Source organism: Benincasa hispida, chromosome 8 (assembly GCF_027475165.1).
Source record: "Benincasa hispida cultivar pf3 chromosome 8, pf3_genome.v1.1, whole genome shotgun sequence".
In the NCBI taxonomy this organism is placed as follows: Eukaryota; Viridiplantae; Streptophyta; class Magnoliopsida; order Cucurbitales; family Cucurbitaceae; genus Benincasa; species Benincasa hispida.
In genome coordinates this window covers 2,551,191-2,623,279 of record NC_143485.1, presented here as the reverse complement: position 1 = coordinate 2,623,279, position 72,089 = coordinate 2,551,191, and the positions used below count along the sequence as shown (strand labels likewise).

Genomic DNA, 72,089 nt, shown 5'->3' with positions numbered 1-72,089 from the left:
AAGAAGTTCTACAAGAGGTATGTCTTGAAACCCATTTTTCTGCAGAAGCATGCTTTATATTATGTCAAATTTAGTGAATTTGAATACTTAGATGATCCTTGTTCTTCCGCTGCAATTGATACAATCCTACAATTGGTATCAGAGCATCAAATAAGCATTCAATTCGGTTTAATTTTGGTTTGGTGGGTGTTTTATATGAGAAATATGAAACTGATGCACTGATATGATTTTCTGAGATTTAGCTGTTTAATTCTCTTTAATTTCTCATTTAAATTTGTAATTGGCTCTTACTTGATGAGCTTTAATATGTTCCCAAGAGTCTGTAATTTATTTGGAGTCATTAGAGTAGAAATTAAGCTATAAATCGAAGAAACAAGCGAAGAGGCCGAGTTGTAGTTCCAGAAAAATCAGCCTCTGTTCTTATCGTCGTTGTGGTTCCAGTTGCTAAACGATCGTCTAGCTCCAAACGCTACACGATGTGAAGAAAAGCTAGACAATCGTATAGCAATGAGCGATGGTCATTATGATGTTGAACGCTAGACGATCGTGTACCTACGAGAGCTAAACGATGCGTTCAATTTGCTATACGATAGCATTAAGCGATCATTTAACTTTGGCGTGGGAACTAAACGATACGTTGAATTTACTATACGATGGTACTATGCGATCATTTAGCAACGATGCGCACTAAGCGATGGATGAAGTGCTACGCGATAGCATTGAGTGATCGTTTAGATGCGGAGCTAAGCGATCGTATAGACAAAGTGCTAAACGATGCGTTGAAGTTTCTATGCGATGGAACTAAACAAATCTCTTACCTACAATGTTGAATGACGCGATGATGTTCTATACGATGGAGCTAAGCAATCGTTTAGCTACACGGCGGATACTGAACGATGACATACAGCGCTAGACGATTGCATTAAGCGATCGTTTGGTTCTATATAATAGAACTAAGCGATAGTGATGAAGAGCTATACGATAGCCTTGAGCGATCGCTTACTTCGATCGTTTATCTTTGATTGGGAGCTAAACGATGCGTCGAGTTGCTATGCGCTAACACTACACGATCGTTTACCTCTATGTGGGAGCTAGGCGATGTGTTGAATGCTATGCGATGGCATTAAACTATCGTTTACCTTTTCGCGCGCTAAACGATCAAGCATTTACTAAACGATTTGGAAAAATGCTAGACGATGGTCGTCGTTGCTAAACGATGAGACTTAGTGAGATGTTGAACATGTGCAAGGTTTATCGGTTCGACCGGTTCTCTTGTGGTATGGTCCGGTTCAGCTTCGAATGGTTCTTGGCTGGTCCGGTTCAGACATGGTTGGTCCGGTTTAGCAGTTCGGGTCCAGTTCATTTTGGAACGGTTTGAGCAGTCCAGGAGCGGTCTGGAAGCTGTTTTGTAATAATTAGGTTTTGTTTGCTTGTTTTTACCAAAACTAAAACCATACCAGTCTGTGTTTAATTATTTATGCATTTGATATATGTTATAATTAAATAAGTCTTGTATGTGCATACCGTCCTATAGAATCTGAAAATGGCAGGTCACACTTACAAGAATTACTAAGTTGTTAGTAAAGATCTTGACCGAAAACGATAACTAAACGGCTATAGGAGTAAGAGTTATTCCAGAGACAATAGGAATAAGAGTTATTCCGGGGATAGTGTTTGATCAAAATTGTTTGTTTTAGTGAAGGAGTATCTGACTGCCCCTTGGTAGCACATATTCTGACTCACTAAAATATCGTTGCAAATAAATAATGGTTATGGGTACATTATTACTTTTTCCTAAAACTTGACTTTAGATTTAGTTACAATTTTCTAATTAGAATTTTTTTTGAATTTTATCAGCATGTCGAGTTCTAGAATACTCGCTTCCGATGTACATAACAGTAAAATCAAATCAACAAACAAATTACTAGCGGTTGATTATACCAAAAGAGTTTTAGCAGAGGATTGTCCTCTATCTCCCAACTCATCTGAAATTATGAATTATGTAGATGAGAATGTTGAATTCGAACAACAAGATAAATATGATTTACTTGTTATCGAAGCATGTTTAGTGGAAAACGATAAAATCTGGATAATTGATTCAGGTGCCGGTAATCATGTATATACTATCTCACAGGAAACAAGTTCCTGAAGACAGTTGACATAAGGTGAAACAATCTTTAAGGTAGGGACTGGGGAGATTGTTTTGGCCAAAGCAGTGGGAGATATGAAGTTATTTATAGGAGATAAGTACATTTATTTGAAAAATATATATTATAGTCCTTCTATGAAAAGGAATCTAATTTATGTCTCCTGTTTGCTAGAACAAAATTATAAAGTTTATTTCGAAAATGGTGAAGTGTTCATGAAAATGGGAAATAAACAGATTTGCTCTACAAAATTAGAAAATAACTTGTACATGTTAAAATTAACTAAGGTCAAAGCTGTTTTGAACACAGAGATGTTTAAAACTGCTGGGACTCATAAGAAAAGGAATATTTCTCCAAATGCCTATCTTTGGCACTTGAGACTGGGTCACATAAATCTCAACAGGATTGAGAGATTAGTTAAGAACGATCTTTTAAACAAGTTAGAAGATAGTTCATTACCATCATGTGAGTCTTGTCTTTAGGGTAAAATGATAAAAAGATCTTTTTATGGAAAAGGTCTTAGAGCCAAAGAACCCCTAAAGCTTATTCACTCAGACCTCTGTGGGCCTCTAAATGTTAGAGTAAGAGGAGAGTTTGAATATTTCATCACTTTTATAGATGATTATTCAAATATGGGCATGTTTACCTAATACACCAAAAGTCTGAAACTTTTGAAAAGTTCAAAGAGTGTAAGGCTGAGGTTGAAAACCAATTAGGTAAAAAGATTAAAACGCTTCGATCGGATCGAGGTGGTGAGTATATGGACATAGAATTCCATAACTATTTGATAGAACGTGGAATTCAGTCTGAACTCACAGCCCCTGGCATACCTCAGCAGAACGGTGTGGCAGAGAGGAGAAATAGAACCTTTTTTGGGACATGCAATTGGGACTGCAGTGTATATTTTGAACATGGTTCCCTCAAAAAGTGTTTCTAAAACACCTTACGAGCTCTGGAGAGGACGTAAAGGAAATTTATATCATTTCAGACTTTGGGGTTGTCCAGCACATGTGTTGGTGCAAAATCCTAAAAAGTTGGAACACCGTTCAAAAGTATGCCTATTTGTAGGCTACCCAAAAGAAACTAAAGGTGGTCTCTTTTATGATCCTCAGGAAGATAAAGTATTTGTATCAACAAATGCAACCTTCTTGGAGGAAGATTATATAAAGAACCATCAACCTTGCAGTAAGCTAGTAATAGAAGAAATGTACAGAGAAACGACAAATGTATCAACAAGAATTGTTGATCGAGTAGGTCCTTCAACAAGAGTTGTTGATGAAACTGATACTTCACATCCTTCTCAAGAGTTGAGAATGCCTCGTCGTAGTGGGAAGGTTGTGCAATAGCCTGACCGGTACATGAGTTTAACTGAAACTCAAATCATCATACCAGATGATGGTTTAAAGGATCCATTATCTTTTAATCAAGCAATGAATGATGTGGACAAAGATCAATGGATTAAAGCCATGGACCTTGAAATGGAATCTATATATTTCAATTCTGTATGGGATCTTATAGATCAACCAGAAGGGGTAAAACCCATCGGTTGCAAGTGGATCTACAAGAGAAAACGAGACTAAGCTAGTAAGGTACAGACCTACAAAGCTAGACTTGTGGCAAAAAGGTTTACCCAAAGAGGGGGGTTAGATTTTGAAGAAACCTTCTCTCCAATTGTCATGATAAAGTCTATTAGAATACTCTTGTCCATAGCTACATTTTATGATTATGAAATATGGCAAATGGATATCAAGACAGCTTTTCTGAATGGCTATCTTGAAGAGAGTATCTATACGTCTCAACCAGAAGGGTTTATATAGCAGGGTCAAGAGCAAAAAGTTTGCAAGCTTAATCGATCCATTTATGGATTAAAACAAGCTTCTAGATCTTGGAATATGAGATTTGACATTGCGATCAAATCTTATGGCTTTGAACAAAATATTGATGAACCCTGTGTCTACAAGAAAATCGTCAACAAAACTGTCGATTTTCTGGTGTTGTATGTTGATGATATTCTACTCATTGGGAATGAGGTAGAATATCTAACTGACGTTAAGAGATGGTTGGCTTCACAATTCCAAATGAAATATTTGAGAGAAGCACAGTATGTTCTTGGAATCCAAATAGTTCGAAATCGCAAGAACAAAACATTGGCATTATCTCAAGCATCTTATATAGATAAGATGTTGTCTAGGTATAAAATGCAAAATTCCAAGAAAGGATCTTTACATTTCAGACATGGAATTCACTTGTCTAAGAAGCAGAGTCCTAAGACACCTCAAGAGGTTGAGGAGATGAATCGAATTCCATATGCATCTGCAATTGAGAGTTTGATGTATGCAATGTTGTGTACTCGTCCCGACATATACTATGCCGTAGGAATTGTCAGCAGATTTCAGTCCAATCCTTGTCATGACTATTGGACTGCTGTTAAAAACATTCTCAAGTATCTTTGGAGAACGAGAGATTATATGCTCGTGTATGGTCTTAAGGATCTAATCCTTAATTGATACACTGATTCTGACTTTCAGACCGATATTGATTCAAGGAAATCAACTTCGGGGTCAGTATTCACTCTGAATAGAGGAGCAGTTGTGTGGAGAAGCATCAAGCAGAGTTGTATTATGGACTTCACAATGGAAGCTGAGTATGTAGCTGCAAGTGAAGAAACAAAATAAGTAGTATGGCTCAGAAAGTTCTTGACAGATCTAGAAGTAGTTCCTAACATGCACCTGTCTGTCACTCTCTATTGTGACAACAGTGGAGTAGTTGCAAATTCAAAGGAACCACGAAGCCATAAAAGGGGAAATCATATCAAACGGAAGTACCATCTCATCAGGGAGATTGTACACGGAGGAGCCATCATTGTCACTCAGATTGCTTCCCAAGACAACTTAGCTGATCCATTTACGAAGGCCCTCTCGGCTAAAGTGTTCAAGGGTCACCTAGTAGGACTAGGTCTACTAGTTTTGTATCACTAGGGTAAGTGGGAGAATTTATGGATATTGTAATGCCCTAGGTTATTGTATTTGTACATTTTATTCTCTCCATGTAAACTCAACATTGTATATATTTGTATATCTTGATCCACTAGAGTTTTAGTCCAAGTGGGAGTATTGTTGGGTTTTATATCCTAAAACTCGCAATTTGTAAAATGATAAACATTTTCTATTATCAATATACTTGTTATTGATCTCACAAATTGTATGAAAGTCTAAATCCAATAAACTAAGACCCATGACTATTGTATGAGTACTTGAACTTTATGTGGAGACATAAGAGTGGATCGGGTTCGAGTAAATAGTCAAAATGATCTATGGTACATGAATGAGGTTGGGTACCTTATTCTGGTAACACCATTGGATGTGCCATACTCTGTAATTGTTACAAAGAGTTGTAAAGTGCTACATACGATGTGATCCTAATTCGTACATGTTATGACATGAGGAGTGGGGGCATCTTATGCAATGAGTTTGCATAAGATCCGGACCAAGAAATAAGTCACTCTTACTTTATATTGTTGTATACTATTTAAGACTGACTATTTCACCTAGATGACCTAGGTAACTCGATTTTAATCCTGAGCTAACTATGAACTCCTGTTTATTCGGGATTGCCCTTAGAATTGCATAATTAAGGGTTGGCACAACAGCGCCAGCTCAATAAGACTCTCATTTCAGGGGTAAGATCGGATAGATAGCTGGGGACATAGGGTGTAAGACGGAGTTCAAACCTACCCATTTTAGGGGTAGGAGAAAGGTTGTTCTCTCAAGTACTGGATCCAAATCTTGAACAAGGGGCCCCACCCTCTCACTAGGCTGAGAGAGTTTGGTTTGATGATTGGATCACAAACTAGTTGTTCATTAGAGGATCAGTAGGGACTTGAGGAATAAGACGTAATCTCAGAGGTAAAACAGATATTTGACCCAGCCATTATTACGAACAACGTGTGAAGGGTCGACTTACTGATTATGGTTAAATCATGTGGACATAACTTATCTACAGTGAGGGGGGTTCAACTATGGGCTTTAGTAGAGTGACCCATTAGTTAACAAATGGAGATTAATTTGGTTTAATGAGTTTAGCCAATTAATCTCGGATCGTTGGAGCCTATGATCTGTAGGTCCGTGAGGTCCCCCTACTAGCTCGTAACGGACTAGCTCTAGACTAGCATGATAAGTTAATTTGAAACATTCAAATTAGAATTAAAGGAATTAATAATTATATGAGATATAATTATATGTTTAATTTTAGAATTAAACGGAATAGGAGAATTTATATATTTAAATATGATTTAAATATATAAAGATAGATATGTGTTAAAATTAATTTAATATTGGATATTAAATTAATTAAGTTTTATTTATTAATTAATTAATTTATGAAATTAATTAATTTTTCATTTTTAAAATCAAATAGGTTTTTTAAATCAAAATTTTATTTTTGGATAAAATTGAAAAGGGAAAAGAAAACTAAAACACAAATGGAAAAATGGGTTGTTCCATTATCCATCACTTAACTAGCTCACACGTATAGCAACCATTTGCCTTGTCTTCTTCAAGCATGAGCTGCAACTCATGCAACTCTTCTCTTTACATGTTGATCAATATAATGAGAAGATTGGAGTGAAAATCGGGCATGCAATGTACAGAATTTTGAGAGAAAATTCGGTTTGAAGAATGGTTCTTCAACAATGGTTGCTGCAGTGAGCTTTTCTCCTTCATCTATTGATTCAAGCTTGTTTTGAGTCCCACAACTAAATCTAGAGCACCAAGAGAATAGTAGGGAAGATCTTGAAGTGGTCTACAACAAGATATGGAGAAGATTGCAGCTGGAGAAGAAGCTTTGAAGAAGTTCTACAAGAGGTATGTCTTGAAACCCATTTTTCTGCAGAAACATGCATTATATTATGTCAAAATTAGTGAATTTGAATGCTTAGATGATCTTTGTTCTTCCGCTGCAATGCTTAGATCAATTTGAATGCTTAGATATGTGCTTGTGTGATTTTTATCTTTCTTTTTTTTAGATGTGTAGAGAAGAGATTCAAGATTGAAACATTTGAGATAGTTTATTAATTAATTTTTTTTCTTTTTTCTTTGTTGTCCCACCTACATATTTCTTATAGATGCGTTTGTGTATGTTTTTTCTTATTTCATATTTTCTTAATAGTTTAATGAACATTGGAGCCACCTAAAACTTAATACTTCTTCAACCACAACGATAACAAATATAGATACATCACATGCATAACTAATTTTCTTCCTCAATTATTTGTACTTAAATTTCAAAGATGAATGTGAAAGAGCATAATATCTAGATGCACTATTTTCTTTTTTGGAAAATTATTTCAATGGTAAAATTATTGAAAATATTTACAAGATGTAACAAAAGTTTAGAGTTGTCAATAATAGATGCTGATAGACACTGATAGACTTCTATCAATGTCTATCAATGTCACTGATAGACACTAATAGAAGTTATCAGTGTCTATCAGCATCTATCATTGATAGTTCTAAAATTTTGCTATATTTTATAAATATTTTGGTTCATTTTTCTATATTTAAAAACAACCCTTCTTTTTTTATATTAAATATAGAAATATCACGTGCATGGCTATGGATTTTTTTTTTTTAATAATGTTATTTTAATATATATTAACAAAAATAGGGTAGGGCTGAAAAGATTGACAAAAATAGATTTTTTTAATCGTGTACCTGGTACACGATTAGCTCTAAATCGTGTACCTAGTACACGAGTGCCTCTGATCTGGCATGCGCAGACTGCCAATGTGGTAGTCATGCAGCGTTGACTGAGGTAATCGTGTACCCGGTACACGATTACCTCAAGTCGTGTACCGTGTACACGATTACCTCAAGTCGTGTACCGTGTACACGATTTCGTTCTCCATTAAACCGCAACGCCTCTCCTTCTTCCTCCATTCGAAAACCATCTGAAAACCTCCGCGGCGCCCCTTTTTCTCTTGTTGCTGCCACCGTGAGTCGATCTACCGAAGGATTTTCTTCATTCAAAGTGTTTTCTTTTACTGAGGTAAAGTTTTTTCTTTAATTTTTCCCAATATATGTAGTTTTTTATAAAAATGATGATCAAGTTCAAAAATGTATAGTTTATGGATCCATGATTTAAATGTATAATCTTCATATATATTTTGTTTGCATTTGGGTTGAACTAAATGTGTAGTTTATGGATCCATGATTTATTTTTGGATATATGTTGAACCTAGAAATTAGATTTTGTTGAGCTATTTTTTTTATGATTATGTTGGCCTATTTGTTGGGTTAATTTAAGAAAATATATGTATATGTTTATAAAAATGAAGATTGCTTCATATATATTATTTTGTTTGCATTTTGTCTGAATTAAATGTATGATTCATGGATATACTATTTTGTTTTTATATTGGGCTGATTTAAATGTATAGTTTATGGATCTTAGATTTCGGTTGATTTAAATGTATAATATTTAGATCTTATATGTTGAACTTAAATTGGATTTTGTTGGGTTGACATATTAACATATTTTTTGTTAACTATAACAGTTGAAAAAATCATAATAAATATGTCGATGCGTCCTGAAGATTTAGTTATTCTTGAACCTAGAAATATGGAGACAGTGATATTGATGTTGAAGTTGATGAATTATTTAGAAACAATAGTAGTGGGGAACATGATCTTGAGTTGGTATGTTCACCCAAATAGATTGGGAAATTACAAATTCAACATGTGAACTAGGGTCAACTTTGGAGGAAATGAGTATATGTATAGATAATTGTAGTTTAATACAGAAAGGAATATTGTTTAATACTAAAGAAGATTTACAGCTTGCTATAAAAAAATATTGTGTGACAGAACACTACGAGATTATTGTAATGGAATCAAGTCAAGATCTTTGGTATGTCAGATGTAAATCATGGAAGGATGGTTGTGATTGGAGGTTATGGGCATGTCGGCGTAAAACTCATGGGATGTTTGAAATCACCAAACTTCAAGGGGGAACACTCATGTTTATTTTCAAAATTGACACAGGATCATTCATAGGTTGATTCAAATTTTATGAGTATCGAAATCCAAAATTTGGTTAAAGCTAATCCTGGGGTACCTGTGGCCCTACTTCAAGAAGCAATTAAATTACAATATGGCTATAATGTTAATTATAGACGGGTATGGCAAGCCCAGAGAAAAGTGTTGATTGTTGTGTTTGGTGATTGGGAGAAATCATATTCAGAGCTTCCGTATTGGTTGAGTGCTCTTGTTCATTACAATCTAGGAACATGATCAGATTGGTATTTCCTTCTGTCTGATGTGCCAGGTACGACTATTTTTGGTCGATTTTTTTGGTCCTTCGATCCTGCAAGAGAAGGGTTCAAACATTGTAGGCCAATTAATTTAGATCAATGGAATTCATCTCTACGAAAAGTATAAGGGGAAATTATTGACTGTCTTATCTATTGATGCAAACGGGCATATATTTCCCCTTTCTTTTGCTATTGTTGAAGGTGAAAATTCGTCCAATTGGTCATGGTTTTTGTGGGAATTGCATGAATATGTTACCCAAAGAGATGGTATTTGCTTGATTTTTGATAGAAAGGGCATTCTTGCTGCAATTAATAATGAGGAAATTGGTTGGAGTGAACCTAGAGCGTACCATCGATATTGTCTTCGCCATGTTGCCAGTAATTTCAATACGAAATATAAATCAAAGCAACTAAAAGATTTAGTTTTTAAGGCAAGAAATCTGAAGGAAATCAGAAGCGATGATTTCTGTAAGCAGCAGAAGCAAGACTATTCCAAATTACAATCATGAATTAACATATGTTTACAATCGATTTCAAAAAAACAATTATACAATTTACAGAGAAATTACAGCATGAACAAAAAATGTACAGAGGGAAAAATCGTACTAACAAAGGCAGAAGCGTCCCCACGCTCCGATGCGCGACCACTCAAACAACAACGACCACAAACACTCGATCTACACGACTGCAACACCGCACGAACACTTCACGCTCGTCCTCAACGATCTCCTCGGTCACGAACTCCTCCGCAACAGTGAACGGCCTCTGGAAAACCTCGACGGTGTCAAGTTGAGTCTGACACCACCAACAAGGCGACCTTGGTATTCTCGGTGTGAGAATCTAGAGGGTGGGCTCTGTTTGGACTTGGTGTGAGGCAAACGAACGGAGGAAACAGCGATCGCGTACACAACTGGGCAAGTGGGAGAAGTCAGAGACCTATCGTATAGGTCGATGCCCAATCATTTAGATAAAACTATGTGATCATTTAGCTCTACAGACTCTACACGATCGTATACCTTGGGCCAGTGATCTCTAGCAAAGCTATGCGATCGTTTAATAAACACTGCACGATCATTTAGCTTGCACCTGCACGATCGTTTAGCTCGCTCAGCCGTCGTTTAGTAAATCTGTATTTACTTGACGACTTCCGTGGATTTCTTTTCGTCAGAGAGAAAACTCAAATTCTTTTCAAACTTTTGTGAAAAACGTCTTCTTTCAAAAATAGGGAACCACTTTCCTTTATACTCACGGTTACCATGATCCAATAACCACCCACTACTTTGGTTATTTAAAAAAGAAAAAGTATTAATTATCTAATAATTAATATTATTATAAATATAAATGATAACCAACTTATCATACTATATTTAGAACCTATAGTATTAATGTTTCATCTCATGAAACATATAAACCATAGTTCTTTTTCTATTCTATGGTACTTAATGTAAATCTCATTTACATCAATCCTCCACTAGATGTATCTCATACATCATATCGATTATATCACATATAATCAAAATACCTCTTGTCAATTTGAACATTTCAAATCAATACTAAAAACTGATCCTCAACATGAATCCAAGCTACTAAGGGGACCTCATGGACCTGTAGATCCGAAGCTCCAACGGTACGTGAATAACTAACTAAACTCTTTAGTCACAGGATCTACCATCCGTTAACTGCCAGGCACTCCACTAAAGACCGACAGCTGAACTCTTCTCACTATAGATATATTATGTGTCCATCTTAACCAATCAGCTGTGCGACAAGCCTTCACAGATCGCTCGTAAGTACAGCTGGGCCAATAACCATTATGCCCCTATAGTTATATCTATCTCCTTAAGTATCACTGATCTCTCTAATGAACATAAGTCATAGTCCTACTATGACTGAATCTTCTCTTCCAAAGAGAAGTTGTGGCCACTATGTTCAAGCCCCGAAATCAGCCCTTAAGGGAACAATCTCTCTACTTATCCTTGCTTCGGGAAAGAAGTGAATTTCATATTGTGAATTGAGTTCCTAGCTCCCAGATCAGACAAGTCCCCAAAAAGGTAAGCATGTTGAGTTGGCAATCTGGCCACTCTCACAAAACACTCAGGATTAAGGTCGTGTCACCTATGGTCGTTTAGGTGAGATGCAAGTCTCTAGTATCAACGGCGATATATATAGAGTTTAGTCATCTCATGGTCCAGGTCTTATACAAACTCTTTGTACAGGACACCCTCACTCCACGTCTCCACATGAATGGTCGGAATCTACCATTTGTAGTAGTTTACAACACTTACAAACCTCTACAAAGCGGGCCGTATCCGTAGTCTACCAAGATCAGGTATCTCACCTTAATCCTTATACTATAGACCGATTTAGGTTAAGACATGATCCACTTGTATATCACATATACATGCTTAAGTTCACATAAGATAACCAAGGAGCTTTATTTATTGGATATAAGTAAATGTCAGAATTAAATAACACTTATTTTATTCATTGAACAATGTGTATCTTTACAAAATAATGAGACTCCAGGAGAATTAGGACACCAATCCCTACAAAATCAACACCAAAGGCGCAAGTTCATTCGGTGTATGAAAGAATTGAAACAATTGAACCCTGAATGCCTTGAATACTTTTCAGATATTGACTTGGAAAAATGTGTTGGGGTTGATCGCTAAAGTCTCGTGTCCTATAGTTTGTAAACAATTTGTACGAACGCTTGTGTTGTTAATATATGATATTTACTTCACATCTTGTATTTTTGCTCAGTTACTTGTTTTATTTGCTTTACCACAAACCAATAAACATAAAATCCCTGGTTATTAGTATGTGACTCAAGCATGTATGTGGTGATAAACAAGTGGATCATGTCTTGAGTGATAACCAAAATGGTCTATAGTATATGGATATAGAAGGGAAACCTTGACCTAGTAACGCTACGGATGTGGCCCGCTTTGTGGAATGGTCACAAATGTTGTGACTTGTCACAGATGATCTGATCTTGATCATTCGTGTTGGGGATATGCGAGCGGGGGCGTCCTATACAAAGAGTTTGTATAAGACCTGACCATGAAGTGTAAACGTCTCGTTATATAACACCGTTCATGACAAAGACTTCACTTCACTAGGATGACCATAGGTAACATGACCTAAATCTTGAGTGAGTTGGGAACTCCTACCATTGAGGGTGGTTCTTTGATTTGTATGGGTACGAGTGGCCAAGTCGCCGATTCAAACCTACCATTTTGGGGATTCGTCTGATTTGGGAGCTGGGAACTCAGCTACACAAGATGGAATTCACTCTTTCCCCGAGACAGAAGTAAGTAGATAGATGGCTCCCTTAAGGGCTGATTCTGGGGCTTGAACAATGTGGCGTCACACACCTTCTCTTAGCCCGAGAGGTGTTCACACATAGTAGGACTATGTTGTATTGTTCATTAGAGGAATCAGTGGTACTTAAGGAGTGAGATGTAACTACAGGGGCATAACGGTAATTTGGTCCAGCTATACTTACGAGCATCTGTGAAGGGTCATCGTACTCATAATTGGTTATATCCAATGGACAGAAAAATATATCTGTGGTAAGAAGAGTTCAGCTGTTGGTCTTTAGTGGAATCACTGACAATTAACGGATGGTGAATCTCGTGGCTAGAGTTTAGTCAGCCATTCATGTAGTGTTGGAGCTTCGATCCACAGGTCCATTAGGTCACCTGGGTAGCTTGGATAAAGTCGAGAACCAATGTTTGGGTTAATTTGAAATGTTCAAATTGACAAGAGGAAGTTCGATTATATATGATATAATTAGACTGGTTAATTGTATATGATATAATTGGCTAAATGTATGAGATACATTATTATGGAGGAAATTAGATATAAATATGATTTATATCAAGTAGAAAAGAAAATACTATAGTAGATATGTGATATCAAACTATAGGGTAAAAAAAAATATAATATGATTATATTTATTATTAATTAATTGGTTAATTATATGATAATTAAGCCAATTTTCACGTTGGGACGTGGGTTAGTGGGGCAACATCGGTTATTGTAACTGATGAGTTAAAATGAAAATGGTTTTCATTTTAAATCGCCCGGAGTTCAATCGCCCAAAAGATTTCAAAGGCGCGCGCTGGAGAATAGAGAACGATCGTTTAAGAAAAATGAGAGCCTATAAGATAGTCGCCTCTCTGCCTAAACGATCGTCTACTTCGCGCCTAAACGATCGCACACTGTTTCCTACACGATCGGATAGCTTCTCTAAACAATCGTATAGTATGCCGATTTTACTAAACGATCGTGTAGCTTTTCCTAAACGATCGTTTAGTAAATTCTACACGATCGTGTAGCTCCTCCTAAACGATAAGCGTTTCTGCTATGCGATAGTGGCGTTTTCCCTCCCACTTGCTTATCGTCTACACGATTCGTATTTCCTCCTTCCTCTACCAAATTCATTAAAGACCACCCTTTGGGTTTTCACTCCGAGAATACTTGGGGCTCTTTAGTGGTAGTATCGTCCCCGCGGCGTTTGTGTTCGTGCGGTTGTTCGTGCTGCTTTTGTTGACGTTGCTGCTGGGCATTGGTAGACCGCTTGGAGGGTTCCGCTGTGTTGTGAGTGCTGGAGTTTCGAAGATGGTCTTCAACTGGTATGGAACTCTCATCTTGTTATATCTTTGTCTTAGCATGCCATCAATTAGTATTTGTTTGCATAACTGTGTGTTGAATGTATAATATGTATTTCGGTCACGGTGAGATCGGAGCGATCCAAACACGCTCATGGAACTCTTAGATATGATATCCTTCAAAATGGACCCTATCACATGACAGTGGGTACCACTATGGGTGGATGACAAGCAATGCAGCTAAATGCATAAATGGTGTTTTCAAAGGGGCTTGAATGTTACCAATTACTTCTTTTGTTAGGCAAACATTTTATCGCACAATACTGTATTTTGAATGTTGAATATAATAAATCAGTGAAGCACTCGATTGTGGGGATATGTATAGAATATGCCCTGAGAAAACTTAAGAGGTGGGAAAAACGAGCATCTGCACATACAATGACATCTATTGATAGGGAAAGTCAAACTTTTGAAGTAAAATTGGTATAAGTATGATTTCTCCCTATAAAGGACAACATACACAAGTTTTGAGCTTGAAAGAAAGAACTTGTTCTTGTAATAAGTGGCAGTCATTCAAGATTCCATGCTCTTATGTAATTGCAGTTTGTAATTACATGCGTTTGACATACATACCACTTATTGATGAATGCTACAAATTATCCAATTTCAAGCGATGTTATAAAGGTCGCTTCTATCCAATAGAACACCTAAATTATTGGCCAGAATTATCATTTACAAAAGTTCGTCCGAATGCAGACTTACTAAGAGAACAGGGTTAGCCAAAAAGTACACGCATTCATAATGAAATGGATTGGAGAAAGGCAAGCCAAAAAGTTCGATGTACAATTTGCAAGAGAGGACATAACAGACGTACTTGTCCACAACGTATATTAGGTGCTTCGTCTTCGGGTCATTAGGTATATCTTTTATGTACTTATATTTTATATGTAATTGTATTTTTCATGTAATTGTATCTTTTATGTACTTATATTTTTTACGTAATAGTTTTATTTTATGTAATTGTACTTTTTATGTAATGAATTTATTTTTCATGTAATTGTATCTTTTTATGTACTTTTTATGTGTCTTTTATGTGATGGATTTTATTATGTAATGTAATTTGAACTTCTTGGGTAATGGAGTCTGGTTCTTCTAATCCTGTACAACTATATCAACAAAATATGCATCGTTCACAATCTATATGGGATAGTACTTCTACCGTAGTTTTGAGTTGTCGGAGAAGGGAGGCATCTGCACAGCATACTATCCCATTTGATTAACGTACTATTCCCTACGTTAAAACGTTGACCAGGCAGGTTTTCTTGGGGTTGCACAAATTGGATTTATCCAACTTGATTAGCACCTCATTACTGCTCTAGTTGAGCGTTGGAGGCCAGAAATCCACACATTTCACTTGCCTTTTGGGAAATGTATAATTACACTGTAGGATGTTGCCATAGAGTTTGGGTTACGAGTGGACGAGCAACCATTGACAGGTTCACTACAATATGATTGGAAGAATGTTTGTGAAGAGCTTTTAGGTGTTCTACCAGATGATCTGAAAGGCTCAAGATTGAGTATCCCCTAGTTGGCATCCCAGTTTCTAGAATTACCTCCCGATGTCGACGACATCAACGTACGTAGGTATGCATGAGCATACATTATGCAGCTTATTGGAGGATTTTTTGTTCGCTGACAAGTCAAATACTCTAGTACATCTCATGTTTCTCCCCCTACTGTCTGATTTCAAACATGTTGGTACGTACTCGTGGGGTGGTGCATGTCTTGCATGGTTCTATAAAGAACTTTGTCGGGCTACCAATGCACAAGCGTTGGAAATAGCAGGGCTACTGATACTACTACATGTATGGGCTTATAATAGATTTTCAATTATAGCACCACAAGTTCAGTTACAGGCCCCAGATCATCGTCCAAGTGCCAGGTATTATTTCATTTATATATTTATTTCGTTATCATTTTATGTAAGAATATAAATTAATTGTATTTTTTATAATTTTAGATGGATTAGTGTATTAGCTGCCTCTGAATAGTCAACAAATATGTTGCTAGTATACCGAAAAATATTTGAAAGACTGATGCACAATCAGGTAACAAATGTATATATAAATGAATATTAAAATATTTTGGATGTATACTTATCTTTTTTTTTTTTTTTGTCAGATTAATTGGACGTCATATACACAAGAGATTTGGTCATCACTACCTAATTACTATCGTGATGGTGAAGACATTTGGTTGACCGTTAGCCTCTTATATGCTTCCATATAGTAGAGTGGCATCATCCAGATCGTGTGTTGAGACAGTTCGGTCTGCGACAAATGATACCTTCGTTGTCCTATACACTTCCAGCACTACACCAGATTGATTTGAAAGGTAAGCACGACCAAGACTGCCGTCGAATCCACGCAGAATATATATCCTACTAGCATGGAAAATATGATCGTTTTGAACAGAGAGAAATAACAAATGGGCCAGCTGTATCAGATGACTACTTTTCCTGGTACGATTCAATCACGAGATGATTTATTTCACCTGACGACACTTACTATTACTGCATGGTAAGAGACTTAAAATCAGACATTTTCCATATATATGATATGAATATTGTTTAATATTTATTTTTTTATCGCACAGAAGATTTTTATCGGAGATGTACAACAATATTCAATGTAGCACAACTTACCAGAGTTGGGTTCAATGTGTCACCAAACATTAGTCAACATAGAAAGTATTATTCAACAAACAAGACGACTCAATGTTGCTGACACTAATCGAATACGTATTCATCGTAGACGACAACGACAGCAGGGTGAAGCTAATTTAGAGGCACACGAAGACAACTCCCATGTGGGGTAAAGGTCAGGAGAATCGTCTTTAAATTTCATGTAAACTTCTATTTTCAAATTAAAGAACTAATTGTAAATCTTCTTTAGTATCATGACATCTTTTTTTAATATGAGTGCAGAATAATTATGTTTTCATTGTAGATTAAATATATAATTAAGTTTTATAGTGAAGGAATTTTTGGACTCGGTCCTAAAGTCTTAATATTGTTGTACATCTCCGATTAAAAAAAATAATTAGTCAATCTATTTTTAAAAAATCGTGGACCCGATCCACGAGTCTTCATGCAACCGGTCAACCAAGTTAGTCAACGTAGTGCTAACTGGATTAAACGTTAATCGTGTACCCCGTACACGATTCTTCCAAATGCTAATCGTGTACCCTATACACGATTTCACTACCCTACTTTTGTCAATACTTTCCATTCCCACCTATTTTTAAAAATACTTTCCCATATACTCCATTTTTATCAATAGTTTGAAAAAACACTATATTTTTTAACTTCATCCATGGCTATGCTTATTTTGTCATACAATTATGACTTTACTATCATGTTATTTATAATATACTATATTAAATATATTTAAATTTATAAATAAATAATTGAGTCCGTTTATTATTATTCTTTAACATAGACATATGTACAAAAGAAAATCTTAGTCTACATCAATTTAGTAGCCCACTCATCAAGCCGTGTAAACAATAAATATGTCTAGTTATCTCTCATTTACATTTAACACCTCAATTAATAGGGAGAAACCTTTTAAACTCATTCTTAGAAAACTCGGGACTAAAAGGATCCATTTTAAAAACTCGGGTCCAATCCCATTTATTATATAGAGTTGGGGACTAAAAAGGTAACATTTCTTTTTTTTTCAACCATAAATTTATCATAATATCAAATATGTTGCATCATATTTATTTGCAAATACATATTTGTATGATATAGTTGCAAATATGTAAAAAAAAAAAAGAGAAAAATACAAAATACAAAATTGGATTATTAAAATAAATTTATATAAATAAGACTGCAAAATATGAAAAAGAACATATTTCGCTAATGAAATAAAAACATTTAACTAACAAAAGAAATTGTCTAGTACATTTTTAGTACAACAATTTTGGTGATGAGAATCAAACTTTCTATCTAAAATAATTTTAGATTAAATAAAAAACTATTATACTTAATATCACTTCACTCAAATCATGTTAAATTTAAATGATTTCAATTGAAAAAAAAAATAGTGTAATGCAAGATAAAAAGTTCTTGCATAAAAAAACAACACTCGTGATAAATAACCATCTTACAAAATTGACTTCATTTTCATGTTTTATTTAAATAAATATTGTATGTGATAAATAAAGATATGTTATTATCATAAATAAAATATTATTATATGGAATCAATTAATACATTCATGTATCATCAAAATTACATCTTTCACGAAACTTTTTTTTTTTTTTTATCATGAGTCAATATTTCACATCTTCATGACTACAATGTTATATTTGAAAAGTTAAAATTAAATTTTCAAAAATAATTAATAAATTAATTACTTCAAAATCATATACATTTTGTTATCAAAATTGAGGAGCACGAATATGGAGAAAATATAATATAATAATAATAATAAATATAATATAATGTAAAATATTAAAATAACTAAAATCATAAAATTGGATAATAGAAAATTTAGTGGAATTTGAAGTGGAATTCTTACCAATGGGTGTGTTAATTTTAAGATCCACCAAATGCTACTATTTATAGGCAAAGTGGCAAGTAGGATGTGGATTTATATGGACACCATTCACCAAGCATGAATAACTACAAGACACATAGACAATATGAAGGGTGACACATGGCGTTTGGGACACTAAGCAATGGGCATCTATTTATTATTATAATATTCATAATACTCCCCCTTAGATGCCTATATATATATATATATATATATATATATATGAAATATGCCTTGTTAAAACCTTATTAGAAAAAACCCTAGTGAAGGAAAAAGAGTACATATATTTCATATAATACATACTCCTAAAAGAATACAATATATTTACTCCCCCTCACGAAAACACCACTTAAGATCTCTGAGTCGTTGCATTCTAATGTCGTGCACCAATTTACAAAAGTCGCGGTTGATGATGCCTTTGTAAATAAGTTTGTCAGATTATCTTTCGAACAAATTTGTTGTATAGTGATATCGCCATTTTCTTCAAGATCACGAGTGTAGAAAAGTTTCGGTGAAATATGCTTTGTTCTATCCCCTTTAATATATCCTCCTTTGATTTGGGCTATGCAAGCTGTGTTGTCTTCGTATAATATTGTTGGAAAATTTTTATTAAAAGACAAGCCACAAGTTTCACGAATGTGCTGAGTTATTCACCTTATCCATACACATTCACGACTAGCCGCGTGAATTGCAAAAATATCAGTAGGTGATTTGAAGAAGTGGTCGTTATGGTCTGTTTTACCATCGCCATGATATAGTAGTTCCTCCACATGTGAATGATAACCTGTTTGAGATCTAGCTTTGTGTGGATCAAATAAATAACCAGAATTTGCATAACCAACTAGATCAAAATTTGATTTATTTGAATAAAACAAACTCATATCGATTGTTCCTCGGAGATAATGGAGTATATGCTTCATTTCACTCTAATATCTTTTTGTAGGAGAAGTACTATATCTAACTAATATCTAGTCTTGTATTATTAGCAAGATACATAAGTTCACCAACTGCACTAAGATGTGGTACTTCAGGACCAGGAAGTTCTTCATTATTGTTGGATTTTATGTCCTAAAACTCGTAATTTGTAAATTGATAAACATATTCTGTTTTGTTTTTCGATAAAATTGTTATTGAAATTATAATCTTGAATCCAATAAACTAAGGTCCTGAGGCTATTTAATATAGACTTGAACTTTATGTGATGACATAAAACATGGATCAATTTCGAGTATATAGCCTAAAATGGTCTATAGTATAGGGATAAGGTTAGGCGCCTTGTTCTGGGGACACTATGGATGCGTCCTACTTTGTAGTTAGTACAAACGATGTGATCCTGAATCGTTCATATAGAGATATGTGAGTAGGGGCATCCTATGCAATGAGTTTGTATAAGACTGGACCACGACTTAGTCACTTTTACTTTATAACACCATTTACTATTTAAAACTGACTAATTCAAATTTGATGACCTAGGTAACTCGATCTCAATCTTGAGCTAACTATGAAATCCTATTTATTCGGAATTATCCTTAGATCTGCATGGGTGAGAGCAGCTCAACAGCACTGGCTCAATAAGCCTCCGATTTCAGGGGTAAGATCGGGTAAATAGCTGGGGACATAGGGTGCAAGACGAACTTCACTCCTACCCATCTCTAAGGGTAGTAGATAGGTTGTTCCCTTAAGTACTGACTTCGAAATAAGAACAAGGGGCCCCACCCTCTCACTAGGCTGAGAGGAACTAGATTTGTTGGTTGGACCACAAATCAATTGTTCTTTAGAGGTTCAGTGGTACTGAAGGAACAAGAAGTGTTCTCGGGGATAAAACGGTATTTTGACCTAGTCAAAACCACGAACAACCTGTGAAAGATTGACTTACTGGTTATGGTTATATCAGATGGACAGAAACATATCTACAGTGAGGGGAGTGCAACTACGGAACTTTAGTGGAATGATCCGTTAGTTAACAAATGTTGATTAATTAGGTTAAAGAGTTTTACAGGTTAATCTCGAATTGTTGGAGCCCAAGATCTGTAGGTCCATTAGGTCCCCCTGCTAGCTCATATGGATTAAACTTAGAATAGTATGTTGGATTAATTCGAATTGTTCGAATTAGGAAAATGGATTAAAACCGACAAGTATATGCAATATCGCTATCGGTTTTTTGTATGGCGCTCTATATTTAAATGTGATTTGAATTTTAAAAATATGAATGCGGATTCATGTTCGGGAGGTCAAAATTAGTCAAAATGCGGATTCATGTTCGAGAGGTCAAAATTAGTCAAAATGGTCAAAACTGTAAAATGGTCAAAATAGAATGACACATAGCCCACTTTGGTTTAGTGTTTTGTGAGGTGTTGATCTTTGGTGAGTTTTTACATGTATTAGATGCATGTAATAATTTTATAAAAAGAAATTTTCTTTTGAAATAAACTTCTTCTTTCTCTTTTAGCAAGCTAATTTTTCAAATTCTCACCAAAAATTCCTTTTTTCTCACATTAACCTTGAACCTCCTTTTATTCTCTTTTCATTCCTTCATTCACCGGGTCCCACAACCCGGTTCTGAGTCCAGAGAATAGCGGGTAAATTCTAGTAGTGGTCCAGAAGAGTTGGGGTCAAGATTTAGTGAGAAAAAGTATTTTTCGGGAGCTACAAAGGCATTATTCTATCCCTTTTATTTTACTGTTTTTATACTTTTGCATGCTAATTTCCTTTTAATTAAAAGCAATTAAAGTGTAATTAGATCATTATTCCACAGCGTATGTCTCATGTTCTATCAATTATCGTCTTGAGATCAAAATATATCTTTCTTTATATTCAATGAACGGACTTCCATTGAAATATTTAATGGATTTGTTTTGTCCATATAAAATCTTTTCAAATTGTTTTTTGTATAAGTTGACTGATGAATAAATATTTCATCTACTAAATGCTTAATTTGCAAACCAAGGCAAAATCTTGTTTTTCGAGATCTTTCATCTCAAATTCTTTCTTAAAATATTCTATTGCTTTTAAAAGCTCTTCAGAAGTTCAAATTATATTTAAGTCATCAACATATACAGTTATAATAGCACATCCTGATTGCGATTTCTTTATAAAAATACACGGACATATTGGATTATTTTGATATCATTCTTTCAATAGTATCCACTCAAGCAATTGTACCACATCCGTCGTGATTGTTTCAATCCATATAGTGATCTCTATAACTTTATTGAATACCATTCCCGAGATTTTGATGTATATATTTCAGGTACTTTAAATCCTTCTGAGATTTTCATATAAATATCATTATCAAGAGATCCATATAAATATGTTGTGACTACATCCATAAGATGCATATTCAGACTTTTATACACAGTCAAGCCAATTAAATATCTTAATGTAATTGTATCCACACTGGAAAATACATCTCCTCAAAATCAATAACAAGTTTGTGTAAAAAAACCTTGTGTAACTAGTCTTGCTTTATATCTTGTGACCTCATTATTTTTATTTCTTTTCCTCATAAATATCTATTTGTATTTCACAGGTTTAACATCTTTTGGTATTCAGACTACTGGTCCAAAAACCTGATGTTTTGAAAGTGAGTTTAATTCTGCCTCGATTTTTTCTTTCCACTGAAGCCAATCTTTTCTATGTCGACATTCTTCAATAGATTTTGGTTCAAGATCCTCATTTCAAATATAATATCAAGAGCAAAATTATACAAAAAAATGTTGTCAATAATTACATTAGTTCGATTCTATCTTTTTCCTATCATGACATAGTTTATTAAAATCTCATTATTATCTTTAGATATTTCACATTCTTCACTAGTCATGTCGAGGATTTCTTTATGGGTACCCCCAACCAAGTTTTTTTCACTAATAATTATTTTTTGTTTTAGAGGATTTTTATCTTTGGAACTCACTGGTCTACCACGCTTTTGGCGTGTTCCAGACTCATTAGTGACAACTTGTTATGTTGGGATATCAATTTTTTATGAAACATTTGCAACTGGTATATGTGATTTAGTTACTTTCTTTACATCTATAAATGCATCTGGTAATTGATTTACTATATTTTGCAAATGAATTATTTTCTGAACTTCAAGTTCACATTGATCTGTACGGGGATCTGAATGAGACAATAATGATGCATTCCATGTAATTTCTTTTTCTAATTTCTTAATTCCTCTCCCTAATGTTGGAAAATTTGTCTCATTAAAATGACAATCAGCAAATTGTATAGTAAATACAGGGGTTTAAGATATTTAATAATTAATGGTGAATCATATCCAACATATATTTCTAACCTCCTTTGAGGACTCATCTTAGTGTGTTGTAGTGGAGCAATTGGAACATATACTGCACACCCAAAAATTTTCAGATGAGAAATATTTGGCTCGTGACCATAAGCTAATTGTAATGGCGGGTACTTATGATAAGCTTCTGGTCTAATGTGTACAAGTGACACTGCATGCAAAATAGCATGTCCTCATACAGATGAAGGAAGCTTAGCTCTCATAAGTAATGGTTTTGCAATTAATTGCAAATGTTTTATAAATGATTATGCTAAACCATTTTGTGTATGAACATGAGCTACAGAATGTTCAACACTTATCCCAATTGACATACAATAATTATCAAAAGCTTGTGATGTAAATTCACCAGTATTATCAAGACGAATGGTATTAATTGCATAATCAGGAAATTGTACTCTTAACTTAATTATTTGAGATCTTACAATATTAATTATATAATCAGGAAATTGTACTCTTAACTTAATTATTTGAGATCTTACAATATTAATTGTATAATCAGAAAATTGTACTCTTAACTTAATTATTTGAGATCTTGCAAATGCAAGATTTCGACCTGATAATAAACACACATGTGACCATCTACTGGATGCATCTATTAATACCATAAAATATCTAAATTGTCTACTTTGTGGGTTAATGGATCCACTTATATCATCATGAATTTGTTCTAAAAATGCTGGTGATTTAGTCCCCACTTTAGTCAGTGATGGTCTCATTATCAATTTTTCTTGAGAGCAAGCATCACATGATAACTCATTCGATTGAAAAATTTTCTGGTTCTTCAATGGGTGTCTATTTGAATTCTCAATAATTCTCTTCATCATTATAGATCCTAGATGACCTAAACAGTCATGCCAAATTTTAAATATGTCTGGATTCATGAATTCCAAGTTAATTGTTGCATATGTTTTAATTACTCGTATATGAGTATAATATAATCTAGAGATAAAGTAGACAACTCTTCCAATATATGTTTTTCATTTGAGACAGTGGATATGATATATAGATATTCCACATTGTTCTTACTATCAGTCTCAATATGATAACCATTGCAATGTATATCTTTAAAATTTAGAAGATTTCTCTTTAATAGAGAACAATGCATTGTCAATTGTAAATTTTGTTCCTCTAGAAAAAATAATATTTACTTTTCCAAAATCTTCGATCAAGTTTGCAGAACCTGATATTGTATTTACTTTTATTTTCAGCATTACCAATTTGGAAAAGTATTTTTTATTTGTAAGTATTGTGTGTGTAGTTGCACTATCTGCCAGACATAGATTTTCTTTGCTAATTTTTTAAACACCCAACATATGAAAATGATCCATGTTTCTTCATTAAAAAAAAATACAATAAGAAAAATAACACTTAAAATATACAAAAGTTACTAAAAAAATATGAAGTTAGACAAAAAAAAAAAAACAATAACATTAAGTCTAGATATTCTCAAAATCAAAAGAAATACTTGATGTACCATTAACTGCATCAATCTTCTCTTTAGAAGATTAAAAAAAGTCCGCCACATCCAAATTTGTCATATGGGATGGGTAAAATATATCATTATCTTGGTATGCAAAATTTGCTTCCACATTTTTTCCTTTTTTCCTTCAGGGAGTCTCAATAGAGGTCAACTAAGTGTTCTGACGTACGACAGGTACATGACCAATACCCAGTCATTCCGCATCAGAAGCATTTATTTTCAACACTTTTTGAACTCCTATCTTGTGGAGCTTTTCCTTTGTGATCATCATTTTGTGTGGTTCTTTTTATATTTGAATGATTAAAACAACCACCACGAAAATAATAGCTATTTCTTCCTCTGTCACGGTCATGACCTCAATCATGACCACGACCTCGACCACGATTATTATTAAAATTCACAACATTCACTTTAGAGAATGGTATCGTTGCGGTTGGTCGAGATTCATGATTTTTCATCAATAACTCGTTATTTTGTTCAGCCACGAGAAGACACGAAATCAAGTCAGAATACTATTTAAAACATTTCTCTTGATATTGTTGCTGTAGGAGCATATTCGAGACATGAAATGTAGAAAATATCTTCTACAACATACAACATTAATAATTTTTTCTCTACATAACAACAATTTTGAACTGATTTTAAATAATATAGAATTGTAATCATTTACTGATTTAAAATCTTGTAGCCTCAAATGCATCCACTCATAACGAGCTTTAGGAAGAATAATTGTCTTTTGTTGATCATACATTTCTTTCAAATTTTTCCACAAGATACAAGGATCTTTTATTGTAAGATACTCCATTTTTAATCCCCCGTGGAGATGATGATGAAGGAAAACCATAGTTTTTGCTTTGCCCTGACTGGATATCGTATTTCCTTCTTTAATTGTTTCTCCCAAGTTCATAGCATCTAAGTGAATTTCGACATCAAGCACCTATGACAAATAATTATTACCATTAATGTCAAGGGCTGCGAATTCTAATTTTGTAATATTTGTCATGACAACACTATTACAAAATATTGTATTTATATTAGAAATTTAATAGATATTGAATATGCAAAATAACATTAAATTTATTAATTATAACGAAGAGGAAAAAACCGACATATCTTTAGGACCTACCTTTAGTAGAGAAAACAACAGGAGCTCGTGCTAATAACGTGTTGTGAAATTGAGAAGCACAACGAAAACACAGATATGGAAAAAATATAATATAATAATAATAATAAATATAATATAATATAAAATATATAAAAAAGCTAAAATCATAAAATAACTAAAATTTTAAAATTGGATAATAGAAAATTTAGTGGAATTTGAAGTGGATTTCTTACTGATGAATGTCTAATTTTAAGATCCACCAAATACCTAGGCAAAATGGCAAGTAGGATGTGGACTTATATGATATAAAACATGAATAACTATAAGGCACATGGACAATATGAAGGGTGATACTTGGTTTTTGGGACACTAAACAATGGACATCTATTTATTATTATAATATTCATAATACATTTAAATCTTTAATATTTTACCTAATAAATAATGTTATATAATGATAACTTATAAATTAATTATAATTAAAAATTTTAAATAAAACTATTAAATAATATCTTGTTCCGATTATCGACCACATTATATATTTCTAAATTTTTAAGGTCTCGTTTGGTAACCATTTCGTTTTTTGTTTTTGGTTCTTGAAAATTAAGCCTATTTCATCAACATTTCTTACAGTATTTTGCATCTTTCTTTAATACAATAGTTAAATTCTTAGCCAAATTCAAAAAACAAAAACAATTTTTTAAAAGCCACTTTTTTTTAGTTATCAAAATTTGGCTTGATTTTTTAAACCATTGGTGAAGAATAGATAACAAAAAAATAAAATTTGGAGGTGGAAGTAATGTCTATAGGTTTAATTAAAAAAAATGATTACTAGATGGGGTCTTAGCTTTTGGTTTTTGTTTATGAAAATTAAGCTTATAGGCTCTACTTCTACATCCAAATTTCACAAAAATTTGAAAACAAAAAAAGTAGTTTTAAAATTTTTATTTTTATTTTTAGAATTTGGCTAAGAATTCAATCATTATACTTAAGAAAGATGTAAATCATTGTAAGAAATGGGAGAAAATATACTTAATTTTCAAAATCCAAACACAAAAAACGAGATTGTTACTAAACAAAGCCTAAATAATATGTGTACAAAAACCATAGGTATTATAATTTTTTTTTGACACTTTCGGTACATTTTTGTAGATAAATATACACCACAATTTTCTAAAGAGAAAAAAAAATGAAAAAGAGTTTCTACATAGAAGGCCTAAAGAAAACCATATATTTCATAAATATCTTAAAATTTGATTTTTTTTTCAAATATGACTTTTAGGGTTAATGTTGGACAATTATACACTTTTTCATTTATTTATGTCTGATTTTTATATATTTTTTTCTATTTTCGAAGCTATTTTAATAATGTGGAGAGAAAATACATTTATTATAGAGAGAAAAAATGTATTTAATATAATTTTTCTCATTTAACAATTGGAGAGAGAAAATACATTTATTGTAATTTTTTTCCATTTTCCAATTTGGAAAAAAATTGTATTTAATGAAATTTTATTTTCTATTTACGTTGGTTTTCACATATCAACTTATTGATTTTTTTGACGGATTAATGGTTATTTTGAATATACGTTAGAACATTTTTGACGGATTCATGATTATTTAAAATATACCTTAGGTCATTTTGTTAGTTATTTGAACATTTTATAACCAATATATGAAATATACTATAATTTATAAATTAAAGATTGACTCAATGTTTGACATAAATCACAGTATAAACCAATATATGAAATATACCACAACATATAAATCTTTATAAATTTCATTTACACCATAGTATATATATCATAATATATGAAGTCTAAATAAAAAAAAAAAGCACTATAATTTATATCAAATAAACGAATACATATATCACACTATATATCAAATTTCCTATAAAAGTTAAAAAAAGTACATGTATACACCTTTTTTCATTTATAAAAGTTGATTTGGGTCCGTTGTTTGTCTACACTGAGTCCGCTGTTGCCGTTCATTTACTCTGAGTCCACCACTGCAGTTCATTTGTTCTAAGTCCACCGTTGTGATTCATTTGCTCTGATTCCGTCATTGTCATTTGTTCGCTCCGAGTCCGCCATCGTCGTTCTTGCTGTCACGTGTTCACCCCACGCCATCCATCTCCTGTCTGTAACTCACACCGTCGAAAGGAGAAAATAGAGGGAGGATGAAGAAATACTCTTGAAGCATGTGGGGAGAGAATATACATGTGTACGAGGGAGAGAATATGGATGAGGAGAGAATAATATATATATATATAACCTAAGTGAAGACTAAATTATAAATAACCACAGTGAGTGAAAATGGGGAGATGAAAAGATTTTATTATTATTATTATTTTGTAGAAATGAAATGTTTTAGATATTTATTTTTAAGGGTTTTTTTTTTTTTTTTTTTTTTTTTTTAATGTAGAAATCCCTTAAAAAACGAAAAAGGAAGTTAAATGGGCTGGCCCATTTACATTGAGCCTGCGAATTCCAATGTATAAAATCTCCTTTTCTCAACCCTAAATTGGTTCGTTTTCCTTTTTCTCCGGTATGCCGTCGCTGGTCTTCTTTTCCCCTTTGTTTCTCTTCATAATCTTTGATCGCATTACCATTTTCCCATTGTTATTTTCTTTTCTGTGAAGTTTCTTACCGTTTCTCAACTCTGTTTGTGCATAGGACTGAAGTGTTTAGTATCTTTGCGAAGGCGAAGATTCGAAAATGAGGTATTTTTGTTAGCATTCTCTTTGTTTTGGATAATTGTTTTGGTTTCAGATTCATGCTATTTGGGTTTCACTAGTTACAATGCTTGCACTCCCTCGATTGGTTTCTCTTCATGCTTGCACTCCCTCTGTTTTGGTTTCTTTTCTTCGATTCTACTGTTTTGAGTTTTATGGTTGCTATAATAATGGGTTCTGTATAATTTAATCTAATGTTCGAGTACTGTGGACTTTTGAGAAAGTGGATTGATAATCTTTTGGAAGTAGGCTTCTTTTCTTTGATTCTACTGTTTTGAGTTTTATGGTTCCTAGAATAATGGGTTTGTTCTGAATAATCTAATCTACTGTTCAAGTAATGTGAACTTTTGAGACAGTAGATTGATGATCTTCAGGAAGTAGGCTTCTTTTCTTCAATCCTACTGTTTTGAGTTTTTTGGTTGCTGGAATAATGGGTTCTAAATGATTTAATCTAATGTGCGAGTAATGTGAATTTTTTAAGAGAGTGGATGGATGATCTTTAGGAAGTAGGTTTCGTTTATTTGATTATACTGTTTTGAGTTTTATGGTTGCCAGAGCCTAGAATAATGGGTTGGCTCTGAATAATCTAATCTACTGTTTGAGTAATGTGAACTTTTGAGAAAGTGGATTGATGATCTTTTATGGTTACTAGAATAATGGATTGGTTCTGAATAATCGAATCTACTGTTTGAGTAATGTGCTTTTGAGAATGTGGATTGATGATCTTCATGAAGTAGACTTTTTTTTTTTTTTCTTTTTTTTTTTTATATTTTATTATACCGTTTTGAGTTTTATGGAAGCTAGAATAATGGATTGCTCATCAATAGGAAGTACGCTTGTATTCCGGTGCATCTTCATGAAGTTTCAATATAGGATTGTTTTAGTTACACATTGTGTGTGTAGTCTTATTATCTTTTCATTTCTGTATGCAGTAAGCTTCAGAGTGATGCATTGAGAGAAGCTATCTCATCTATCTTCACTGATAGCAATGAGAAAAAGAGAAAGTTTACTGAAACCATTGAGCTTCAGATTGGACTGAAGAACTATGATCCTCAAAAGGACAAGCGTTTCAGTGGTTCTGTGAAGTTGCCACACATTCCCCGTCCCAAGATGAAGATATGCATGCTTGGGGATGCCTCACACGTTGAAGAGGTAATTTTACTCGGCTCTAGGTACACGATTGTGTTACTACTGACTGTGATATTTTGCTTTCTGTAGCTTAACATTGCTTTATTGCAAGCAATAGAAATTTATTTTATTAGGTTCAATATTTTTAAAATATATTCGTTTTTATATAATCTAATATATTGTTGGATTCTAAATATAATCTATCTGTTTTTAAATTCCTATCAGTTAAGGATGTTTTGTGGTGTGTATGTGCTAAACATTAGTGTTTCTGATTGTTTTGGAGATGGACCATTTGATATGCCTCTTCTTATCTGTTACGTAAGCTTTCCACACGCTTAGACGATTTTTCTTAATGGGGTTTCATCTAAATTTCAGGCTGAGAAAATTGGTCTAGACTATATGGATGTGGAAGGCTTGAAGAAGCTAAATAAGAATAAGAAATTGGTGAAGAAACTTGCCAAAAAATACCATGCCTTTTTGGCATCTGAAGCTATAATCAAGCAGATCCCTCGACTTCTAGGCCCTGGTCTCAACAAAGCAGGTTAGAATATTTTATGATGAAATATAGTTCTTCTGTTGCCCTTCACCAAATATGGTTAATTCAACTCCCTGAAATATATTCTTTTGTTATGTTCAACCGTCAATTCTATCTTTGGTTGTTTTTGTGCTACAGGAAAGTTCCCAACATTGGTGACACACCAAGAAACGCTCGAATCGAAAGTCAACGAGACAAAGGCAATGGTCAAGTTTCAACTGAAGAAGGTCCTTTGTATGGGAGTTGCCGTTGGAAACATTGCTATGGAAGAGAAGCAAGTCTTCCAAAATGTTCAAATGAGCGTCAATTTCCTGGTTTCTTTGTTGAAAAAGAACTGGCAGAATGTAAGTTAGTCCCATCAGTATCTCTTGAAACATAACTCAACTTGATATGTTAAATCTTTTTTGCTCATGAAATGTAAATATGGTTGTTTGCAGGTTAGGTGCCTGTACCTGAAGAGCTCAATGGGGAAGTCGTACCGGGTTTTCTAAGCTCTGTTAGCAACCTAGTCTGTCTTGTGTGTTAGATCTTTTTACTGTCGACGTTAACGTTATTTTTTGAAGAGCAGTTTTGTGAATTGAGCATTTTTGAATGATTCAGATCAAAGAAACAGGGATGTTTTCTTCTCCTTTAGAGTGACAATTGATAATGAAGTTTTTTTATTCCCATCAACCAAACCCATTAGGAATTTTCATTTACATTTACTGTCTGGTCTGATAGTAATTATAATTGTTGCGTTTGTCTTTGATGCCATTAAGGAAAATGCTAGAAATGATATCATCATCGAGGAAGTTCTGTATTGTTTGTGTTGGAAGAAAACATCGGACGTGATATACGGATATTTTTATAGAGATAGATACTATATAGATGTTGAAAGATTTGCTTTGTGGGTAAATTTGTAAATTTAGGACTTGTATTTTGTGGATTTTGGATATTTAGTTGGTGAGATTTTTAGTTTAATTAAACCTGCGTTGGATTTGCGTATAATGATAGGGCTGACAAGAGAGCAATTTTTCAAGTTTAATTTGAAAAAATTGGCAAAAGATTTCAAAATTATAAAAATGGTAAAATAAATTAAAATAATATAAAATATTGATTAGTAAATTATCAAACTATTTGAAGGACTAAGAAATTGAGTAAAAATAGATAATACTTTAAAAATAACTTGAAAATTATAAGTAGACTCTATCTAAACATTCTAGAAGAAAAAGAAACAATCTCAACTAAAACTTAAAAACAAATAACATGGTTAAAGTCTAGAAATGGTTCCAAAATTTAAAACCAACCAATATGATCTTAGAATCGATCGAGGAAGATGTGCTAGCATAGATTTTGAAGGATAGTTTGTGAAGATATTATAGCTATAGGCTTGCTGCAAATAGGAAAGGGAAAGGACTTGGAAATGAGGGTTAGTCTTATCAAAATAATAAGTAGGTATATAAATATGTTTTATATACTAATATATATTGTTATATCATTAGATTACATTTTAAAAATTATAAATTATATAAATAGTATATATATATATATATATATATATATATATATATATATATATATATATATATATATATATGAATAAGGAAATGTATAAATAAATAAAAAAAGAATAAGATAAAACAAATTCGATAACAAAAGATAGATTCGTTAGTGAAAAATTAGGGAGAATCTCTAATTTAAATCGGAAAATATGAAAAATGATGGTTAAAATCGCATAACTTCATATTACAACTACACAATATGTATAAATATAGATTAGTTGATCTCATAACTTCATGTTACGATTACAATTTATGTGTAAATGTATATTAGTTAATTTCAAGAGCTCACCGAGGACAAACTGGAAATTAGTCTAACTTCGTATTACATTTTGAATATGATAAGAATATGTTTAAACTAATGAAAAAAGATTTAATAAAACTAAAAATGGTATCAAAAGGTTAAAGCAATTGAAAAAGAATTAGATAAACCAAATTTGTTAATAACATGCTTTGGAGAGAATGATCTGTTTATGCTAAATTAATATTCAAATATGGTGTATTTGCAAGATTTACAGGCACTAGAGAGTAGTCAACTACCACACAAAAATCATAACTTCGATTATTTGGCGTCCACCATAGTCGCGGAAGTTCCAATTTATATAGTGTCTAACATTGATTCTCTCTGAAAAACAAGATTTCATCTTCTTTTACCAACAAAAAGGAAGAAAGCTGATTATAATAATGAATCAAAAGAAGATTGAATCGTCATACAAGAATATATGAAGAGGAAAAGAAGAAAATCGATAGATCAATGAAAGAATTGTTTGGTAAAATCAAAAGATGAAGATGAAAAAATTGATATTTAGAAAAAAAAAAATGTAAATTCAATCTTGGTTATGCGTCAATAAAAAACACATGAGTTTTAGATAATAAAATGTCAAATAACCAGAAATATATTTTAAAACGTCAACAATTGTATAATAATATTATTATATAATGAGATAAAAATGAGATAAAAATATACACTAAAAATTATTTAAAAAGTGAAAAAAATAAAATTGAATATAATAACAATATGAATAAGCAAATAATAAAAAAAAAAGAATAAAACGTGTTAAAAAGGTAAACTGATAAATAGAAAAAAGATGAAAACAAATAAATGTATAACAAATGAAGATGAAATTGAATCTTTTAACAAATAATTAAAGAAATTGAAAAGTAATTAGATAAAATCAAATATATAGAGAAAAGATAGATACCAAATAGATGTTTGGGGATAAAAATTAGTAAGAATTATCTGTTTAAATGGAAATTTGATAACTCAATAATTACACTATATCCACAACTACATTCTTACTTAATTTGATAACTCAACAATTACATTGTATCCATAACTACATTCTTACTTAAACTTCAACAATTACAATATATTTATAAAAATATGAACCACAAAACCAACGACCCCATTAAGGACAAAACAGGAATTCGAAAAATATCCCACACGTGAGTTTTCAAACATCTTATTACTTTCTAATTTTGACGTTTTCCCAAACGAAACCGAAATCGTGCCTACATATTCCAATTCGTCTTAATAATATGTATATCAACCATATAAACCATAAAATAATGGGAAACTATCTTTTTAGTCCTAAGTTTTAAAGAATACCTTGTATATTTGGTCTTTAAATTTTCAATTTCGTCAATTTAGTCCCTCAATTTTAAAAAATACATTTATTATATATATACACATTTCATACATTTATTATATATATATATAATTATTTTAAATACTCAATAATGCTTTTATTTTTTTTTTAAAAAAAGTTTTTCTCTCTCCTCTTTTTTCATCCTTTCCCCTCCTACTCATCACTCCTGCTCATACCAGTGGACGTTAATCTTAAAATAGATGCCTCTCTCACCCTTCTTAAGCTCCTATTTTCCCTGATTCTTTTTCAGGCTCAACTTGTAGAAAGGGAACCTTCAAATTACAAAGTAAGGAAAAAAAAAAAAATCCAAGACGAAGAAGGTCCTCTGCAAAATTTCAAATTGGGTCGTGATTAATCAAAATATACGGAGTGGAGGAATCAAACCTTTAATTTAGGTTGAATAATTGAATCTCCCTACCAGATTTGATGCTAGCCGACGATTCACGTTCCCTAGCACCGTTCTTTCTTTCTCTCTCTCACTCGACTGTCTTGCCTTGAACCTGAGAATGCCAGTCGTCACCATCAACCACTAGCCACTGCACGACCGTTGTTTCACCAGATTGTTTGAGCATCGTTGCCATCGAATCCAACGTCGCCGTCGAGTCCGACTGTCATTCAGTCTTCTACTATCGTCGTTTTGGGTGTCTCTCCAGATTTTGCTTTGGTTTGGTCGGAATCTTGGATTTTGGATAAAGTTTTGATGATTTCTTGGATTTGTTTTGATTGCCCATTGGGTATGGGTTTAAATCCTTGGTTTTATGATTAATTTTGAAGGTTGGAATTAAAGGTTTTTTTGGTGGAGATTTTGGAGCCAAAAGCCTGGACGTGACTGTTGATCAAGTTCGGATTGGGCAAGTTACTTGAAGTTAATTGTATAATTTGGTGGATAGAATTTGGGCTCCGAAGGATAAATTAAAATTTGGATTTTTATGTTGTAGGTTCTAGTTCACGCTCTTTGGACTTGCAATTTGAGGTAAGTGATTTTCTACTAAAACTCCTTGAGTTGGACACTCAAATTAAGTAAAAATGTTAACTAGATGGTACCATAAAAGCATTCTAAAGATTGATTGGAATGATTTGCTAAGCTATATAATTTTAAGCTATACTATGAACATGTTGGAAAGCCATAGACTATGACTTTATGTTTAAGCTTCTTTGATTATTGTGTGCATGCTATGCTAAGGGGTGACTGTTAACTCTCCTATCTGGTTGCGTATATCTTATGTTAGTGAGCCTTCGGGTCCACTACTTATGATTGTTTCGGTGTCCCTATAGGATCACCACTATTGCTATGATTTGTGTTCTTTGGAGTTCACACTTACAACTGATTTGGTGTTCCTACGGAAACACTACCTATACATGTTTTGTGATCCTTCGGGAGCACTACTTATACCATGTGTTTGTGGGCTTTTAGGTTCACTATTTTATACCTATGTCATGCCATGCCATGCTATGATATATACAATACGCTAATGTTAGGTTGGGATCAGCAAGTCCCCCAAATGACCTTAGTAGGGGGTCACTTATTGAGTATTCTTAATACTCAACATTTCTTATTTTATGATTTTTTCTAGGTAAGGACAGGAACAGATGAACGAGAGATGAGAGGGACCCGTGATCGTGCCATATGGGATATGAAATTGCTTCCGCTCAGTTTTATGTTTTAAGTTGTTTAGATGTTTTGATCTGAAACTCAATGTCAGATTGCAGATTTTATTTATTTGAATGTTAAGTTTTCTCAGATGTTTTAGGGATCTCGAATAAAGGATTTACTTATTTGTTATATATTAATTTTCTAGTTTATTATTTTTTCAAAGAAACCTGTCTTCATTGTTTTAATGAATTTTGTTTTCCACAATGGTCAAAATGTTTGGGTCTTAAATGAGTATTTATGAGTAAACGACCCTTGTTAGAGTACTCGAAAGGTCGGTTCGTTATAGTTGGTATCAGAGCCTATGTTTTAGGCTTTATAGACTGGCTTACAATGTAAGTCTAGGTTATGTGTCCCTTATGGCCATCTACGGATCATTCATCCTCACCAAGTATGTTTCTTAATAAGATGTTTTAAATTTTATGTGCATGACCTCAACTGCTTTCTTTAAAGATAATATTAGACAGTTTCTTTAACTGAGAATTAAAAAAAGTGAACTGTGAATGTCAGAAAATGCCACCATGCCGAAGTGTTAGAAGAGGTGGTTGATGAGGAAGAACTGGAAGTAAGGGGGACATCAACAACTTGTTGGAAATGTAGCTGAGAATGAGGAAAATACGTCAGTTCACCCATCCCCTAATGCACCCGTCACCTAGGCTAATCTTGCTGCATTGATAGTTCATTTGGAAGAAAAATTCAAGAATGTAGTAGAGGAGATGTTAGCTCGACGGGCACTGCCTTAGGAGGTACCTGCTCCCTAAGACCCTGTTCCACAACAGACAACTAAAGGACATCCTCAATTTTGAGCTAAACCAAGATTCACACATTAAACTTTGTTTTTTTTTACAATTTTGTGCTTGCATACTTAATCCTTAAGATCCTGATTGCTTAAAAAATTAGAGTGCTTAAGATCCTGATTGCTTCCGGTTGCATGTTTTTAATTCCTTCATGTGGTATTAGAGCACGTTTTAAGCAATCAATTTCCATTCATTTAATCTTGGTGGGTGATTTTTCATGAGATGAATGTTGTTGGTTGCTAAAGTTGGATATATTACGATTTTGGCACCAAATTGAGCTTCAATCTGTTGTAATTAATTGTAATTGCCCAGTTGTTTATGGGCTTTATTGAGTGAAGAAGAGTGTAAATTTTCTAGAGTCATTAGAGTTGAAATTAGAATGTAATTTGAAGAGATTTGGAGCAAGATGCAGGTGGAACCAGAACAGGGAGCTTCTGCCCGAGTCGCAGTGTTGCAATGCTCCATGACAGTATTGCAAAGTTGTTCATATTTCTTCTAGAAACGCACGCGCGAAGGAAGAACGGTCTAGTTGGATCGGATTGACCCAGTTCGCCTTCAATCCATCCAATTCTGACCTATTTGAAGCCTTTAGGGTCCAATTCAAGCTGATTTCAACTGGGTTCAATCTTGTTCGAAGTGTTCGGGATCGGTTCAAAGCTGTTTTAAAATTATTATTGCAATAATTTTGTTGTTTGATAGCCTAGAATGCCAAAATCAGTTCGCTTTAGTGTGTTTAATTAATTATGCATTATGAATGTATGTTTTAGTTAAGTTAAATTTGTGTGTGCATAAAGTATGCCATATAGATTTAAAATCCCACTATAGGATAAACATGTTTCATGCATTGAAAGCATGTTATAAGTGTTATAATTTATAGTATGCATGTGTAGCTTTTCATGAGAATTGATATAAGTTGTTATATTGTTTTATGAAATGTTTGACGTATGTTATGAATTTTGTCTTAGTTATAAGTGTTATAAAATGAATTAGACATTTAAAATCTATAACAAAGATAATTGCATGCTCACTTAGGGTAAACAACCACAACTTGTTTTAATAGTTAAAATAGGTCGATAACTTGTAAAACTAAGGTTACAAGATAACTCACCTGGAAAGATCATGTCTAAGGCTGGAGGTACTTAAGTTGACGGTTTACTCAATCCAATAAACTAAGATCCGAGGTTATTTTATGTAACTTAAGCATGTATGTGGAGACATACAACTGGATCATGCCTTAAGTAATAACCTAAATGGTCTGTAGTATAAGGATAAAGGAGGGATACCTTATCCTGGTGACACTACAGATACAACCCGCTTTGTAGATGTTACAAATGTTGTAAAGTGCTACAAATGGTCTGATCCTTACCATTCATTTGGAGACATGTGAACGGGGGTATCCTATACAAAGAGTTTGTAAAAGTGTTTTACTAAAAGATAACATAGAGAGCATACACGATCAAGTATTGAGTTTACTATACGATAGTTACTCGTTGCTACACAATCGAGTAGCAAGTCTATACGATAGGCTTCTTCCTACTACATGATTGAGTATTAAGTCTATACGATAGCCTTCTTCCTTCTCCCACTTACTTGATCGTCTATCTCATTCGTTCCTCTATCCAAAGTCACACAGAGCCCACAACTCCTAGATTCTCACACCGAGAATACTAAGGTAACTTTTGTGGTGGTGTTCTTGTTCTGTTTGAGGGTCGAGGATCGAGTTGCACTTGATAGTGATCGAGGATTCAGTTCGTGCTCTTGGTTGTTCTAATTGTTGCGTTCGAGTTCATGCTATTGAACGAGTTGCTGAAGAATTGAGGATACTTGAATAAAGAGTTCTTCAAAGGTTTGCATACTCTATCCCTTGTTCAATTAAAGAAGCATGCTTGTAATTTATTGTTTATGCACAATCTATTCTTTTAGACTGTATGTGTTTTTGTTCTTTCTCAATGAAATTTGGAACGATCTGCTTCTGCTCACTGGTTCTCTCTTTAGAGTTCCTTCACCGAAGTCATCACCTAAGAGAACAATCTATCTACTATCCCTAGAATTGGGTATCAGTGAATTCCATCTTGTAGGATTATATCCCAGCTATCTACCCAGTCTTATCCCTAAAATGGGGGGCTTATTGAGTCGGCAACTCAGGTCACTCTCACCCATGTAGATTAAAGGATAATCCCGAATAAACAATAGTTCATAGTTAACTAAGGATTAAGATCAAGTTACCTAGGTCACGTATTGAAGTAGTTAGTCTTAATAGTAAACAGCATCATAAAGTAAAAGTGACTAATTCGCAGTCTGGTCTTATGCAAACTCATTGCATAGGATACCTCCACTCACATGTCTTTACATGAACGATTCAGGATCACATCGTTCGTATCAAATACAAATTGGGTCGCATCCATAGTGTCCCCAGGTTAAGGTACCCAACCTTATCCTTATACTATAGACCGTTTTGGCTATTTACTTGAACTTGATCAACTTTTATGTCTCCACATATAGTTCAAGTATTCATGTTATAGCTAGGGGTTTTTAGTTTATTGCATTTTGGGTTTTTAAATGCAATTCACATATTCAATAACATATTTACTAAATAAACCCCAATAACAACTTTATTGTGAAATAGAATTTTTTTATTGTTTATAAACCACGAGTTTTAGGACATAAAACCCAAAAAAATCTCACTTGGACTAAAACTCGAGTGGGGTCATTTACATATCATGTTGAGCGTGAGAGAAAAATATTAAATACAATAAACTAGGGCATCACAAACCCATGGCTTCTCCCACTTTCCCTAGATTTACAAAACTTGTAGTTCTAGATGAAGGAACTCGTATTTGAAGAGATTGTTCGAGTTCGAGAATCGATGTTGTTAATTTGACTCCAAACTGAAACAAAAGAAAACTTATAATTATAAATACCGTACTACTCCTATTACTACAAAAACGTAACAACAGTGGTAAGTCCGAGTCGATCCACGGAGAAGCGCGATTGGTTTCGTTGAGTTAATTTTTTTTAACTAGAGTGATAAATGGAGGGTTATTTGTGGAAGAGATAACATGTGCGAAATTAAAATAAAAGGGTAAATGTAATCTAGGGTAGGAGTCTATCTAATTTCTAGAGCAAGAGAGAGTTCCTATGTAATTTCTTTCATTAGGCACCAATTAATTACACTGAATCTGTCAATCTCTCAACCTATTAGAAATTCTAATAGCCCAATTAGCCAATTTTGATAAAAATCTAAATTAGCCCTAACTCAGTTTAAAACTTTTCCTTCTTAGTGACATACAAGTTAAAACTGAAAAGCATTAAGAAATGGTTCAATTGTTGAGACATGCTACAAGCCAGAAAGCCATATCTTGTAGCATGATTAAATTAGAAAGATTATACTAAGACATACATGAGTTTGGCCAGAAAAAGTCTAGACCCTAAACATGCGATCCTAATATGCGCAACTTAATCAATCAATGATGCATGGGCTAGAAAGATTTTATAAACAAGAATTTCAATAAATTAATTTGTTAGAAGAATTTATTGAAACTCATTAAGATTAAAATGAATCCAACCAAAGAATTCAAAAGATTGCAGTTAAATTAATTATGAAACCTTCAAGAAATTAAACACAGGGCTCTTGCTCAAAGAAACTAAATAGATTTTACCTCTCAATTCACAGAAAAATCTGAGATACACAAACGTTCGATCGATTACAACCCAAAACGAAAAGAAAAAATAACCTAGAGATACTAAAAAAATGAAGGGAATAGAAGAAGGGTCGAGTTTTATTTCGGCCTCCATCAATTTGGCCTCCTAAATTCAACGTATTTTGAACTAGGTCCAAAGAGAATATTTATAGAAATTGAGGCAGCATCGCAATGCTCAAAACAGTGTTGCAACGTTCACTTGCACGCGCGTTTAGCCAAATTTCTATCAAAGTTCATAGAGTCGCGATGCTCTAAAGGAGCGTTGCAATACTGCATTTTTATCTTCCAGTGTCAAGGTCGAACGTCGCACGACGTTGCAATGGTGGCGATGTTGATTTTCCAGAGCTTTGCAACGCTCCCCTTTGCTGCCTTCAAGCGTTGCACGAGCGTCAAGTCAGGCAATTTTAAGCGTTGTGATGCTTCACAAAGGGCATTTTGGTCCTTTTGAATCATTTGAAGCCCGGATGCCTAAATTAAGTCCAAATTGCTTCAAATTAACCCCGATTAACTTCAAATCACCAATTCTAATTCTCGGTTGCTCGGTACCTACAAAATAGGGAGAATAAACATGTAACACCTTATAACAAGCCTGAATTAAGCTAGGAATAAACATTTGGGTTATCACTTAAACGTGATCCACCTGTATGTCTCCACATACATGTTTAAGTTACAATAATAACCTTGGATGTTAGTTTATTGGTTTGTGGTTAATGCAACTAAAATATCACATGGTTTGTGGTTAATGCAACTAAAATATCACATATTTTATAGACAAAGCGAATAAAAATAACATATATTATTAATCACATAATAGTTTGTTCATATAATGTTTAAAAATTATAGGACCCTACGAGATTTAGGGCATCAACCCCAACACTAGACTCATTAAGTGACCCTCAAACACTTTAGTCATGAGAGCCTTTGTAAATGGATCAGTAATGTTGTGCTATCTGCTTGATGATCACGTCTCCTCTTTGCACAATCTTCCTGATGAGATGATATTTATGCTGAATGTGCTTCCCACACTTATGGCTTCTAGGTTTTTTAGAATTTGAAACTGCGCCACTATTATCACAATAGAGGGTGATAGAAAAATGCATATTTGGAACCACTTCCAAATCTGCTAAGAATGTCTTAAGCCATACAACTTCCTTTATCACTTCAAACGCAACCACGTACTCTGCTTCCACAGTGAAGTCATCAATATAACCTTGCTTTATACTCCTCCACACTAATGCTTCTCCGTTTAGAGTGAACATTGACCCTGATGAAATTTCCTTGAGTCTTTATTGGTCTGAAAATCAGAGTCAGTGTATCCTTTAAGGATCAGATGCTTAGAACCATACACGAGCATATAGTGCCTCATTCTCTTTAGATACTTGAGGATATTTTTAATGACAGTCCAATGATCATATTCTGGATTGGCCTGATACTTGCTGACTATTTCCACTGCGTAGCATATGTCATGTCGTGTACATAACATAACATACATCAGACTACCAACTGCTGATGCATAGGGAATACGTCTCATATTCTCAACTTCTTGAGGTGTCTTAAGATACTGTTCCTTAGACAAATGAATTCCATGCCTGAAAGGTAATAATCCCCTATTTGAATTCTGCATCTTATATGTAGACAACATCTTGTCTATATATGATGCTTGAGATGTTGGGTTTTATGTCCTAAAACTTGTGGTTTGTAAACAATAAAATTTATTCCGAAAATTCAATAAGTTATTATTGAATATATGTATTGCTTATTTCGTTTTAGAAATAAATCCAATAAACTAAAAGATCCATGACTATTACATGAGTACTTGAACTTTATGTGGAGACATAAAAGTGGATCAGGTTCGAGTAAATAGTTAAAATGATCTATAGTATATGAATGAGGTTGGGTGCCTTATTCTAGTAATACTATTGGATGCGGCCCACTTTGTAGTTGTTACAAAGAGTTGTAAAGTGCTACAGACGATGTAATCTTAATTCGTACATGTTATGACATGAGGAGTGGGAGCGTCCTGTACAATGGGTTTGTACAAGATCGGACCACGAAATTAGTCACTCTTACTTTATAACGTTGTTTACTGTTTAAGACTGACTATTTCAAAGCAATGACCTAGGTAACTTGACCTTAGTCCTGAGCTAACTATGAACTCCTGTTTATTTGGGATTATCCTTAGATTTGCATAGGTGAGGGTTGGATTAATAGCTCTGGCTCAATAAATCTCCATTTTAGGGGTAAGACTAGGTAGAAAGCTTGGGACATAGAGTGCAAGGTGGAATTTGCTCCTACCCACTTTCTGGGATAGTTGAGAGGTCGTTCCCTTAAGTACTGACTAGGGTCTTGAACAAGGGGCGCCACCCTCTCATTGGCTCGAGAGGGACTCGGTTTGTTGATTGGATCACAAAGTAATTGTTTATTAGATGATCGATGGGACATAAAGAACAAGCGGTAATCTTAGGGGTAAAACAGACATTTGACCCAGCCATTATTACGAACAACCTGTGAAGGGTTAACTTACTAATCATGGTTATATCGAGTGGACATAATATATCTGCATTGAGGGGAGTGCAACTATGGGGTTTAGTGGAATGACCCATTAGTTAAGAATGAGGATTAATTCAGTGTAAAGAGTTTAGCCAATTAATCTCGAATCGTTGAAGCCCATGATCTATAAGTTCACAAGGTCCCCATACTAGCTTGTAAATGGATTATCTTTAGAGTAGCGTGATAAGTTAATTTGAAACGTTCAAATTAGAATTAAGAGAATTAGTAATTATATGAGATATAATTACGCGTTTAATTTTGGAATTAAACGGAATTGAAGAATTAATTAATATTTAAATATGATTTAAATATTAAATTCATAAAGGTTGAATTCGTGTAAAATTAATTTAATATTTGATATTAAATTAATTAGAATTAATTAAATTGTTTAATTAATTATTTATTATTAATTAGAAAATTAATTTATGAATTAATTTTATAAAATTAATAAAGTTTTTCAATTTTTGAAATCAAATTGATTTTGGAAAATAAATTGTAATTGGAAAAGATTGAAAAAACACAAAAAGGAAATATGAAATTTCTCCACTCATCTAACCAAGAAGCTCACAACAATCCCACTTAAGTTTGCTTCAATTCTCCAAGCATGAGCTGCATCTCATGCAAGCTTCTCTATTGCATGATATTTCTGCAATGAATAGAGAAGATTGAAGTGGAAATGAAGCATGCATCAGTTGAATTTTTACAGAAAATTTTGACTTGAAGAAGGTATTCTTCAAGTGGGTGCTGCAGTGTGTTCTTCTCCAAATTCCCTTCATTCAAGCTTATTGTGAGTCCCACAACTCAATCTAAAGCTCTAAGAGAATAGTGGGAAGATCTTGAGGTGGTTCACAAGAAGAATTGGAGAAGATTTGCAGTTAAATTTGAGATTAAAGAAGTTCTACAAAGGTATCACTTGAAACCCTCTTATTATTGTATGAGCATGCTTCATTTATAGCCAAAATTGATGAATTAGAATGCTTATTAATCCTTGTTGCTTCTGTTGCATGTTGATATACTCCTACATGAGACAAGGCTAACTTCTGTTCTTATGATTCCGAATGATTTGGATTCCAAGAACCTATTGAGCTTCTCTTAAATCTTTCATTTGGTATTGGGTAGCTAGCCATTTCTAGTCAATTAGGAATCCTATATCATTCCCAATGAGGATTCATCAACGTACAACACTAGGAAGGCTATAGTGGTTTTGACAATTTTCTTGTCGACACAAGATTCGTCAACATTCTGTTCAAAACCATAGAATTGATCATAGTGTCAAGCTTTATATTCCAGGATCTAGATGCTTGTTTTAACCCATAAATGGATCGTTTAAGCTTTCAAACCTTTTTCTCTTGACCTTGTTCAATGAACCCCTTTGGTTGAGCCATATAGATACTCTCTTCAAGATGGCCATTCAGAAAAACTGTCTTAACATTCATCCAAATTCATAATCATAAAATATGGCAATGCACAAGAGTATTCTAATCAACTTCAACATGGCAATAAGGGAGAAAGTTTCTTCATAGTCCACCTCCTCTCTCTAAGTATAACCCTTTGCCACTAGTCGAGCCTTATAGGTTTGTGTCTTACTAGCTTGGTCTCTTTTCCTTTTGTAGATCTATTTACAACCAATAGGTTTTACCGAATTTGATTTATCCACAAGTTCCCAAACCGAATTGAAGTACATAGACTCCATTATAAGGTCCATGGCTTTGATCCACTGGTCTTGGTCCATATCATTCATTGCCTGTTCATATGTCAATAGATCCTCAATGCCATCATCAGATATGACGACCTAAGTTTCTATTAAACCCATGTAATGTTTGGACTGATGAATAACTCTCCCATTGCATCGAAGCACTCTCAATTCTTGAGAAGGATGTGACTAACCAGAGGTACCAGCTTCATCAACAACTCTTGTTAAAGGACTGGCATGAATAACAACTTTTGTTGGTTTATCTGTAGTTTCTCTAGAAATTTCACTCAATACTAGTTTACTGCAAGGTTGATGATCTCTCATATGATCTTCCTCTAAGAATGTAGCGTTTGTCGACATAAAGGCTTTGTTATCTTGAGGATCATAAAACAAACCACCTTTCATCTTTTTAGGAGTATCCTACGAATAGACATAATTTTGAGCGACGTTCAAATTTATTTGGATTTTGCACCAACACGAGGACATGGCATTGATGCGTGAAAAATGGAGTATGCCCAAATGATGAATGATGCACTCTATAAACTTGTAACAAATTTTCTATATAAAAATATTATTTATCTTTAATAAATAACAATTATTTTATTTAATCGCATAACTCAATTCCAATAAACTCAGATCCAAGGTTATTTTCATGTAAGTTTAACAATATGTGGCTGACATGCAAGTGAATCATGTTCAAGTAATAACATAAAAGGTTAATATATGGATAAAGTTGGGTGTCTTATCCTGGTAGCACTATGGATTCGACTCACTTTATAATTGTTACAAATGATTTGATTCAAATTGTTCATGTGGAGACATATGAGTAGAAGTACCATATGCAATGAGATTGTGTAAGACCGAACCGCGAAATATATAGTCTCTTGTTATAACACCGTTATCTAAAGAGATTAATATTTCAAATAATTACCATGGAACTCAATATGAATCCTAAGTCAGTTATAAACTCCTGCTTATGAGGATCATCCTTTGATTTGTATTGGTGAGAGTAGCCCTAGTTTTTGACTTGATAAGCCTATCATCTTAGAGACGATACCAACTGGGAAGCTGGAAACATAACGCCGCTACACGAAATTCACTATTCCCTCATTTAGGGTAAGTAGATAGGTTATTTCCTTTAGTGCTGACTCTGGAACTTGAATAATGAGGCCTCACCTATCACTGGCCCGAGAGAGATTTTATTTATTCTTGGACCATAAACAGATTATTCATTAGAGGACCAGTGGTACTCAAGGAGCAACAAGTAACTACAAGGATAAAATAGTAATTTGACCTAGTTGTATTTACGAACAATCTGTGAAGTACTGACATACCGAAAATGGTTAAAAATCATGGACACATAAATATTCTACAATTCATAAGAGTGCAACTTTGGGCCTATAGTAGTGTGCCGCATAGTTCATGAATGTTGATTAATTTAATTAAATAGTTTAATTAATTAATCTCGTATCATTAGAGCTTATAACTGTAGGTCCATAAGATCCTTCTGCTAGCTCATAATGGGATAAAACAAGGATTTAGGTGTTGTAAATTTGAAGTGTTCAAATTATTGTTTAAGAAAATTTATTTTATATGATACAATTTAATATAATTTATATAGATACAATATAATATATAGTTTATTTAAATTAGATTCAAACTTTAAAACTATATAATATGAGAGAATAATACTTGAGGTTCAAATATTAAATAATATGAATTGGTTCATATTGAACGTATATAGTAAATTTAATGTGAATGAGATTTATATTAAACTATGGGTTATGAAAAAGAAGGATACTTGAATATGATTCAAATATTAAATTAATTAAATATTTGATATTTAATTAAAGATTAAATAAATGTTAATTTGATTAATTATTTAATTTACTTAAGTTGAATTAGATTTAGTTTTAACTTCAAAATTAAATAAATTAATCTGTCAACTCCCTCGTTTTATTCTGAACCCTAGAAGTCTAAAAGATATAGAATAGTCCTCTCTCACTCTCATATAAAAAAAAAAGAAAAAAGAACAGAGAAGAGTTCTCTGGTTTTGCCTTCCCCTTCTCCAAGAATACTTAATCTCTCATAAGCTTCATTGTTCCAAAGAGAATAGCAGAGAAGATCGTTGGTCATGTCTTGCTTGTGATTTGATCGTGCAGTGGATCTAGAAGATTGGAAAAAGGTATTTGAAAATTGGTTCTACAAAGGTGTAATTCATCTTTCTTAATTAATTATTGTATAAAGTATGTGTAGCCGATTTTTTTTTATGTTTTTGTTCTATAATTTTTCTGTAACAAAATTGGGCAAAGCGATAAACCGCTTCTGCTTTGGGATTCAATCCCTTCAATTGGGAGTCACTTATTTTTACTTTCAATTTTTGTTCTAGAATTTTTACAGAATAAAATGGTGAATGCATTTTTTTTTTCTATACATGTGTGATGTATGGTTTTAAAATTGGATTTGCATAAGTTTATAGATTTTAACATTTAGATTTACAATTTACTTTGATTCGATCAATGTAAAGGCCCAATGTTTTGGATACATTATTTGTAAATCGGGTTTTGTAAGTCTGTGTCGTTCGTGGTATTTTTTTTGCTGTAAAAGAAACCCAAAATAGTGGTGAAAACCGTAATTCGGAATGTAGACCTAAGAAGTTTTCGTGCAGGGTGCTATCTGATCGCATCTTTTGTACGTCATGAAAAGATTTTGACAGTCTGACTATCATTGTTTGTGCATCATGGATTCTCCTAGACCCGTGCACTTTTCCTTGGGCATGATTGATGCGGAAGTTGGCGGAAAATTAGGATTTTTAAGCCCCTAATTTGAGAAGATGTTGGCAAATTATTTACCATGGAGTTAGAAAATTTAAATTATTGTTTTTTATTTTTTTTTTATTTTAGGAATGCCAAAATCTAATCTATTATTGCTATTTAATTTGATCATGCATTGGATGTATGTTTTAAATTATTTTAATTTATATATTGCATAATATATGCCATATAGATTAAAAATCTCACATTAGATTTAAGCATGTTCATGTATCATATTATAATATAATTGTTATATAATGTGATAGTATGAAAATAAATTTCATTAGTTTAATATAAGAGATATTTTTTTTTAATGAAATAGCATGATCATGCATTTTTTAAATATAAATGTTATATTTAATTTTATATGCATGATGGATATTATATACTAAGCATGTGTATAATATAAATGTTATATTATAGTTTAATGATGGATTAAAACATGTATATTATATAGTTTTATTTTCATTATTTGTTAATATAAATGTTATATTATGCATGTTAATAAAATGAATGATGCATGTTATAGTTTTTTAATTTCTTAATATAATTATTTTATAATTTAAAAATTAAAATCTATAATAATTAGTTGTATCCAAACATAGGGTTATAATTAATTATTTTTTAAAAAGGGTTTTTATAAACAATTAAAACTTTATGTTAATATTTCTAATGAGTTTAGGCATAGGTTAATCTTCTATTACTTTTAATAAGATTAATTTGAGAAAATAAAAGATAATCTTTAAAATATTGACTAAAAGAATTTTGACTAGGAAAGTTTTGTTTAGAATTGGGGTATTTAAGCTGACGAAAATAAAATATCCCTACCTGGGAACCGACCTGAAAAGTCAATTAGTCAACATTTTATAAGCATGCAACAAATAAATAATGTTTATTAAAATGTTTGATGAATATTAATCATTTTTATTAAAATATCCAATATAAATGTTATATTAGATCAAATAATCATCACTTAGATAAATAACTTAGTCTAAGTTTACCTAAATAATGAACCCTAATTTGTAAAATACTTAATGGGAGTAAAAGTATATTTGATATACATTTACTTTCACATTCTCCATAAAATTCACACCATGAGATCCATACTCGGCCTGGTGATAGCCTGAGCACATCCTCGCTTCGAAAGTTGTTTGTATGGCAAGGTGAATGGAGAAAGTATTTATAGTAAGGGGGAGAAGGATATGTATCAACATATTCTATGGTCTCTTTTATTAGTTTGCATCATGAAATTTCATACTCGATCTCGTGGTGCCCTGGGTGCACCCTCCCTTCAGAAGGTGTTTGAGTGGAATCAATATCAAGGCAAACTCTAGAATGGATAAGATCACCTTAGTTTTGCACTAAAATTGTCCTTCACTTTGGCAGACTTATTAGGACGAAACTCTGGGATCTAAAATAAAGGGTTACATTTACAATAATCATTAAGTAAGTTAATGCTTTTTTTTTACCAAAATAATGATAACCAAACACTATATGAATACAAGTTATTTTTGTGTATTGTTTGGTTGAGAGTGTCTCAATTCAGTGAAGCAATAATTGACTACCCTTCAATAACTTTTAGTTCTGAATCACTGAAATATCATTGCAAATATTAATGAATGTGAGAGTTTTCATTATTTCCTTTTCTAATTTTGATTAGGTTTTTTCAAAGAGTTATTTCGATTTTCTAATTAATTTAAAATTTGTTTATTTTAGCAATTAAATATGTCTAATGTTATCATGGCGATACTCTCTGCTAAGAAATTAACTGGTGTAAATTACGCTACTTGGAAAAACATAATCAATACTGTGTTAGTTATTGACGACTTACAATTTGTCTTTGTTCAGGAATGTCCTCAACAACATGGACTCGATGCCTTATGAAACGTTTGTAATGCCTATGATAGATGGATTAAGGGCAATGATAAGACCAAAGTCTACATCTTGGGAAGCTTGTTTGAAGTCTAGGCCAAGAAACACGAGAGTATGGTCTCTACTTATGAGCTGATGAGTTCACTGCGATAGATGTTCAGATAAAAGCATGAATCTCTAAAAAACATCTTCAATGATCATATGAAAGAAAGAACCCCAGTTCAGGAACACATTATTGACATGATGGTTCAATTTAACATTGCTAAGATGAATGAGGTTGTCATAGATGAGTCCAATCCTGTCAGCTTTATTTTGGAATCACTTCTGAAGAGTTTCCTTCATTTCTGTAGTAACGTTGTCATGACAAGATAAACTAAAACCTTACAATTCTTCTTAATGAACTGCAAACTTATCAGTCCTTAATGAAAATAAATGATAGGTAGGAGAGGCAAACATTACCTTAAGAAACTTCCAAAAGCGTCAAACCTCTAGGAGTAAGAATGAAGTTTCTTCTTCAAGCTCTAAGAACTTCAAGAAGAAGAAGAGTGGTAAGGGGAATAAAGCTATCCTTACTGCCTCCCAAAAGAAAAGGAAAAAGGTCAAGACTGCAAAAGGGACTTGTTTCTATTACAATCAGAATGGTAACTGGAAGAGGAATTGCCTCAAGTACTTGGCTAAGAAGAAGAAAGTCAAATAAGATAAATCCAATTTACTTGTCTTAGAAACCTATTTAGTAAAGTGTGATGATTCTGCCTAGATAATTAATTCATGAGCCATTGACCATATTTGTTCTTTTTTACGGGGAATTAGTTTTTAGAGGTAGTTGGACGAGGGTGAGATGACTGTGAAGGTCAAGAATGGTCAAGTCGTCTCAGTCATTGTTGTTGGGAGCATTAGATTACTTTTTAGGAAATCTTTTCTATTGTTGGAAAATGTTTATATAGTTCCTAATGTTAAAAGAAACTTGATTTCAGTTGCTTGCTTATTAGAACAATGTTATTCAATTACTTTCTCAGTGTATAAATAATTTATTTTCAAGAATGGAATTGAAATTTATTCAACAACTTTAGAAAGTAATCTATATGTGCTGAGATCTTTAGTATCTAAAATGCTCCTCAATACTGAATTGTTCAAAATAGCAACAACTAAAAACAAAAGACAAAAGATTTCTCCAAAAGAAAATGTCTATCTTTGGCATCTAAGATTAAGTCATATAAATTTCAACAGGATTGAGAAATTGGTTAAGAATGGACACTTGAGTGAGTTAGAAGAAAATTATTTACCAGTATGTGAGTCATGACTTGAAGGCAAAATGACTAAAAGACCTTTTACTAGAAAAGGTCGTAGAGCCAAAAAGCCCCTAAAACTTGTATATTGAGACCTCTGTGGTCCTATGAAGGTTAAGACAAAAGGAGGGTATGAATATTTCATCTCTTTCATAGATGATTATTCGAGATTTGAGTATCTTTACCTATTGAAACATAAGTTTGAAATTCTTGAAAAGTTCAAAGAGTATATGACTCAAGTTGAAAACTTGTTAAGTAAAACTATTAAAACACTTCGATCTGATCGTGGTGGAAAGTACATGGACTTGAGATTCCAGGATTATATGAGAGAACATAGAATCACATCCAAACTCTCAGCACCAGGTACACCATAACAGAATGGTGTATTAGAAAGGAGAAATGAAATCTTGTTGGATATGGTTCGGTATATAATAAACTATGCTCATTTACCTGACTATTTTTTGGGTTATGCAATAGAAACTACAATATACATTTTGAACAACGTTCCATAAAAAAGTATTTCTAAAACATCTTTTGAGTTGTGGAAAGGTCGTAAAGATAATTTACTACATTTTAGGATTTAGAGATGTCCAACACACGTGTTATTGATTAACCCAAAGAAATCGGAACCTCATTCAAGGTTATGCCTATTTGTAGGCTATCCTAAAGAGACCAGAGGTGGTTTCTTTTATGATCCTAAGGATAACAAGGTTTTTGTATCAACAAATGCTTATTTTAAAAAGATCATATGAGAGATTGCAAACCGTGCAGTAAATTAATTTTGAGTGAGATTTCTAATGGAAAAGACAATTCATCGACAAGAGTTGTTGATAATACTAGTACATCAACAAACATTGTTGACGTCCCAAGCACATCTAGTTAAAATCCTTCTCAAGAGTTGAGAAAGTCTCGTCGTAGTGGGAGAGTTATATCCTATCTTACATGGTATATGAGTTTAACAGAAGCCCAAGTCATCATATCTGATGATGACATTGTCCTTTAAATAGACAATGAATGATATTGACAAAGATGAATGGGTCAAAGCTATGGATCTTAAAATAGAGTCTATGTACTCCAATTCAATTTGGGATCTTGTAGACCTTAAAACCTATAGGTTGTAAGTGGATCTACAAGAGAAAAAGAAGTGTAGAGAGAAAGGTACTTTAAGACTAGATTGGTGACAAGGAGTTACACCTAAGTTGGGGAGGGGAGAAGGGGGTTGACTATGAAGAATCCTCTTGTCCATTGCCACATATTATGACTATGAAATATGGCAAATGGATGTCAAGACTACCTTTTTGAATGAAAATCTTGATCAGAGCATCTACATGAATCAACTAGAGGGATTCCTAAAACAAGATCAGGAGTAAAAGGTTTGCAAGCTGAAACGGTCCATCTATGGATTGAGATATCCAGATCTTGGAATATAAGGTTTGACACTACAGTCAAATTTTATGGCTTTGATCAAAATCTTGATGAGCCTTGTATTTGTTGCATTTTATGTCCTAAAACTCATGGTTTGTAAATGTTAAACATATTCAATTACTAGTAAAGATGTTACCGAGGTTTATTCAATAAAGCTGTTATTGGATATGTGAATTGCATATTTCATTTTAGAAAACCCTAAATCCAATAAACTAAGCTTCATGACTATAACATGAATACTTGGACTTTATGTAGATACATAAAAGTAGATCAAGTTCGAGTAAATAGCCAAAATGGTCTATAGTATACGGATAAGACTGTATACCTTATTCTGGAGACACTATTGGATGTGACTGACTTATATTTAGTACAAACAATGTGATCCTAAATCATTCGTGTGGAGACATGTGAGTGGAGGCGTCCTATGCAAAGAGTTTGTATAAGACCAGACCAAGAAATAAACGACTCTTACTTTATAACACCGTTTACTATTTAAGATTGACTATTTCAAATACAATGACCAAGGTAACTTGACCTTGATTTTGAGCTAACTATGAACTATTGTTTATTCAGGATTATCTTAGATCTGCATGAGTGAGGGTGGCTCATCAGTGTCGACTCAATATGCCTCCCATTTCATGGGTAAGATCGGATAGATAGCTGGGGACATAGGGTATAAGAAGGAATTCACTCCTACTCACTTGGGGATAGTAGAGAGATTGTTCCTTTAAGTACTGACTCCATGTCCAAAACAAAGGGCCCCACCCTTTGTTGAAGAAGAAGAAGAAGATTAGAGGGAGAAGCATAAAGATAAACAAAAGACTTCTTTATTGATTTGTTAAAGATATTCAAGTGGATTATATTTTGGTGGAGTTTGTGGTAACTAAAATGTGAAGATGAAGATTAGATTTCTAGGGTTCGATCTTTTATTATTTTTTCCTCTTCTAGTTTTGGACTCGAGTAGTGCACTTTTTAAATAGGCTACTTAATTTTAGATTGAGAAAATTAAATGAGTTTATATATTTTTTTCTTTTTTAAAAAGTATAAAGATAGATATGCCAAATCACCTGTTAGATATATATATATGAGAAGTATCTAAAAGTATTGGTATCGAGTACGTGTTTGATACATATTTTTTACCTCACATGAAGTATATGTGCTTCATAATATTACTCTTTATTTATTTTTTTAAATAAAGTTATTTTAATAAATAATAAAAATACATTAAATTCGCATACCACGTCCACCATTTTCAACATAGCATACGGCATGGCAAAGTCTAGAATGACAGCCATGTGGAGCTTAAAATCATGAACCTGTTGGGTTTTATGTCCTAAAACTCGTGGTTTGTAAACATTAGAACTTATTATGAGAATTCAATAAAGTTATTGAATATATTGTTTTTTAGAAATCCAATAAACCTAAGTCCCTTGACTATTATATGAGTACTCGAACTTTATGTGGAGACATACAAGTGAATCAGGTTCAAGTAAATAGTCAAAATGATCTATAGTATATGAATAAGATTGGGTACCTTATTCTGGTAATACTATTGGATGCAGCCTACTCTGTGGTTGTTACAAAGTGTTGTAAAGTGCTATATACGAAATGATTCTAATTCGTGCATGTTGAGACATGAGGAGTGGGGGTGTCCTATGCAAATGAGTTTTGTGCAAGATCGGACCACGGAACTTGTCACTCTTACTTTATAACATTGTTTACTATTTAAGACTAACTATTTTAAAACGATGACCTAGGTAACTTAACCTTAATCCTGAGCTAACTATGAACTCCTGTTTGTTTGGGATTATCCTTTGGTCTGCAAACGGTGAGAGTAGACCAATTGCCTATGCTCAATAAGCTTACCATTTTAGGATAAGACCGGATGAATAGCTAGGAACATAGGGTGCAAGAGGGAATTTACTCCTACCTGATTAGGGTTAGTAGAGAGGTCGTTCCCTTCAAGTATTGATTCTGGGTCTTGAATAAGAGGCCTCACTCTCTTATTGGCCTGAGAGGGATTCGATTTGTTGATTGGATCACAAATCAACTGTTCATTAGGGGATCAGTGGAACTTAAGGAACAAGAGGTAATTTCAGGGGTAAAATAGAGATTTGACCCAACCGTTATTACGAGCAACCTGTGAAGGGTTAACTTACTAATCATGGTTATATTGAGTGGACATAATATATCTACAGTGAGACGAGTTCAACTATGGGCTTTAGTGGAATCACCCCTAAGTTAATGAATGGGGGTTAGATCGATTTGACGAGTTTAGCCGATTAATCTTAGATCATTGGAGCCCATGATCTCCGTGAGGTCCCCCTACTAGCTCGTAAATGGGTAAGCTTTAGGGTAGCTTGAGAAATTAATTTGAAACGTTCAAATTAAACAGAACAAGAGAATAAATATTTAAATATGATTTAAATATATGAAGATGATTATTGTTGTGCAAAAATTAATTTAATATTTGATATTAAATTAATTATTTATTTATTTTTAAAATTAATTTATGAAATTAATTTAAGAAAATCAATTTTGAATTAAAATGGTTTACAATCATTTTTGTTTTAAAAAGAAAATGGGAAAACAATTTGCATGGTTGCACAAAATGGAAAATGGATTTTCTCCATTACCATTATCTTCTCTATTTTGATTCTCCAAGCATGAGCTGTAAGCCATGCAGTCTATCACCTTGCATGTTCATCTAAATATATAAAGAAGATTGGAGTTGTTGGAGAAGAAAAAAAAAAGACAGAATTTTGAGAGAAAAATTTCAGTGAAGAAGAAACTGTCTTCTTCAATTTACTTCTGTGAGCTTTTCTTGTTTTTTCACATCTTCAAGTTGTTCTTGAGTCCCACAACTCTGTCTAAAGCTCCAAGAGCATAGTAGGGAAGGCTTTGAAGTGGTTCACGTTGATATCAATGAAAACAGCAGCTGAAGAGACATTTTCTTGAGGAGTTCATTAAAGGTATGTTCTGAAAACCTATTTTTTTATGAAGAGCATGCTTTAGTTTTTATACTTTCACTGCATGTTGTTTAACCGTGTATGGGTCTACGTTCATTTAAACACTATGGACCTGGTACATATTTTTCCATAATCTAGTACTAGATCCAGGATTTTTATCAATATTTTTTTTTTCGATCCCTATTTTTGTTATTATTTATTAAAATAACATTATTTTTGAAAATAACTCTTACTTTTTAAATCGAAATGTTAGAAAAAGAAAAAAGAAGTCAGAGATGGAGAGCTAGGTTTTATAGAGCAAAAAGAAGAGTAAGAACTAAGAAGGTTGGATCTGGGACTTCACTACCTTGCCTCTTCGGAGCTTGCAAATGGCAAATTCTCCATCCTCTTCCTCTTCTGGGCTTTCACCATGCGCCAAAAGCCATTTCTCTTCCTCTTCCCCTTTCTATATATATATATATATATCTATATTGCCCTAATTGTCGCATCATTCAGCGACTTAGGGCTTGCCTTCGATTGCGTAGCCTCGCTTTCTCCGCCGCCTCTCTCTCTTTGTAACTGTAAGCTTCACCTCCATTTCCGCCCCTTGTTTCTTTTGCTTTCTCATTGATCAGTCAATTGTGAAATTACTCCCTTGTTCTCTGTGTTTTCTATTCTTAATGTATGTGTTATTTCTATGATCTGCAATGCAAATCAAATATTTGTGCCCTACAAATCTCCCTCATTAATTTGTCTTTTTTCTTTTCCGATTTCGCTATTGACTGTATTGCCTCATTTCCCATGTTTCTTTTAACATCACAAGCTTGATTTGTCGTTTTGGGTTGTTCTAGAGATGATAAAATAGTGGTAACTTCTTTTCTTCAAACCTGTTTTTCCGAATGAAACTTTTGGACACTGTTGAGATTTTGTTCTAAACCAATGAAACTGACCTGGGTTTGATAGTTTTATTTATTTGGGTGTTGGAGCTTCGAGTGAAGAGCAGAAAAAAGCCCTTAGGTTGCATCTTCTCATAATGCTCCATACATCAATTGCCTCCATAAACATTGAATAGCTTTCTGTTACTCCATGTCTTGTTTTCAAGAGGCATACAAAATATCAAAACCCATCATGTATTGTATTGGTTTCTCTATGGTCTGAGTTTAAAGATTGGATGCTTAATTTTCACATGCACGCACTCCATTAAGTATTGAATTTACCTCCATCCATCAACTTAACATTTTAGGTCGATTGGTGATTTAAAATTGTACCAGAGTAAGTGATCCAAGAAGTCATGTATTTAAACCCTTTCAATGTTATTTCCTTCTCGATTAATATTGATTTTCATTTATTGGGTCTTCTACATATTTCAAACTCATAAGTGAGGAAGAATGTTAAATAATATTAAATCTACCTCCACCCATGACCCTACTTGAACAAGATTTGTTCTATAGGTTGTACAATTGTGTCCTTGAGTTCTAAACCTATCTTTACCCATCAACTTAAGCTAACTTTTAGATTAATCAGTGATTACTAGCTTTTGGATCAATTAATGATTTAAGAATTACAAAGATAAATGAGGAAATTGACCGTTTTCCACTGAATTGAAAAAGAAAATGGTTCTGCAATTTTCTTACCTCTGCTATATGCAAGTTCATTGTTAGAGTCGGATCATCATCCATCCTGGTGCTTGCTGGAGGATGTGCTCTATATTTCAAATATTCTGTTTGGTTTTTGGCAATTGCTTGTTCCCTGGTGCAGCCTTTACATTTCTCGCATGCTTTTAGCTTCTGGTTGATTTGATTTGTAAAGAACACCAGTTTAATGTGTTTCATGAACTTAGGAGCAGAAATGTCAACCATGTCAACTGCAAAGCTTTCCACCCACTTTATGTACAATGCACCATGTAAAAATCGACTCAGAAGCACCATTATCAAGTGTCCATCATCAATCAGTTCTATGAGCAACATTTCGAAATTCTTCGGCCTGAAATCCCGTCCCTCATTTAGAGCCTGTGCAATGGCAGTTTACAAGATTAAACTTGTTGAACCATCTGGGACAGAGCATGAGTTTGAAGCATCTGATGATGCATACATTCTTGATGCAGCTGAAGAAGCAGGAATAGACTTACCTTATTCTTGCAGGGCAGGTGCGTGTTCTACGTGTGCTGGGAAAATGGTTTCGGGTTCAGTTGATCAGTCGGACGGATCGTTCCTTGATGATAGTCAAATGGCAGAGGGCTATTTGTTAACCTGTGTTTCATTGCCAACTGCAGACTGTGTGATTCACACACACAAGGAAGGAGAGCTGCTATGAGTAGGATAGTGTGTTTGAGTGATACAGAGTGCCTTGTTTCATTGTTTTTATTCGTAATGTCATATTATTGAGAGAGAGAGAGTGAGTGAGAGAAATAAATCGTATGTATGAACTTTCACTTCATGCATTTTCCTTGTTATTTATTAGTAACATTATGCACGAGAAATTTTGTATAGTTTTCTTTGAACTTATGGACTTTGACATTCTGATTTTATCATAGAAAAATCACTACAAGAATATAAATATATCATTAAATGTGGATATAGTCTTAATAATAAATATTTTAAACTTACTTAAGAATAGGAATGTTTATTCATTCATTTAAATATTCATTTATGATTTTTTAAAAAAATTTTATTCTTGGAAATTATGGATATTTGTATTTCAATTTACTTATTATTTCTTAAATTCAATCTTCGAATGTCAAAATGAGCATATTTCAATTGACATTGAATTTAATTCCCTGATCTTATATATTGTAAAAAAAAAGTCTTTGAGTTGACAAACGATGATTTGATGTCATATTACATGGCAACATAATGATTATAAGGAGATTCCAAATGGTGTTGCGTATGAAATTGTAAGATATATAGGATCATTGTAAGATAAACTACATGGTATTAAAAAAATTTCAATTGATTGATTGTTCTTATCGAACAAAATAAAGAGGTATGATTTTTGAGTGTGACCTTGTACTACTAAATATGAACTCAATCTTTCAATGAAATTTGAATGGACTTCGAAATTGAATTCAACACCACACATTTCACTAAAAATGAAAGTACAAAATTGACACAAAATGGTGTACATAGGTTAAATCATACATTGTAATTTTTCGTTGTGATAGATTTATTTAATCTTTTTAGTTCTAACGAGAGTGGAGCATTCAAACTTGTTACCTTTTAATTGAGGACATATATTTTAAATAGTTGAATTATGCTCAAGTTGATACTGTAGTATAACTATATTTACTTCATAAAATTTTTGTATCAAATGTTTTGCTTATAAAGAAATGGAAAGAAAAAAAGTAGATCACACTATATTTTAATTCGTCAACATGAAAGACTACCAAATATACGAACATGACTACCATGCCTATCACTAAAGTGAACATAGCCAAAAAAATAATTAACATGTACTACCTCTCTCACTGTTAGAAGTTCAAATCTCCATATCTATCTCGTAATAGCTGTGAGATGAATTTGACTAGCCCCATCGACTACAACCCACTTTCCTATTGGTTTAATCTTGTTTGGTACCAATTGTTGTGATTGGGATTTAATGACCATATGGAACATCAAAATTTTGAAGCAATCAGAAAATTAAAGGTTAAATTACACTATATTTTGAAATTTTTGCCCATTTAGTCTCTTAATTTCAAAGGTATAATAAATTTGTAAGCTTTCAATTTTGCATCTAAAAGTCATTGAAAAACTTTCATTTTTGTTCTAATGAGTCATTGACACATTCGAAATTCTTAAAAGTTAATTAATTTATTAGATATATATTTTAATTTTTTATCTAATAAAACTCTAAATTTTCAATTTTGTATCTAATAAATCTTATAGTTCAACAACTAAACTTATAATTTTGAAAATTCACAGATCAAATAAACATAAACCTAAGTTCATGAACTGAATTTATAATTTAAAAGTATATTAGGTACAACCATTCATATTTATGAGAAATTAGCAATATTTATAATGAGGAGGCAACATATATGAACTTTTTATATAATTACCATGAATGATATAAAAAGAATGATCTGAAAAGTAATTATTTAAATGAACGATAAGATCCCTTTTGATAATGATCTTGAATCTACACTCATTGCATCACAATCATTTTTTTATATTGAAGTTTTCTCTAAGTTTTTAATTATGATTTTCATCTTTCTTAAAACAAAAACACTTGAATTTCTAGTCAAATTCTAAAAATAAAAACAAGTTTTTGAAAACTACAACCCTGTCTAATAATCATTTCGTTTTTTGTTTTTAGTTTGGATAAAAGAAGGTTTTTTCAAAATCTGACTTGGTTTTTTCAAAATAGTGGTAAAAAGTAGATAACAAAAGCAAAAAATTTAAAGATGAAAGGAGTACTGTTTGTAGGCTTAATTTTAAAAAACAAAAAAAAAAACCAAATAATTACCAAACCAAGTTGTACTTTTTTAGTTTTCAAAACCTGACTTGATTTTTTAAAACATTAATAAGATATGGAAAATGAATAAAAAAAATAAAAAAATTTTATGAGGAGAAATAGTGTTTAGAAACTTAATTCTCAAAACAAAAAATAAAAATGAAATGATTATAAAAAAAATCCATTCATGTCCCTATTAGAAAGGGTTGTTTTCAAATAAAGTAAAATGAACTACCTTATTTACAAATATAGCAAAATATCACTATTGGTTATAGATCATGATAGACATCTATCAATGTCTAATAGACGTTTATTGCGGTCTATCACTCATCGATAGATGTCTAACATAGTCTATCATTGATAGACGATCACATTTTACTATACTTGAAAATATTTTCAATAATTTTACCATTTAAAACAATTATCAGACGTAAATTACCACCATTTAAAACAAAGAACAAACACATAGCATAGGTGTGTGGGTTTTTCTTCATACAATGGAAACCAGGTAGATATATGATAATGCAATATTTTATAATAATTACATGATTTTAACCTTTTTCTTTTTCATTTATTTTCACATTTTCCTCTTTTATGAAGGTAAAGCATCTAGGAAATGATTTAGGGAAATTTAGTTTTGTTTAATTAATTAACTTCAAACTTCAATGGTGTGAATTTGAGAAGCGACTTAGCCTCAATTTAATGTATAAGAATCTAGTTTTCTAGAAGCAATACTCATGAGATTTGTATATTCACATGAGAAAAGTGACTCAAAATTACTAAGTCCTAATAATCTACCAATTATTCCAGGGAACAGTATATATTATTGGCTAAATTCTACCAAAATACTCTTCTACCTTATCCTTTGTTTCAAAAATACTCTTATATTTCTAAAAATTATACTATTAACCCTCAATTTTCATACACATTTCAAAACTATCTTTAGAGTCGAGATCCTTTAGAATTTTGAACAAAATTCGCACTTAAAAGTTAAAATTCTGGAACAATGACCTAGAGTGATATGGTGATTCAAAATTTTTGTTATAGGTCATTGTTACACCATTTCATATTTTAATTTTTTTTATTCAAAATCCTAAAGAATTTCTACTCTAAATATATTTTTGAAACATTTATGAAAGTTCAAGAGTGATATTGTAACTTTTGAAAGTATAGGAATATTTTTGAAATAATGACTAAGTTCAAGGATATTCCTTATAAATTTAACCAACATTATTTTCATACATATATGATATTGATGTTCATATACATGTTGATAGGGAAAGAAGTGACAATCATAGGGAGCTAACCAATGGAGGAAATAATGAGGTTCTACGAGATGAAAGTGAAGCTCAACAAGCTCAAACTAGAATAAATGAAGCTCATATTGAAATTCAATGGAAGATCACTCGAAGTCAACCCAATCACGAGGCAATCTTTATGCCATAAGAACCAATGATGAGCTAGAGCTAAAAGACTTCTAGAATGATTAAATGCGTGCTTTGAAGATAAGTTTTCAGCCAATGGTGAAGAGTAGCAACCACTGAAGCTTCAAGAGTACATTGGACACCCAAAAGTCATAATGAATCTGAAAATTCAGATTCATTTACGTTATTAATATTATATATATCTATTTAATTTATGTATTTGCATCTATTAAAGGTTCATGTATTTAGTTGATACATGAAATGCTACATCATTTCATAGTGTCTTTTTATTCAGTTTAAATAATGTTGTATTTTCACAATCAAAATAGAAAAGAAGATTTGGAAACCTAAAATCTTAGGTTTAAAACCTTGGAAGCTTTTTCTTAAGCTTTGTTTCTTATGTATTCTTGAGATAAAATGTATGAATATTTGGAGCATTCAAGTGAGAATTGATCTGTCTTGCTTGTGGAGTGCTTTGAAGATTGAGGATTAATGAGACCATAACAAACTTTCTTAAGGAAAGTAAAGACAATGTGAAGACTAAGAAAATAGAGAAAAGTGAGATATTAGAGACCAAAGAAAAAGAAGAGAGTGTGACAAAGAGTGGATGTGAAAAATAGTATCCGAGTGAAAAAAAAAAAAAAAAAAGAAGTGAAATTTGTTTTCCAACTAATTTTCCTTCCTATTATTTTCCTTGTGTTTTATATGCTACATTAAAGACACGATGGAAGATAGTCAAATTTGAAAATTTTGATCAACAACAATTGGGGAGGAGTACTCTACAAAGAAATCTCACACTTGATTTTGGAGAAGATGACCCTTTCAAACTTCTTTGGGACAATGATTACAAAGTTGTGTTACAAGGCAATCTTTAAGATTCATTATAGAGTTTAGTCTCTCATATTTTATGCTTTCTTTGTATACTGCTGCAACCCTTTTTGGGGAATCAAGTTCCCCTAGCCCGAGACGTGCTCGTTTCTTGTGTTTAGAATGTATTTTTTTTTATAAAAAAAACTTTTAATCTAGTTTGATCAATTAGATTGTGGAGAGTTTGAAATCTTGAAATTAGGAATAAGTTATCCCCTCTTCTTGATTATCGATCAATCTTCCAAGCCAAATTTGTTTAGTTTTCTTGGGATTGCTTACCAATTAGTTAATCGAGGTTATTCTTATTACTGTTGTGGGAGTTCACCTAGAATAAATAAGAGAAGTCTTCCAAACTTGATTGAGATAAGTTCAATTTGTTTAGCTTTTTTGTCACAACTTTTTTGTCACAACTTTTTTGTTTTGATGTTTAATTGGATCATTAGAATCATCTTTATGAGCTCTATGATATTGACACTTGAAAACACACTAAAATCATCTATAGATTAAGGTTTATTATTCTTCAAAATACATGGTATGATTCAAATTCATTAAGCTAAAAGTGAAAAGAGGGTTGCATTGTAGGGAAAGAATACAGTGAGAACTAAGGTGAGGGTGATGAGTGCAAAGTTTGTGAAACTAAAGCTTTCACACACACACACACATATATATATATATATATATATATATATATATATATATATATATATTTTGATGATAGTGCGGAAAATTGGAGATGATAAAATTTATATTATTTATCGGTATTTAAAACAAAGAATCAATGGATAAATAAACTAAGGATTAGAAATGAATTCATTAAAATTTTATGGACAGAAGAGATCTAACATTCAATTGTCGTTCCAGTTCGATTCTAATTGAACTAAACCAAAATAAATCCAACCCATGAATCGATTAAAAATTCATTTATGAAAAAATGTAATTTAATCCACACTGATTTTTTAGAAAATACAACCTAACTCTTATGATCTGAGTTATCGAACCTAATTCTAAATGGAAGGGATTAAACATTTCTATTGATGGGCTTAATATGATTTTAGGACGTGGTGAGGGAATGGTAGTACACAATGGGCTGGGTGGAATTGGGCTCCAAAATGTCTCTTTCATCTTATTGAAAGTAGAAGAGTATTGGGATTTATACCTTTTAAGAGTCTAGAAAATTAGGATTTCTTGTTTACAAGAGTTTTGATTATTATTTAGTTGCAACTTAAACTATTAAAAATCTTATACTAATGGTTTCTAATCTCGAATAGTATTACTAGTCATGTGTTATAGATAAATTTAAATATTTTAAATTAATAAGAAAAAAAAAAAACAATTCGACAATCCAACTCGACCCGAATCAAAATTTCAAAGGTTACGTTGGATTGCATTTCATAATTAATTGGTTTAGGAAAGAAGGTGGAAATTAGCAAGGAAGCTTAGGGAGACAAGAGTCATATTCATAATCATCATCTCAAAGAAAAATAAAAGAAAAGAAGGCAAACTTTCCAGGAAAGTGTGTAGTATGTGCTCATTTTGAAGCTGCTGTGAAAGTGGGTGCAAAAATAACTTTATTATTTCATCTTTTCTTTTTTTTTTTTTTTTTGCTTTAGGGGAAGCTTGGTCCTTACTACTCCAACAAAAAGGGGAGCCAAGTAACTTCCCCTTTGCTTCTTCTTTCATGACAATATACTTTCCTATGATGTTTCTAAACCAAAAATGTATTGACTTACAAAGAAACTAACCAATATTATAAAATATACCTTGGAAGTAAAGAAAAATTACCTTTTTAGCCCCTAGATTTTGAATAATATAAATATTTGGTCCTTCAATTTTCAGAATGTATCTTTTTAGTCTTTGAGTTTTCGAGAATAAGCGTATTTGGTCCGTGAGTATTCAAAATATACTATTTTTAGTCCATGTGTTTTTAAGAATATGGTAAAAAATTTCATGAAATAAATTAGAGAAAATAGAAAAAATATCAAACTATTTACAGAAATAGTAAAAAGAAACTGTGATAGACACTGATAGAAGTGATAGAGTTTTATTAGTTTTTATCACTGGTAGATACTGATGAATTTCTATTGGCATTTACCAACCTCTATAAAAAAGATTAAAATTTTGCTATTTTTTGTAAATAGTTTCCCTTATTATTTTTTTTATTTTTGAAAATCTCCCAATAAATTATTATTACTACTATAATAATTATTTGATACTACTCACACTCTTTTCTCATCTCAAACTAGATAATACATAAAGGAAATTTTACTATAGTTAACATGCTGAAGATTACGGTGTTTCCAACTGAGACAATTTGAAACCAAAGACATAGTACTTTGAGTTCATGCATTTTTTTTTAATTTTTTTATGTGAGATAACTGCATTTCTAATATTTTATCAAAATTCAACAAATATAATATATATTATTAAGTTTATATTCATGTTCCTCTTTATTTAAAATAATAGTGATAAAAATAATAAATATCACCCTCTTTTGTCTCTCCCACCCAACTTTTTCTCTCCAAAAAGAATCTAATTTTTATAATATCTTTCTTTCCTTCGTTCTCTCACAATTTTTTTTTTCTCTTTAATTTGAAAAAGAAAAAAAAAAGATCTCTCTCTTGACCTCCCATCTATCAATTTAAGTCCAATCATTGCCCACCTAATAATCCACTAGTTTGGTAGTGAGGTAATAATTGTATACAACAAAATAATCTTTAACATTATAAAAAAATATATACATTTTATATAAATTAGTTGATATATATTCAATATATAATAAAGAACATTATTCTCGTATTATCTTTTGTATATATATATACTTGCTTTTATGGGACCTTTTTGGTGAGCAAGAGGACGAGGGAACATATAATGAAGATTTAGATGCCTCACCATTTTACTTCTTTCTTTTATTTCTTTGTTTTTCCATTTAGTTTTGTCTATAAAATGCTTCTACCTTTACGAGGATCCCAAATTTTCTAAGTTTTCTCTATATTACATGGTCCTTATGCTCCTTTTTCAAAATTCATTGCCTTCATTTCTTTTTTATTTGGATATATTATCTTAGCCATTATTATAATAACATCAAATTATTCTCTCCTCCCTAATCATTATTATGTGTGAATGATATGTTTTTATTTATGATCCTATATTGGAAAATTTTTCTACTCATTTCATTGAGGTTAATTTTGAGATGGATTTTATGATATTAGATTCCATAAAATCTAAACATATATTTTGTCTAATTAAAAATATTGGAATACGATAAAAAAAATGGTCAGCTCAAAAGAGGCACCATCTTGAGAGAACCTGTTAAGAATTCCATATTATTGAAAAAATCAAGAAATCTCACACTTTTTATAAGATAGATGGACTATCATTCTCATTATCAATTGGTTTTGAGATGGAACCACATATTATATAATTTTCAAGTTATTATATTAGAGTTTAAAATAAAAAAGAAATTAACATTAAAACAGTAGTATCTATTGTTTTCTCTATATATATATAATCTACTGTATATATAATTAAGACATCTTAGTATTTTTATTTTATATATAAACAAATAACAAAAAAAATTCGGGATGAGGTCAGGGATAGGGTGGGGATCCCCTCCCCATCTATTCCCCGTCTCCGACCGAGGATCCAATTTACATTCCTGATCAGATTCCCATACCCGGTCAAACCAAGAATTTCCTACCTCGACCCTCGACTTCGTGGAGAATTTTTCATCCTTAGTTGAAGGATACTCTATTTTTTAATTTTAAATGATATAATTTACACAAAATGTCTTAGTTAACTTACTCTCATTTTGGCTAGTTGATGATACACATTTTTACTCCAACTGTGAAAATTTTTAATCTTCAGTACAAAAAAATTGTGTTTAAATTATTATTTACTTTCTTCAATAGTTTTTTTAGTACAACAAATGTAGAGATGGAGCATCGAAGTTCCGACCTTAAGGGAGAGAGTGTATGCAAATTACTTTTGAGTAAGTATACCTTGACTATCTTTTTGTTTTTTTTTTTTTTTACAATATGTGGAGTGAAAAATTGAAGCCTGGACCTCATAGTTGATAGTACAAGTTCATAACTGAGCTATTAGTGAAAATTTGTATTTTTAAATGAAGAAAAAGGGAAATAAATAATCCCACATTGATTAATTTAGCAAAGAGTTGCCTCCTTATATACCTCCACCTTTCCCTCTTCTTTTTTTTCCTTTCACGTTTTTGAGCATATTTAGTTTAGAGGGGTGTGAGAATTTCGATCGGCCTCCAGTGCAGTTTCGATCGAGACAAGTTTCTATTTGGCCTGTTTTATCCTGGGACAATATGACATCTACTATGAACTGCTTGTACTATGGGTAGAGCTGTCAAACGTCTTAAAGAGAGTGAGATCTACAACCCAGCCTATTTCACGAGTTTTTGTTTTGTAGGTTTTTCCTAATTCGTTTGTCCGTGCTAATTCCATTTCTTGCATTCTGACATTTTTCGTCGGAGACTCCGTCCCTATTGTTGTTTACTGAGTAGCTAACTCAAAAAATTTTATATGACTTTCATCTACCACTGTGTGTGATGACCTTACCAACACAAAACGACATTTTGTCCACCGATATCAACCACCCTTTTCATTTTGAAGAGGAACACTTCAAACATTGAAAACAAAAGATGTTGTTCTTCCTCATGGTGAAAAAGGTTGCTACATCCTACACCACGGAGAAGCCATATGTTCTACAAACAGATTCAACTGAACAACAGATAAAAAATGCTGCTGCTTGGGAGGAAAATGGCTTTCTCTACAAAAATTTTATCTTAAATTGTTTGACTAGTGATTTATATGATTATTACAGCACAATGACTATAGAAAAAGAAGTCTGGGACGTGCTGTAGAAAAAATACTATATCAAAGAGGCCGGTTTGAAAAAGTATGCCATTAGCTGTTATTTGAAGTTCCAAATGATGGACAAAAAATCTAGGGAGGCTCATCCTATGAACTGCAGAAGATTTCTCATGAAATCCTAGCGAAGGTATGCCCCTAAATGAGAAATTTCAAGTTGTTGTTATTATTGACAAATTACTCCCTATGTGGAAGGACTTTAAAAACACTCTGAGTCATAAAACCAAGGAATTTTTTCTTGGAAAGTCTGATAACACACTTGAGGATTGAGAAAGAAGCCCGAAAGCAGGACCAGAGGGAAGAGGTAAACATCATACCAAGAAAGCTTGTCACTGGTGTTCAAAAACCTGAACTAAATCCAAAAAGAAACAAGATGAAAGTTTAAAATTGTGGATCCAACAACTAGAAAAATCCAAAGAATCAGAAACCCTTCTCAGGAGAAACAATACAATTTCTTTGCTTCAATTGTAACAAGTCTTGGCATATGGCCAGGAACTGTAGGAACAGATGTCGTCCTATGCCTGTGCAGGCGCAGGAAAACCTGACAAGAGAAGAATTAGTTTTCATGATCAGAGAAGTAAATGTGATCGGGAGTTTTAAAGAGTGGTGGCTAGACATTGGCACTATGTATCATGTTTGTCATAACCATGATTTATTTAAATCATATTATGAAACTAAGGATAGAAATATATCGTTGGGCGATCATCATTCAACAATAGTTGCTAAAATCGAGGAGGTGGAGCTAAAGTTTACCTCTAGAAAGACCGTCGCTCTAAAGGAAGTTCTGCACACCCTAGAAATAAAGAAGAATCTGGTCTCGAGCTATCTCTTAACTAAGGTTGGCTTCACTTAAACCATAGGGGATGACTATATACCCTCATAAAAAAATAATATCTTCGTAGGAAAGGGTTATGCAACTGATGGAATGTTCAAACTAAACCTTAACATGAATAAAACTCATTTTTCTACTTATATGTTGTGTTCTTTTAATGTTTGGCATGCTAGACTTTATCATGTTAATAAACGAATAATTAGTAACATGAGTAGGTTGGAAGTGATTTCTAAATTATCCATGAATAACTTTGATAAATGCGAATATTGAAATCAGGCTAAAATAACTAAAACTTCGCATAAATATATATTTAGGAAATCTAAGCCTCTAGATTTGCTTCATTCAAACTTATGTGAGTTTGATGGTATCTTGACTAGAAATAGTAAAACATACTTTATTACTTTTATTGATAACTGCTCTAATTTCACATTTGTATATCTGGTGAAAATAAAAATGATGCTTTTAATTTGTTCAAACTTTTTGTGACTGAAATAGAAAACTAGTTTAACAAAAAAGTTGAGACTTCGTAGTGATAAAGGAACTGAATATGATTAAGATTCATTTAACAGTTTCTATAACTTGTATGGAATAATTCATGAAAAGACGACACCTTATTCTCCCGAAATGAATGGTAAAGTTGAAAGGAAAAATATAACTCTATCTGAATTAGTAGTTGCTATTAATTAATTCAACAATTGCTTCTTATTGGTGGAGTGAAACTATCCTTACTATGTGTTATGTGCCTAATAGAATACCAAAATAAAAAAAACACAACCTCGCCCTACGAAGTCCTTAAGAATAAGAAACCGAACTTGTCAAATTTCAGGACTTAGGGGTGTCTAGCCTATGTAAGAATACCATATCCTAAAAGAAAGAAGCTTGCTAGTAGAGCCTACAAAGGTATCTTTATAGGATATGCAGTAAACAATAAAGTCTATAGGTTCTATGACCTAATAAATCAAGTAATTATAGAATCCAATGATGCTGATTTCTTTGAGGATAGATTTTTCTTTAAATCAAGGAATAGTGGGGACTTGAGTTCTAGTAGTCTACCATCAATTAGAAATCAAACTCCAAATGAGGAAGTAGACCCAAAGCCCAAGAGAAGCAAAAGAACTCGTATTGTCAAGGACTTTGGGGATGACTTCCAAACCTTCAACATAGAAGAAGATCCTAAGAACCTAAAAGATGCCCTGTCCTCAGTAGATGTCAATTTATGGCAAGAAGCAATAAATGATGAAATGGAATCTCTTGAGTCAAATAAGACTGCATTTGGTAGACCTACCCTTTGGTTGCAAGGCATTAAGATGAAAATGAATCCTGATGAAGAAACTCAAGCCTGATGGAATAATTGACAAGTACAAAGGCAGATTTATAGCTCAGGGTTTCAGACAAAGAGAAACACATAGACTTCTTTGGCACCTTCTACCTTGTGACTAGGATCACCTCACTCCATGTGTTATTTTCCCTTGTTGCCTTAAACAACCTTGTAGTTCATCATATGGACGTAAAGACTGCATTCCTGAACTGTGAACTTGAGGAAGAGATTTACATGGAACAGTCTGAATGCTTCATAATCCATGGCCAAGAGAACAAGGTTTGCAAGTTAGATAAATCTCGTTATGGCTTAAAACAAGCTCTTAAGCATTGGCATGAGAAATTTGACAATCTAATCACATCTAAAGGATTCAAAGTTAATGAAAGTGAAAAAGGCATCTAAAATAAGTTTCAAACATTCTATGCACTATCATATGCTTGTATGTAGATGATTTGTTAATTTTTTTTTTATCAAATTTACACGTTATAAATGATGTGAAATCCTTGTTAAGTGCAAACTTTGATATGAAAGACTTAGGAGAAGCAGATGTAATCTTAGGAATAAAAGTGACTAAGTCTAAAAAAAGAATTTCTTTAGATTAATCTCATTATGTAGAAAATATCCTACATAATAAGCGCCCACAATATTTGTTGGATGCAAAGTTAGACATCTTTCTAGAATCCTTACAAACACTCACAAAGAAAGTTAACTTAGGTCAAACTTAGAATTTATGATGGTCATTCTTAGATCCTAACTCAACTCACTCTAAAATTAGCTTGAACAAGACTAATCCAATGAATTGATTTAAATATCAAAAACAAGAATTGAAAGAAAAGACAACACCAAAGAGTTGAATAAGCATAAGCTTTTTAATATTGATAATCTACGTTTTCAAAAGTATTTTAAGCCATTTTAAAGGCCAAATAGTCATACATAGAATGGAAGCTCAAAATTCATTTAGATGCAAATTGTAGAAAATAACATCTAGAAACTTGAAAATTAATTAAATACTAATTTAGAAGTCAAATTGAAAAACTAAAAATGTAGAAGTCTTCAAAATATCTTAAATAACTCCTATAGAAGGTGGCAAGGATAATTTGCACATTTGACAAGGTTTGACATCACGTTTTCCCATGCAGTGCCAACATTTTCTTCACAAAATCTGTGCACTTTTTTTTTTTTAATTTTTAATTTTTAATTTTTTATTTTTACCATCATACCATCTTCCATAATATAGAACTTTTCTCGTGCCATCTTCATGTCATTCTTTTCTTGATTCATTGAACTTGATGGAATGTACATGCATATATAGTAGAAGTAATCAGAATCAATAAGCACTCTAATTATACTTAATTTGAGATTAAAAAGCATGCTAAAACTGAATTTTAGAAGAGGGGGTTTCAATAAATTATACCTTTCAAGAAATGCAACAAATCGAAGTTGCTCTCCACGAATTTGACCTACAAATCAACAGTGAACCACCAAGAGATCTTCTCTACTATTTTCCAACTTGGATTTGAGTGGTGAAACTCATAATTAAAGGGAATTGAGTATGGAACAAAGAGGGTTTTCATAGAGAGTGAGAATATCTACCGAATTTCACAACTTCTAGAAACCCCTCCTTCATTTTTGAAAATTTCAGCTCTTTTATGTATCAAATACATGCAAGCATTGAGAGAAAATGTTGATTGACATATCAAAGGGCATCAACCAAGTGGGATAGGTGTTCCAATGTGGAATAATCCACTTCAAACTTGTTTTGAATTGGATTTTCCCACTAAAGCCAATAAATCCAATTTTCATTTTTTAAAATATATTTAATTTACAATTAAATTAAATATAATGAAAAATTAAATTTCAAATTGAAATTAATTTAAATTAAATAAATAATTAAATAATTAAATAATAATTTAATATCAAATATTAAATTAATAAAACTCCTATTTCATACCTGAATTATATTCATGTAATTAATATTTAAATCATTATTTAAATATTTTAAACTCTCCAATTACATTTAATTTCAACAAAATTAAATGTTTGATTATATTGAATATAATTATCCAAACCCTAATTTGAAATTGAACAATTCATATTTAAATCCTAATTTAAAATTTGAACATTTCAAATTGAATTCTAAAATCGAATTTGAATGCTTCAAATTCACTCAATTTATTAATCCATGATTTACGAGCTAGTAGAGGGACCTCATGGACCTACAGATCACGAGCTTCAATGATTTGAGATTAATTGGTTAGACTCTTTAAACTGAATTAATCAATATTTATTAACTACCGAGACACACTACTATAGCTTAGTAGTTGCTTTCTCCTCACTGTAAATATACTTTTGTCCACTTAATTTAATCGTAATCAGTAAGTCGACCATTCACAAGATGTTCATAATACTGGCTGGGTCAAATGCTGTTTTCACCTCGATATATCTTGTTCCTTAAATCCCATTGATCCCCTAATAAACAATTGGTTTGTGATCCAATCACTAAACCAAGTCTCTCTCGGGCCAATAAGAGGGTGTGGCCCCTTGTTCAAGACCTGAATTTAGTACTTAAAAGAACAACCCATCTATTACCCCTAAATCGGGTAGGTGTGAATTTCGTCTTGCACTCTATGTCCCTAGTTATCTATCCGGTCTTACCTCTGAAATGGGAGGCTTATTGATCCAGCGCTGTTGAATCAACCCTCACCTATGAAAATCTAAGGATAATCTTAAATAAACTGGAGTTCTTAGTTAGCCTAGGATTAAGGTCAAGCTACCTAGGTCATCGATTTGAAACAGTCAGTATTATACAGTAAACAACGTTATAAAGTAAGTGTGACTTATTTCTTGGTCCAATCTCATGCAAACTCATTGACATAGAATGCCCCCGGACCTCATGTCACTACATGAACGAATCACGATCACTTCGTTTCTAGCACTTTACAACAAATTGTAACAAGTACAAAGTGGGTCGCATCCAATAGTGTTACCAAAATAAGGCACCCAACTTTATTCATATACTATAGACCGTTTTGGTTATTTACTTGAACTTGGTCCATATTTATGTCGCCACATAAAGTTCAAGTATTCATATAATAGCCATGGATCTTAGTTTATTGGATTTAAACTTTACAAGTTCAATTTAGATATTCAATAATAGTCTTGTCAAATAACATCTTTATTGATAATAAAATAAGTTTAACATTACAAACTTCGAGTTTTAGGACATACAACCCAACAAACTCCCACTTGGACTAAAACTTTAGTGGATTTTACATATATATACAATTATATACACAATGTTGAGTAATGAGAGAATAAACTAGGGCATCAGATACCAGTATTTCTCCTACTTGTCCTAGGTCTATCTATCTTACAGTCCTAGTCCAACTAGGTGACACTTGAACACTTTAGCCAAGAGGGCCTTTGTAAATGGATCAGCCAAGTTGTCTTTAGAGGCAATCTGTATGACAATCATGTCTCCTCGGTGTACGATCTCCTTGATCAGATGGTACTTGTGCTCGATGTGTTTTTCATGCTTATGGCTTCTAGATATATTCCTTTAAGTTAGCAACTGCTCCACTGTTATCATAATACAAGGTGATTGACAGATGCATATTTGGAACTACTTTCAAATCAGTTAGGAACTTTCTGAGCCACACGACTTCTTTGACTGCTTCACATGTAGCTACATACTCAACTTCCATGGTGGAGTCGGCAATATAACTTTTCTTTATACTCCTCCACACTATAGCTCCTCTGTTCAAAGTGAATATTGACCCTAAAGTAGATTTTCTAAAATCTATATCAGTCTAGAAGTCAAAATCAATGTATCTAGTAAGGATCAGATCATTAGTACCATACACAAGCATATAGTCCCTCGTTCTCTGAAGATACTTGAGGATGTTTTTAACGACAGTCCAATGATCAAATCTAGGATTGGACTGATATCTACTGACGATTCCAATTGCATAACATATGTCGGGACGAGTACACAACATGGCATACGTTAAACTCTCTACTTCTGATGCATATGAAATTCGTTTCATTACCTCAACCTCTTTAGGTGTCTTAGGACACTATTCCTTAGATAAACGAGTTTCGTGCCTGAAAGGTAACACACCTCTCTTGGAATTTTTCATTTTATATCTAAACAACGTCTTGTCTATAAAAGATTCTTGAGATAATGCTAAAGTTCTGTTCTTGTGGTTCTGAATTATTTGGATCCCAAGAACATATTGTGCTTCTTTCAAATCCTTCATTTGGAATTGTGTAGCAAGCCATCTCTTAACGTCAGCCAGAAATTCTACTTCATTTCATATGAGTAGAATATCATCAATATATCGAACTAGAAAAGCTATAGTTTTGTTGACAATCTTCTTGTAAACACAAGGTTCTTCAACATTCTATTCAAAGCCAT

The 72,089-nt window shown here is 32.6% G+C and overlaps 2 protein-coding genes across 3 annotated transcripts; both read left to right on the top strand.

The window, feature by feature from the left end:
* The first annotated feature begins 28,041 nt into the window (after positions 1-28,041).
* On the top strand, positions 28,042-30,639 carry PGY1 (Ribosomal protein L1p/L10e family). The gene is made up of 5 exons (XM_039037946.2): positions 28,042-28,292; positions 29,237-29,456; positions 29,808-29,973; positions 30,106-30,311; positions 30,405-30,639. Exons 1-5 carry the CDS (start codon positions 28,288-28,290, stop codon positions 30,456-30,458), a joined length of 651 nt encoding a protein of 216 aa, XP_038893874.1. The 5' UTR covers positions 28,042-28,287; the 3' UTR covers positions 30,459-30,639.
* A 23,688-nt stretch (positions 30,640-54,327) lies between these two features.
* FD3 (ferredoxin 3) lies at positions 54,328-56,378 on the top strand. 2 transcript variants are annotated; one of them, XM_039037804.2, is made up of 2 exons: positions 54,328-54,471; positions 55,737-56,378. In XM_039037804.2, the coding sequence occupies exon 2, from the start codon at positions 55,739-55,741 to the stop codon at positions 56,201-56,203; it is 465 nt and encodes a 154-aa protein (XP_038893732.1). In that variant the 5' UTR covers positions 54,328-54,471; positions 55,737-55,738; the 3' UTR covers positions 56,204-56,378. The 2 variants fall into 2 exon arrangements, with proteins under 2 accessions (XP_038893732.1, XP_038893731.1); XM_039037803.2 differs by having other exon boundaries at positions 55,731-56,378.
* Positions 56,379-72,089: the final 15,711 nt, after the last annotated feature.

What these genes read in the sequence shown, in the direction of transcription:
- FD3 (XM_039037804.2), top strand. Translation starts at nt 55,739, where the DNA reads ATGTCAACCATGTCAACTGCAAAGCTTTCCACCCACTTTATGTACAAT.
- PGY1 (XM_039037946.2), top strand. An exon ending in ATGCCTCACACGTTGAAGAG is followed by an intron (nt 29,457 to 29,807) that starts GTAATTTTACTC and finishes TCTAAATTTCAG; the next exon opens with GCTGAGAAAATTGGTCTAGA. An exon ending in CCCTGGTCTCAACAAAGCAG is followed by an intron (nt 29,974 to 30,105) that starts GTTAGAATATTT and finishes TTTGTGCTACAG; the next exon opens with GAAAGTTCCCAACATTGGTG.